Below are 72089 nucleotides of genomic sequence, written 5' to 3' on the forward strand. Positions count from 1 at the left end.
CCAAACAGATGCAATTCCAGGTAGTGTGACAACGTTGTCCTTGTTTATATTCAACACTATAGCAGCACAACCAGCAAATATCAACATGTAGGTTCCCACAAGCTCTGCAATCAACTGTAATTATATTGATGACACATTAAACCTTTTTTAGCTGAGGAAAATCACAAGATTTACAATCATAAATTTGAGGACTAGTGCGTGTTGAAGATTTGAGATGGTCCAAAATTTTCAACATCGTGTTGGAGCATACAGAGGTCTTGGTTTCGCGGCTCACTGCGAACCATTATCAAAGAACTTTCACGTATTTGGTTCATGAAAAAGAGTAAAGCCTACATGTAAAAGAGTGTGTTAAAAATATAATTAAGTAAATAAGAGTTTATCCTCTGTCGCAACTTATTGGAGATGGTTGCACAATTCAAAAGACTTAGTTATATATCTACATTAACCCAGTTTTGTTAAAAAAGAAAGGAATATGGATTAATGAGTTGTCATGAGACTAAGATATTGCTATGCAACGTATTACTATCCCTAGGCCCCACTTATATATTTTTTTGTTGTTGTTATACTACAATAAATGACTATCAGCTACTTAAGTTTATAGCTAGAGATTTGCACAAAAAAGAAAGATAACAAAGGTACAAATTGTATCGATGTTGCTCAAGTTGGGATATCACCAATATTCCTTAATCCATCTGGAATAACTCCATTTAGAGCCAGCAACTTTGCAAAAATCAAACATGACCATTTTATTGCAATCTATTATAACTTGCCTGAAATATTTGATCACATATTTGACACTACATACAATCAAGAGACTTAAAACTCGAGATTAAATTACCGCATTCAATCAAGATTTCAAGCATATGTAATTTCTCAAGGAATTTGGAAAGAACATGAAGAAATTAAACTACCTTTTGCACGAAATGCACACTTATAAAGCATTTTGAATGTTTTTGTGGAGTCGTAGCAGTAGTGTTGGATTCTGCTGGGGATGGATAGCTATTAATCCTCAACGACGTAGCTCGTATTCCATCAACAACTGGTAATTCCTCCATACTTCTGCTTTGATTATTTGCTCCAACAAACACAGACAATAAAAATGGCAGAACAAGAAACAAGCTATTGACTTTTTCAGATACTTGTATATATATATTATATAATTGAAGTGGACATAACTTATTTTTACTTTTATTTTTTTTTTATGCGGATGTATTGTGGGGTGGGAGTGGAGGGATTGATTATAGGCATAACGTATTTTTCAGAATTTGTTATAATTAAATATGATGGATTACGCACGTCTTAACGCAAATGCTGAGCAGCAAAGGAACTTATTTTGAAGTCTTCTGATGTCTTGTTCAAATAAACTATTCATGTCAACCTCCTAATGGTGATGCTAATAACTGGCTGTATATAATCTAAAAAACAACTTTGTATTATATATACCGACAATATAAAATTATTTTTGTTCTGTCAAAGTTACTAAGACCAGTTTGTAACTTTTGATAGCAACCTGCAAATTAAAGATGAAAAGTGACATTTTACAATGGATAAATATTGTATGGGCCAAAAATATCTTTGATATAGGCGAGCCACGTCAACACCATGATATCCTTCGTCGGCTGCCACGTGCTATCAGTAAGGTGTCCACAAAGATCTGCCCTAGGTCGAACTAGCCTCGAAGCGATGAAGGATACGGTTGAAGAGTCAGCAAAAATCAAGGTCGTGAAGTCACCATAGTTCAAAGTCGAGGTCGAGCATCTCAGACAAAGTTATAACGGCTTGTTTTAATATAGGACATAAAGAAGAATATATTCTAGTGAATATTCTCTGCACCTGTACTATTAGAATTTTTAGTAACATGTTCCCTATAAATAGAAAAAAGACACAATGATAGGTGATATGAGATATTCATTTGTAAAAAACACATTGACTTTATAAAGAGAATCTGGTCTTATTACAAGCATACAAAAATAACCTTTTTGCTATAATTCTTGTCTAGCATTCCCACTGGATCCAAGAACAATCTAAATGTTCAAAGGCTTATCAATCATTCATCATTGTCAGAGAGAATATCCACATATCTCACATCTTTTCGGGTGACTCACACATTTCTATTTACTTAAATGTCATTTATTGCTACTTGTTATTATTTAATGCCATATCCTATCTTTTTGGATCATTGAACACTGTCATTATTGCTTACATTTATTGTCATCCGGACAAACATACAAGTTATTTATCATAAAACTATTAGCTTTGTCCTTAGGATATTATTATTAGCTAAGATTGACTCTTCTTTATTTAAATTTAACTAGTTGAACCAAGATCTATATTTTTGATCAAATAGTTTGGCGCCGCCTATGGGGACTTCTTAGTTAATTTTTTAGTTTCCTTTGGATCTGCAGCTAACGTGAATCACTAACCTTACAAACCTCGAGATTTTTCTCTTTCTTTGCACGTACAAAAACCTACATGGCAGGTAACCAAGGAGAGAGGACTAAAGTAACATGTGATTTCCCTAGCAACCTCATGAATGCTATCAACGAGAGCTGTGAGACATTAGGCGAGGACGTGATGCCCACTGCTTCCCCCAGGCGCGAGAGGTCTCCTCCCCCCTCCCCATTGTAGCATAACAAAATCAAATGGAAAAGGGGCCTCCACGTCCACAGAAGAAGGGATGCCACTGACCGCAAAAAAGCTCCTCGAAACATGGTTGACCGATACGCTAGTGAGCGTACTCAACAAGCCCATTGCATGCACGACTACAAAGACTGCAAGAACCTACACAGTGCAATGAGCAGACGAACAGGGTGACCAAACCCTCCAACACCAGGTATAACTCACAATGTTACTAACAATACAGGTGACATCGCCCTCCCGCTATTCTAAAGAGGATAGAAGAAATGGAGAGTGAAAATAAAGCACTCAGAGATCAAACAAATGACACAAAGAACGAGTCGACAAGATACCGGACGCCCCTAAGCTATTGCCAAAGAGGGACGCCGACAGGTTCGTAGAGCAGTCGTACAATGAAGAAAAAGCCCCGCATTCTATACCAAAGACCTTCAAAATGCCGTCGTATCTCAGGATATACGACAAAACGACTGATCCCGAAGATCATGTGACTCATTATGTCACCGCCAAGAAAGGCAACGACCTCACCAAGGAACAAGTTTCTTCTATTTTGCTGAAAAGATTTGGCGAAACTCTTACGGGAGGGGCATTAACATGGTACTCACATCTACCAGCCCTCTCCATATAAACCTTCGAGAAAATGGCCGATAAGTTAGTAATGGTGCATGCCGAAGCCAGGAAAGCCGAAACAAGAGTAAATGACATATTCGCCATCAAGAAGTCTTTAGGAGAGGGACTGAGGGACTTCCTCATCCGATTCAATAGGGTAAGGATGAACCTACCAAACGTGTCCGAAGGGATGGCGGTCGCGTCTTCTCAGAACGGGTTGATTAGAGATGGTCGAGAGCGACTAGAAAATTGCTGAGTCGATTGATGAAATATCTTCCAACTACTTGGGACGAGATCCATAATGCTAATTGTGCTAAAGTCCGAGTAGATGAGGACGACCTCAATGGACCAACTCATTGGCTCATCTCGGTACAAGCCGAGTCCAGGAAAGAACTGTCACGACCCAAAATCCATAAAGGTCATGATGGCGCCGGACACCGCTGTCAGGCAAGCCAAAAATAAATACTTAATAAATTCTCATTTTAATATTTTTGAAATCATAGTTGTTCCCTCAATTAAATAGCAGAAGATGGAGTTTACAAATTATGTAATAATATCTTTAAAAAAAATTCTAATACAGTGCAACCCATAATCATCCCAAATCCCGGTGTCACAAGTGCATGAGCATTTACTAAGAATGTAAAATAAAATACAACAGCAGTCCGTAATACAAATTGGACAGGAAAAATGTAAGTACTCTGAAGGAGACTCTGTTGGCTGCGGAGCGTCGTGTAGAATGCAGCTCACCTAAGTCCCCGCCATAATCGCGTCTCTGCGTCCACAAGTTCGCTAAACATATGTGTACCTGCACAAAAATGTGCAGCAAGTGTAGTATGAGTATCTAAATCAATGCGTACCCAGTAAGTATCCCGCTTAACCCCGAAGAAGCAGTGACGAGGGGTCGATTCAGACACTTACTATGGTCTATAATTAATATACTGATGATATGATAAATTATGGATTTTATGAGGCAACGGTAAACACAATAACATGAGGCAGATAAATAATTCTCTTGTTAATAGGGGATTTCCAAATTTATTCTCGTCTTTCAACAATTTATATCTCCGGCCAATGAGGCCATATCAATTATCAATAATTTCAAAACAATCAACTAAGTCATGCGCAAATCATGCCGAGGTCGTACGACCCGATCCAATAAATATTTAAACTGTGCACTGCCAGAGGGTCGAATGGCGCGGACCATAGATGCATCTATTTACTACCGAGGTGCTCAGCCCATTCCACAAAAGATAACACATTCAAACAATCAATCAAGAATTCATCAATGGGCAATTATCCAAGAAAAAAGGCAAATTACACTTTTAAAAGTCAAGAAAGCGATGGCTAGCCTCTTAGAAATTAATTCGCAAAGTTCGATATGAGTTAAGCATTTTAAATTGACAACCAGATTGCAAATATTACAAGTAAAGCATGCTTTTGGGTCCTAGACTACCCGGACTTAAGCATAATAGTAGCTACGCACGGACTCTCGTCACCTCGTGCATACGTAGCCCCCAAAAATAGAAACACGTATCGATTTAATTCACCTATGGGATTAATTCCCTCTTACAAGGTTAGAAAGGAGACTTACCTCGCTCCGAAGTTACATAATCGACTCCAAAGCCGCTCCAACAACTCAAACTAAAGTTCGTTGCTCCAAAACTAGTCAAATATGATGCAACCGAATCAAAATATACTCTAATACTCATAATTAATCATTTTATAACAATTTTCAACTCCGTTCGAAAAGTTGATAAAATCACCCTCGGGCCCACGTGCCCGGATTCTGAAAATGTTCAAAGTTAAACTTTGCCCATGACATCACAGACTCAAACATATAATTTATTCTCAATTCTATGTCCACAATTCGTGGTCAAAATCCAAATATACAAGATTCTATGTTTTTCCATCAAAGCCCCAACTTCTACTAATTTCCATGTCCAAATCTATATAGACTCATGTATTTAACTCAAAATTGTGAAGAAAGCACTTACCCCATTATGATCGATGAAGATGGCACTCCAATGTGCTCCAAAATCGGCTCCCATGGGCGAAAATAAAATGAGATAGAGCCAAACCCTCATTTTAAAGAAGACATTGCCCAACCCCGACTTCCGCACATGCGGTGCCTTGGCCGCATCTGCGATCCTGCACCTGCAAAAATTCCATCGCAGGTGCGGCTCCAGCTCAGCCCATCATTTTTCGCACTTGCGCTCCATGCGGCGCATCTGCGCGTCCGCTCATGCGTTGCTCCCTTCGCACCTGCGCCTTTGCAGGTTTGCAAATCTTTTCGCTCCTGCGCTTCTCAGCAGCCTACCCCCTTCCGCTTCTACAAGCCATTTTCCCGCACCCGCGGGCTCGCACCTGCGGCCATCTTCACGCGGGTGCGGTTACACTAGATGCTCAGATGCTTCAGCCCTTCTTTAACTTCCAAATTCGATCCGTTAACCACCCGGAATCCACCCGGCCTCCTCGGGACCTTAACCAATTATAACAACACGTCCCAAAACACATTACTAACTTAATCGAGCCTTCAAATCACATCAAACAATGTCGAATTCATGAATCGCACCCCATTCCAAGCTTAATAAACTTTAGAATTTCAAACTTCTAAAATCGATGCCGAAACCTATCAAATCACGTCCGATTGTTCTCAAATTTTGCACACAAGTCATAATTGACATTACGGACCTACTCGAACTTGCGGAATCAGATTCCAACCCCGATATCAAAAAGTCAACTTCCGATCAAACTTCTCAAAAACCTTCAAATTTCTAACTTTAGCCAAATGACTCCAAAACGACCTACGGACCTCCGAATCCACTTGCGGACGCGCTCCCAATTCCAGAATCACCATACAGAGCTATTCCTAGACTCGGAATCCCAAACGGACATTGATAACATTGAAATTCACTTCAACCCAAATTTATGAAATTCTTCCAAAATGCCAACTTCCACAATAGGCGCCGAAACGCTCACGGGTCATCCAAAACCCGATACGTACATACGCCCAAGTTCGAAATCATCATACGAACCTGTTAGAACCTTTAAATCCCGATTACGAGATCGTTTACTCAAAAATCCAACCTTGGTCAATTCTTCCAACTTAAAGCTTTCAAAATGAGAATTTTCTTTCCAATCCAACTCCGAACTTCCCGAAATTCAATTCCGACCATATGCTCAAGTCATAATACTTGAAGTGAAGCTTCACATAGCCTCAAACCACCGAACGACGCGCTAGAGTTCAAAATGACAGGTCGGGTCATTACAAGAACGAAGGGACAACATCAGGAGGGATCACTCAGTCTCACAACCCAATAGGGAACGACACCAACCATATGTCAGGGCACCCGCCCCGCCTTCTCTCTACTATGAGGATGGCCCATCCAGGCCAAGAATAGGGACTCACCGGAACGAGAGAGGTATGCCCCCTTATTATCTGCTCAAAATCTTTGTGTATCACCTACAGAAATAGTCTATGCCTTGGAGAAACTCGGAACGAAGGTGAAGTGGCCGCCAAAAATGAGGTCCGATCCGAGCACCAGAAAATCCGACGCCCTCTATGAGTTCCACTAGGAGCGCAGGCATAAAACAAAATATTGCACTGCCCTCAGGCAAGAAGTTGTAAACATGTTGCGGCAGGGACACCTCAAAGAGCATCTAAGCGACAAAGGGAGAAATAACTTCGCCTGAGGACGTGAACACCTAGGCCCGCCAAAGCCGTCGTCACCAGCTCGTACCATCAACATGATCATCGGCGACAAAAATGACACCTCCATCAACGACATTAAATTCATCATCACTAACAAACTCAAATGATCTATCACCCGCGAACGATATGATGGAATCCAAGAAAGTATCATCTTCGACGAGTCAGATGACGATGGTTTGACTTTCCCTCATAATGATGCTCTCATCATTACTTTGCGCATTTTAGATACTGATGTCAAATGTATCATGGTAGGCGATGGAAGTGGAGCGTGCATTATCTGTCCCCTAGTCCTCACCTAGATGAGACTCGAGGATAAGGTAGTGCCACACTGCATCACACTAACCGTTTTTAGTAATGCAGTTGAACGAACATCGGTTGAAATTACAGTCCCCGTCTTGGCCGATGGCATAATGCTGGAGAGGACATTCTACATCATGGACCAGGCCACCGCGTACAATGCCATCGTAGGACGACCATGGATACATCACATGAGAGCCATCCCCTCCATCCTATACCAAGTAATCAAATTCCCAATACTTTGGGGGATATTCAGCATACGGGGAGAACAACGAATATCCCGGGAGTGCTACCGCATCGCCTTAGATGACACGTCAACCTAATAGAAAAAAGACAAAAAAAGAGGCATAACAATCAACATGGCTAAGGTCAACACAAGAAGAGACCAGGGACGTCATCATGGATCCCGAAATGGTCGAAGCCGGAGACTCGACTGTAGAGGACATCAACCCTGTTCAATTAGACCCTAACGACTGCAGCATAAAGGCCTACATCGGCTGCAAACTCTGAGAACCAGGTAAATTTACTCAGTTCTTAATAACTAATGCAATTTTTATTTGCATTCAGCCATGCAGATATGTCGGGCATCCCCAAGGAGATTGCTACACACAAAATAAACGTCGAATCGTTCTACCCCCGGTAAGGCAGGTCAAACATAAGTTCAATCCCTCTATCATCGATGCCGTCCACGAAGAGGTGGAGAAACTATTAGAAAATGGCTTCATCAAGGAGTCGAATTACCAAAAATAGATCGCCAACATAGTGATGGTCAAAAAGAAAAATGGGAAATGGCGGATGTGCGTAGAATTTACGGACTTGAACAAAGCATGCCTGAAGGATTCGTTCCCGTTACCACATATCGACCAACTCATCGACGCAACGGCCGGACATGAGTTGTTGAGTTTTTTGGACACGTACTCGAGCTATAAACAGATACTTATGAAAGAAGAGGACTAGGAGAAAACGACGTTTATCACCCACCGAGGAACATATTGTTATAGGGTCATGCCATTTGGGTTGAAAAACGCAGGGGCTACATATCAAATATTGGTCACGAAAATGTTTAAAGATTAGTTTGGCAAGACCATGGAAGTATATATCGACGACATGCTGGTTAAATTCGTAAAGGCTGAGGACCATATCGACCATTTGAAGGAAGCTTTCGACATACTAAGATGGTACGGAATAAAACTAAACCTGGAGAAATGCGCATTTGGTTTAGCCTCTAGGAAGTTCTTGGACTTCTTAGTGTCACAACGGGGGGATCGAGGTCAACCTGGACCAAATCAAAGCTATCGAAGGGATACCGGAGCTCCTGACTATCAAGAAGTAAGTCCAAAGCTTGATTGGTTGAATCACCGCCTTATCGAGATTCATCTCGCGGTCTTCTGATAGATGTCACAGATTTTTTGGCGTACTCAAAAAGGCAACGGCCTCGAGCGGACACCCGAGTGTGTACAAGCTCTGCGAGAATTGAAGGCGTATCTATCATCACCACCTCTTCTCTCAAAACCTGAACCCGGGGAACATTTCCTTGTCTACCTGGCCGTCTTCGAAGTAGCAATAATTGCAGTCCTGATTCGAGAAACCATAGGTACGTAATATCCCATTTATTACATTAGCAAAACATTCATCGACGCCGAGACGAGGTATCCACTCCTCAAAAAACTGGCCCTGGCACTAATCGTAGCTTCACGAAAGCATAGACCCTATTTCCAGTGCCACCATATCTCAGTCGTTACCACATTTCCCCTAAGAGACATTTTACATGAACCCGAGCTATCGATAAGGCTGGCCAAGTGGGCCATCAAGATAGGCGAGCACGATATCATGTATCAGCCGCGAATGGAGATAAAGTCACAAGTGCTCGCAGACTTCTGTGCAAAAATAATTCCTGAAGTTGAGAAGGAAGCCGTCCAAGCTTATCTCCAAACACAAGACCTCTAGGTCCTATACACCAACAGTGCATCCAACGCCTCCGGATCCAGACTAGGACTCGTATTCGAGGTCCCTACCAGTGAAGTAATTCACCGGTCCATAAGATGCCCAGATATAACTAACAATGAGGCCAAGTATGGGGCCGTAATTATAGGATTGAGGCTGACACTCAAGTATGGGGCAAAGCGGTTGAAACGCCGTTGTGATTCCCAACTCGTAGTCAACCGAATCATATGGACTTTCCATTAAAAGAACAAAGTTTGCAAAAATATTAGACCTAGATCTGTAAGCTACTGCCCGAGTTCGATGAATGCCAGCTCGACCAGATCCCGCATGCGCAAAATGCTAAAGCAGACGGCCTCGCCAAATTGGCCGCTGCTACCAAAAGCATCACGAACAGGGATAAAAGTGTAGTCCACATCCTCAACTCATCGATAGACCAAATCAAGGTAAGATCTGTAATCTTAACTTGGGATTGGCACAATTATATTATCTCCTTTTTGCAGGATGGCGCACTCCCAAACGACTAAAAAAAAAGTGAAGAAACTAAGAATGAAAACAACCAGATAAAATCTCGTCCATAGCGACCTGCACAAGAGGACATATGGTGGCCCTCTGGCGAAATATTTGGGCCCAAACCAAACCCAACGCGTCCTCAAAGAAGCCTATGAAGGCCATTGCGGTGCTCACTCCGGCAATCTAGTACTCGTTAAGCACCTCATACGGGCCGGATACTATTGGCCCACCATGAAAAAATACGCCTTAGAATTTGTGTAAAAATGCGAACAATGTCAAAATACGCCCCAATAATTCACCAAGCAGGCGAACACCTCCACCCAGTCACCTCTCCATGGTTGTTCGTGGGGAATGGATATCGTGGGCCCCCTCCCAGCATGGTGAGGTAATGTATGGTTCCTTTTGGTTTTAAATGATTATTTCTCTAAATGTGTGGAAGCAATAGCGTTTTCCCAAATATGCGAACAAGAGGTAATCACCTTTATATGAAGAAACATTAACTACCGATTCGGCCTACCCAAGGAGATCAGTTACGGTAACGAACCTCAGTTCGCGGGAAAGAAAACCGCTGAATTCTTCGAGAAATGGCATAGTAAGAGGATACTTTCAACCCCTATCACCCGGCGGGTAACGGACATGCAGAATCCTCCAACAAGTCCATATCAAACATTATGAAGAAAAAGCTCGAATATGCCAAGGGACTATGGCCAGAGATACTTCTAGAAGTATTATGGGCGTATATAACTACCCCGAAGACGAGCGCAGAAGAGACACCCTACTCTTTGATCTATGGGACCAAGGCAGTCATACCGGTCGAAGTCAGAGAACCCAGCCTATGATACTCCCATGAAAGTGGTACTAGTAATGATGGGAGTAGAAGACATGAACTCGATGAAATGGACGAATGAAGAGATATGGCGTACATAAGGATGGTCGCCCAAAAGCAGCAAGCAAAACATTATTAAAATAAGAAAACAAAGGTTCGGCCGCTCAAAGTCGGGGACTATATACTCAAAGACAAAACTCAAGCGAGCAAAGACCCACAGGAAGGCAAACTAGGAACAAACTGGGACGGCCCATACAAATTACAGCCAAAGCAAACAAGGGTTTGTTCCAATTAGAGACAATGGAAGGAAAGCAATTACCGAACAATTGGAACATCAGCCACCTCAAATACTTCAACTTTTAAAAGGAAGAAGTGTCCCCAAGTCGTACTCTTTTTCCCTCACTTGAGTTTTGTCCCATTAGAGTATTCTCAAGGAGGTTTTTAACGAGGCAATAAAGGGCACACTTCGAGTCGAAGTGTGCGAGGGAGGGACTGTTTTCCTCTTTCATTGCCGGACTCCTTAATACTCCCCAAGTCAAATAATGAAGGGACTAGATAGACTGGATTGGGACTGGAATGCCAGCCAACGCCCAAAATCTGTAACTTTCTGCAATCATGTAACTAGAGTAACAACGTCAAAGTAATAATAAACTTAAATTTATCAGAACACCTTTTGTATTAAGGTTAAGTTCGACCAAGTTCGAAGAACACCTATTGGCCCTCGACCGCGATTTAATAAAAGGTTAAGTTTGACCCAGCTCGAACAATACCTTTGGCCCTTGGCCACATTTCAATAAAAGGTTAAGTTCGACCAAGTTTGAACAATATCTATCAGCCCTCGACCGCGATTTAATAAAAGGTTAAGTTAGACCCAACTCAAACAACACCTTTCTGCCCTGGCCGCAAGTTAATAAAAGGTTAAGCTCGACCGCGTTCATGTAACACCTACCGGCCCTCGCAAACTGCTTGGCAAAAGACTAAAATGAACCAAGTTCAAACAACACCTATTAGCCAAAACTAAATAAAGAAGCACATCCAAACTATATAAACAAAAGGCGGATACGACCCATAAATATTCGTCCACAAGGCTACGACTGTCACGACCCAAAATTCGCATGTCGTGATGGCGCCTATATCAATACTAGGCAAGCCGACAACCTCAATAAATCACAATAACCTCTTAAGTTTGAAAACGTAATATTTAAATTCAATATAAAATCTCACAAATACTGATATAAGTATACTCCCAAAACCCGGTGTCACTGAGTACACGAGCATCTAAATAATAACAAAGTCTGACTGATAAGAACACTATCTGAAAATATAGAACAATACAATAACTGAAAGGAAAGAGAGTCAAGGTCTGCGGACACCAAACAACTACCTTGATAGTCTCAAACAGATAAATCCTCAAATCTAGCAAATGCCGTATCCGGAAGTACCTGGATCTACACACAAGATGAATAGTGTAGTATCAGTACAACCAACTCAATAAGTAACAAGACTAACCTCTGGGCTGAAAGCAGTGACGAGCTCAACAGGTACAGTCTAGTATAGAAATAACAGTACACAAATGTAGGCATGCTTTCCAGTTCAACAGTTAAACTCAATACATGAAAAATAGATAAAATCTGATTGATATGATGAATATGACATCTTTATATCCACATGCCAAAATATATAATGTATGTGATGTACCACAATGGAAACCTCGTGTACTCACACTCTCAAATACTCAATCACTCAGTACTGTATATGCCCAATCCAGCCCAGGGGAAGATCCATCACCAAATATAAATGATTCAGACAAGATCCATGTCTAGGGAAGATCCATCCCTCAATATAAATGCTTCGGGCAAGATCCATGCCCAGGGAAGATCCACCCCTCAATATAAATCAACCGCGCTCACTGTGGGGGTGCAGACTCCGGAGGGGCTCCTTCAGCCCAAGCTATATAATAGCCAGATCCAGGCATAAATAAATAAAATATGCTACGACGTGCAACCTGATCCCATAATTATCACTCAAAATCTCCAATCTCTCGGGCTCTCAATGATATAAAGCTCAACCCGACATGATGATATGATGTATCTATGAATGACAACAGAGACTGAGATATGATATGCAAATGATAGATGTGACTTAGTATATAATTATAAATTTAAACAATTAATTCAACAGCAACACAACCCTGCGGGTCCCCAAAATATCGGCACGTAGCCTAAACATGATCTTTAACATGAGTCTCAACTAAATTTCCTCTAACACGTGGAGGATATGCGAATAATGATATGATTCTCTAATTATACAACTCCACGAAATTTATTTAAGTCTCAATTTCTTTGGTGCACGCCCACACGCCCGTCACCTAGAATGTGCGTCACCTCCAAACAATTCACATAATACGTAATTCGGGGATTTATACCCTCAAAACCAAGTTTAGAAGTGTTACTTATCTCAACCGCGTAATTCTCTATTCCAATATGTCTTTTCCTCGTGAATCGGCCTCCGAGCGCCTCGAATCTAGCCATAATTAATTCGATTCAGTCAATACAAATTATAGGAATTTATTCCATATGAAAATACTAATTTTCCAACAAAATCCGAAATTTCGCTCAAAAATCGCCAGTGGGTCGAAACACGACAAATGTTATAAAATATGAATGCACATTCAACCACGAGTCCAACCATACCAAATTTACCAAATTCTGATATCAACTCGACCTTCAAATCTAAATTTCTTATTTTGAAATCCCTAGGCCCAAATCCTTGAATTACACCTCAAAAATACGTAATCTAGTCGGAATAATCGATGATAACCCAATATTATTGACTAAAAATGATCACATGAGACTTACCTCAAGTTTTCCCATGAATTCTCTCTGGAAAAGCGCCTCAACCCGTGCTGGAAATGTCCAAAAATAAGAAAATCTCGGACCCCTCTGTTATTGTACAATGTTCAGAGGTTCCGCCTCTGTGGAATTTTTAACCGCATCTGCGGTGAAGCAACCGCTTCTGCGGATAAGAAGTCTACTTCTGCGGGCTCGCTTCTGCAAATAAGCGCCCGCTTATGCAGTTTTGCCCAGCTTCCCTTGCCTCTGCTTCTATGACCTTGGTGTCGCTTCTGCGGACTCGCTTCTACGAGGTTCCGTCCGCTTCTGCGGACTTCACACTTCTACGATGCCCCTCTCGCTTTTGTGAGCTCGCACCTGCGAGCCAATTTCCGCAGGTGTGATTGCATCAGTAGGCAGCAGCAAGTTTCAATTGTTTTAAGTCCAAATTTGATCCGTTAACCATCTGAAACTCACCCGAGGCCCCCGGGACCTCAACCAAATATAACAATAAGTACCAAAACATCATACGAACTTAGTCGAAGCCTCAAATCATATCAAACAACGCTAAAAACACGAATCATACCCCAATTCAAGCTTAATGAAACTAAAAAATTCTAACTTCTCCTATCAAATCAAGTCCGATTGACCTCAAATTTTGCACACAAGTCATAAATGACATATGAAAATTTTCAGAACTGGATTCCGACCCCAACAACAACAACAACCCACTAGAATCCCACTAATGAGGTCTGGGGGGGTAGTGTGTACGCAGACCTTACCCCTACCCCAAAGGAGTAGAGAGGCTATTTCCGAAAGACCCTCGGCTCAAGAAAACAAAAAGACAAAATGACAAGAGGAGACAATATTAGTATCACCACAACAATCATAGAAAAAATAGGAATACCATGAAATGTAGAAGAAAGATGCAAAGAAAAAACGATAGCTATTAAATAGGACATGCACTGAAAATCGAAGTAGTAAAATACAACATTGTCACTAGCTACCCTAGACAAAAACCCTACGTGGCCAGTCCCACAATGGTACGAAGTAAGTCAAGACTCAACTACATCCTAACCTACAACTCTAATACTCGACCTCCACATCTTCCTATCAAGTGTCATGTCCTCGGAAATCTGGAGCCTCGCCTTATCCTGTCTGATCACCTCTTCCCAATACTTCTTAGGTCGCCCTCTACCTCTTCTCGTGCCCTCCACAACCAGCCTCTCACACCTCCGTACCGGAGCATCTGGGCTTCTCCTTTGAACATGTCCGAACTATTAAGCCTCGCTTCCCGCATCTTGTTATCAATAGGAGCCATGTGGACCTTCTCCCGAATAACATCATTCCTAATCTTATCTATCCTAGTGTGCCCACACATCCACCTCAACATCCTCATTTCTGCTACTTTCATCTTCTGGATTCCGACCCCAATATCAAAAATTCAACTCCACAGTCAAACTTCCAACTTAAACTTTCTATTTTCGTCATTTCAAGCCTAATTTAGGTACGGGCTTCTAAATAATTTTTCGGATATACTCCTAAGTCCAAAATTACCATACGAAGCTATTGGAGTCATCAAAACTTTATTCCGAAGTCATTTACACATAAGTCGACATCCGGCCAACTATTTCAACTTAAGCTTTAAATCTTGGAACTAAGTGCTCCAAATTCATTCTGAAACCTCCCCGATAAGTCACATATTTATAATTGAACACAATATCAACAGTAAATGGGGGAACGGGGTTGTAATACTCAAAATGACCGGCCGAGTCGTTACATTCTCCCCCTCTTAAACAAACGTTCGTCCTCGAACATGTTTAGAATTATACCTGGAGTCTCAAATAGGTGTGGATATTTGCTCTGCATCTCTCGCTCAGTCTCCCAAGTAGCTTCTCCGACTGGCTGGCCTTTCCACTGTACTTTTACTAAGGCTATGTTCTTTGATCTCAACTTTCGAACCTGCCGGTCCAAAATAGCCACCGGCTCCACATCATAAGTCAAATTACCATCTAGTTGCACTGCATTGAAATCCAAAACATGAGATGGATCTCTGACATACTTTCGGAGCATAGATACATGAAACACTGGATGAACACCCGATAGACTAGGCGGCAATGCAAGTTCATAAGCCACCTCTCCAATCTTCTTAAGTATTTCAAAAGGCTCAATATACCTAGGACTCAACTTGCCCCTCTTCCCAAATCTCATAACACCCTTCATAGGAGAAACTCAGAGTAGTACCTTCTCTCCTACCATGTAAACAACATCGTGAACCTTCTGGTCGGCATAACTCTTTTGTCTAGACTGCACCATACGAAGTCGATCCTGAATCAATTTAACCTTTTCCAAAGCATCCTGAACTAAATCAGTACCCAATAGACTAGCCTCACCTGGATCAAACCAGCCTACTGGAGACCGACATCGTCTCCCATACAAAGCCTCATACGGAGCCATCTGAATGCTCGATTGGTAGATGTTATTATATGCAAACTCTACAAGTGGTAGAAACTAATCCCAAGAACCCCCAAAATCTATAACACAAGCACATAGCATATCTTCCAATATCTGAATAGTGTGCTCGGACTGTCCGTCCATCTGAAGGTGAAATGTCGTACTTAACTGTACCTATGTGCCTAATTCTCGCTGCACTGCTCTCCAGAACTATGATGTAAACTGTGTGCCCCGGTCTGAAATAATGGACATTGGCACACCGTGAAGGCGAATAATCTCGCGGATATAAATCGAGCCAACCGCTCCGAAGAGTAAGTAGTCCTAACTGGAATAAAATGCGCAGACTTGGTCAACCGGTCCATAATTACCCAAACAGCATCAAACTTCCTCAAAGTCTATGGGAGTCCAACTACGAAGTCCATGGTAATACGCTTCCATTTCCATTCCGGAATTTTAAGTCTCTGAAGCAATCCGCCCGGTCTCAGATGTTCGTACTTCACCTGTTGACAATTTAAATACCGAGCTACATACCCAACTATATCTTTCTTCATTTTTCTCCACCAATAGTGCTGCCTCAAATCCTGGTACATCTTAGCGGCACCCGGATGGATGGAATACCGCGAACTGTGGGCTTCTTCAAGAATCAATTCACGCAGCCCATCTACATTTGGCACACAAATCCGACTCTGCATCCTCAACATCCCATCATCTCCAATAGTAATATCTTTGGCATCACCGTGCTGAACTGTGTCCTTCAGGTCAAGCAAATAGGGATCATCATACTGGCACTCTCTGATGCGGTCATATAAGGAAGACCGAGAAACCACACAAGCTAGAACCCGATTGGGCTCCGAAACATCTAATCTCACGAACTGGTTGGCCAAGGCCTGAACATCAACTGCAAGAGTCCTATCACCAACATGAATGAATGCAAGGCTACCCATACTCACCGCCTTTCTACTCAAGGTGTCGGCCACCACATTGGCCTTCCCGAGATGATACAGAATGATAATATCATAGTCCTTTAGCAGCTACAACCATATCCGCTGCCTCAAATTTAAATCCTTCTATTTGAATAAGTGCTGAAAGCTCCGATGATCTGTATATACCTCACAAGACACACCGTATAGATAGTGCCTCCAAATTTTCAATGCACGAACAATGGCTGCCAATTCTAAATCATGAATAAGGTAGTTCTTTTCATGTGACTTCAACTGGCGTAAAGCATAAGCAGTCACTCTATCCTCCTGCATTAAGACACATCCAATAACAATCCAAAAAGCATCACAATACACTGTATAAGAGCCTGAAGCTGAAGGAAAAAGTAGAACTGGAGTTGTGGTCAAGGCAGTCTTAAGCTTTTGAAAGCTCTCTTCACACTCATCTAACCACTTGAATGGAACACCTTTCTAGGTAAATTTAGTAATAGCCGCCGCAATAGATGAGAAGCTCTCTACAAAGCGACGATAATAACCGGCCAAGCCGAAAAACTTTCGAATCTCAGTAGCTGAAGATGGGCTGGGCCAACTCTAAACTGCCTCTATCTTTTTCGGATCCACCTTAGTTCCTTCACTGGACACTATGTGTCCCAAGAATGCCACCGAACTAAGCCAAAACTCACACTTGGAGAACTTGGAATAAAGTTTCTCCTCCCTCAGCCTCTGCAATAAAATGCTCAAATGGTGTGCATGTTCCTCCTGGCTACGCGAGTACACCAGGACATCATCAATAAATACTACGACAAATGAATCAAGATACGACTGGAATACAATATTCATCAAGTGCATAAATGTTGTTATGGCATTGGTCAGTCCAAAAGACATCACGAGAAATTCATAGTGACCATAACGGGTCCTGAATGCCGTCTTTAAAATATCCGAATCCCGAATTTTCAACTGGTGATACCCAGATCTCAAATCAATTTTGGAGAACACCCTCGCTCCCTGAAGCTGGTCAAATAAATCATCAATAATAGGCAAAAGATACTTGTTCTTGATTGTAACTTTGTTCAACTGCCTGTAGTCGATACACATCCGCATAGTACCATCTTTATTTTTCACAAATAGAACTGGTGCACCCCAAGGCTACACACTAGGCCTAATAAACCCCTTATCAAGAAGTTCCTGAAGTTGCTCTTTTAATTCTTTCAATTCAGCTGATGTCATACAATACGGAGGAATAGAAATGGGCTGAGTGCCAGGCAACACGTCAATACTAAAATCAATATCCCTGTCGGGTGGCATACCCAGCAGGTCTGTAGGAAATACATCCAAAATGTCTTGCACTATTGGTACAGAATCAATAGTAGGAGTGTCTGCATCAACATCTCTCACAAATGCCAAATATGACAAACACCCCTTCCCAACCATCCGTTGAGCCTTTAAGTAAGAAATTATCTTGTTGGGAACATAATCTAGAGAACCTCTCCACTCGACCCTTGGCAGTCCCGCTATTGCCAACGTCACGATTTTTGCGTGACAATCTAGAATAGCATAACATGGAGATAACCAATCCATACCTAAGATTACATCGAAATCAACCATACTAAGCAATAATAGATCAACTTAGTCTCCAGTTCCCCAATAGTTACCACACACGACCGATACACACGGTCCACAATAATAGTATCGCCCACCGACGTAGATACATGAACAGGTGAAACTAAGGACTCACGGAGCATATCCAGATAACGTACAAAATATGATGAAACATACGGATATGTTGAACCAGGGTCAAATAATATAGAAGCTTCCCTGTGGCACACTGAGACAATACATGTGATCACTGGATCTGAAGCAACAACATCTGGCCTGGCAGGAATAGCATAGAATCGGGCCTGACTGCCACCTGATCGACCTCCACCTCTAGGGCGATCTCTGGCTGCCTGAGCCCCACCCCGTGCTGGCTGGGCGGGTGGCATAGCAGCTGGTGCAAGAGTCGAATCCTGACTCCTCTGCAGAAATGGACCTCCCGTAAGGCAGGGAATATATCTCTTTATGTGACCCAAATCTCCACACTCAAAACAACCCCTCTCTGAAAATGTCGGCAAGTACTGAGGTGGACCTCGAGAACCAAAATAACTACCAGAAGAACCTGGTACAGATGAACCCTGAACCGCTGGTGCACGAGATGAACTCTGAGCTGGAAGTGCACTAAGATAAAACTGACTCTGCCGAGCACTGTATGAACCATGGCTAGCTGATGCTACGATGAGCGGGACGAGCCATCTGAGCGAGCCTATAAGGATGACCCCTGCCGTGATAGGGCTTTCCTCCAGAAGGAATACCGCTGGAATTACCCAGACTACGAGATATCTTGGCCTCCCTCTCCTTATATCCCTAAGTACGGACCGTCTCTAGCCGTCGAGCACTGTCAACCACCTTGTCAAATTTAGCCCCTGCTACATTCCCCAGAGTCATAACAAAACTGAACTGATGGTTGAGGCCATTAATGAACCTGATGATCTTCTCCCTCTCAGTGGGGACCAACCAAACTGCATGACGAGCCAATTCTAAAAACTACATCTCATACTGAGTCACGGACAAGTCCTTCTGACGTAAATACTCGAACTGCCTGCACAGTTCCTCTCTGCGAGTCTGTGGCACAAACTTCTCTAGAAATAATATGGAGAACTCATGCCATGATAGTGGTGCAGCACCAACTGGTCTGCTCCTCTCATAAGTCTCCCACCATCTGAATGCTGCCCCGGTCAGCTGAAAAGTAGTAAATGAGACCCCACTGGTCTCTAGAATACCCGTTGTACGAAGCATCCGCTGGTATCTATCCAAGAAATCCTGAGCATCCTCTAACTCAGTTCCACCGAAAGTTGGAGGATGGAGTCTCCCAAACCTCTCTAATCTCTTATGCTCCTCGTCATTCATAATAGGACCCACCTGGGCCTGAGCAGCTGCAACCGGCTGGACTAGTAGTGCCCCCAGTATTTTAAGTCACTGCACTATCTGCTCTGGAGTACGGGCAACAAGGGTATGAGTACCTCCCCCGACCTGAGAAGTGGCTGGTGCGGCCTGAGCCGAAACCACCTGAGCAAGGCCAGTGCAAACAGTCAATATGTGTGTCAGAGCCTCTTGAAGGACTGGTGCCTGAGCTGGCCCCGCCGGCTCAACTATATCTGAAATCTGCTCCTGAGCTGGAGCAACTGGTGGTTCTACCGGTGCTGCTCTAACTGTTGTACGAGCTACACCTCAACCTCTACCACGGCCCCGGCCTCTACCACCACCCCGACCTCTCGCGGCCCTAACTGGTGGCACTGGTGGCTGACCGTCCGATCCGGTAGTACGTCTCCTCACCATCTGTGAGAGAATATAATAACAGAAATTTAGTTTCTGGAATCAACCAATTCGCACAATAGAATACAAGAAAGTGAAATTTTCCTAAGGGTTCGGCAGCCTCTCGAAGATATGTACAAATGTCTCTGTACTGATCCGGAAGACTACTAAACCTGCTCATGACTCATGAGACCTATGTAGCCTAGGCTCTGATACTGTGAGACCCCAGGTTTTATACGTAATATACGTAATATATATAACGTGGCGTGGTTATATTAGGTATATATGATTGGGTATAGCACATTGGGAGAATAAGACTGAAAATGTGTGGTAATATCAAGGAACTAAACTAAAGCTTTAAGTCAAAGGAATCCCTTAAATAAAGGTTCATGGTTAAAGAAATGGCTCGGGTAGCACCCCGCGCGTTCGGAAGGTTTAAGTTAACTTGCACCTGTGGGATAAGACTAAGAGTGTATAATATGCTAAGAATAATGTGTTATGAGGTATTATAATATCACACTGGTCGCATGTTAAGTTTTGGAGTCAAGCAAGTTGCGAAATAAAGGTCGGTAAAAGTTTTCGTAAATTTCTCTAATAAAATTTCTAAACTTTAGGTCAAATGTATCAGATCATTTCTCCCAATATATAAAGAGTTATGGGACTCACAATCTACCAAATCGAAGGTCTACGAGTCTAGTTTGCAACTAAAGAAATCTCACATCAAACCTACATTGGAGTAAAAAGTTATGACTGTTTTACCGCGGACTGTCCGGGTTGAAATCGGGTCGCGAACCGGGTCGGGTCAAACAAGTGGTATAAGTCGGAAAATCCGACTTTTAAGACCCCAAAACATTTCATCTTCGTCCCAAAACAGTGAGAAAGCTTAAGAGAGGGTTTCATGGTGTTCTTCAGTGATTAAGGTGCGCTTTTAATGATTTCTATCGTTAAAGTTTGCCCCCGTGCCTAGAAGCGCAATCTCTACGCTTTGCAATCGTTTTCCCCTTCTATTAGCTGTGTTTGGAGCTATTTTTGAAGATAGGAAATTGTTGTTCTTTCTGGTTCTTCAGGATTTATACTTGGTTTGCCAAGGTAATCATCTTGGGACTCTTTTATGATCGTTTTTACAAAGTTCTACGGGCGTCTTGTCAAGTTAGGGTCATATGGCAAATCTGCCGATTTAAACTCATTTATGAACTATTTATAGGTGCGTATAAGCTGCATATATATAGTGGTTTCTAAGCTTAGGATGTAAGGAATAACTTTCGTGAAGGAACTACAGGCATTCGGACGTTCGTTGGAGAGGTATGTTAAGGCTAAGCTTCGTCCTTCCTTTTAGCACGAATTTTGGGAAATTCCTAAGACGCCAAATGTGATATTTTACTATTCTGTTGCTAGAAAGACCTTCTGTGAAAGCCATTGATATCGTAGCTGAAGTATTTTCATGATGCTATTAGGTTGATATTCCACTCGTTCGGTTAAAAAGGGTATTCGACATCTATATATGTCATTTTGTCGGCTTTCTTAAATATATGTCCATGTATATAAATTCTTATTCGTCTTTGGGTTGTGTGACTTAAAAATAAAGGCATTTAGTATTTGCGATCAGTCCTTCTTCCTTGTTAAAGTGTATTTTAAAATCTCTAAAGTGTCACGTCGATTTCAAAATTCTCAAATATAATTTTTATGTTTAAACTACTAAAACATTTGATTTTTTTGAAATACTTTCTTTTACTAATTATCAAGAAATCAGGTATAAGGACTAAGTGAAGCACCTTAAGCTTTTTATGAACATATTCAGAGCTAAGTTATCTTTCTAAAAGTCGAGTTAAGTTTTCAAACTTATAAAAAAAAAATATGAGGTTCCACGAGACATTTGTATGCGATACGAAGGTGATTATGAGATTATGAGAATAAGAGTACCAATGATCCAAGGTTGGCTAAGTTCTTGTTATGGCCTATTGTGTGCATTCAAAGTTCATATCATACATGACATATTATGCATGGACTTCGAACTATAATCAGAGGTAAGGGGCCTATTTGCCCGAAAGACTATATATATTGTACAGATGGCCACAGGTTGGCAATATGATACTGGTTAGCTACCGGGAGAGACCGCCATTGCTAGCATTTGGTTGGGTATGTCATGCATTTGCATCAATATATATGTATTCACGACATACGATTATACGAGCATACCATGCATATTTTATTACTATGAGGTCGGATGTCGGCCATGGAGGCTATCAGAGTTTCAGTGTCAGGTGGTATCTTTATTACCTTTTTACATCAGCTATGTATGATTCTATTTTCTGCCTTACATACCAGTACATTTTTATTCGTACTGATGTCCCGTTGCCTGGGGACACTGCATTTTTGTTTCGTGCGTGCAGGTCCAGGTAGGGACTCTGATCGACCCCTCCGCTAGGATTTCGGGGTTCAGATGTGAGTTGGTAAGCTCCACCTCTTCCTGGAGCTTTCATAGGATAGTTACTTTTGTTGTACAGTTTGGGTATAGTTGGGGCCTGATCCCGACAGTGCTTATGACACTCTTAGAGGCTATTGTGGACACAGTATTCTGGGTTTCTTTTTGGTGCTTTCAGTCTCCAGCCCATAGGCTTGGCATGTATATATAGGTGTGTAGGCATGTATATCTTCAGTCGCGGCCTCGTCGGCCAGCTAGTATTTTATTATTTTGGCTTGTCTACCTATGTTTATATGGCTTATTGTTATTCATGTCATAACCTTACGGTCCAGGCTTAGTATTTCAGATGTTGTGCTGCCCGATCTGTTGGGCCCCCAGTCTAGTTAGCTAGTATATTTAGTGGCTAACTCAATCGAATACAGTATCGAGTGCCAGTCGTGCCTCCCCTAGTTTGGGGCATGACAGATACTAACTTGTCACGACCCAAAATCTGCATGTCGTGATGGAGCCTATCTTAATACTAGGCAAGCCGACAACCTCAATAAATCACAATAACCTCTTAACCGCCGTAACCGGAAGTACCTGGATCTGTACACGATGTGAATAGTGTAGTATGAGTACAACTAACTCAATAAGTAACAAGACTAACCTCTGGGCTAAAAGTAGTGACGAGCTCAACAGGTACTATATGTGATATAAGGAATATGACATCTCTATATCCACATGCCAAAATATATACTATATGTGATGTACCACAATGGAAACCTCGTGTACTCACATTCTCAGAATACTCAATCACTCATTACTGTATATGGCCAATCCAGCCCAGGGGAAGATCCATCACCAAATATAAATGATTCGGACAAGATCCATGTCCAGGGAAAATCCATCCCTCAATATAAATTCTTCGGGCAAGATGCATGCCCAGGGAAGATCCATCCCTCAATATAAATCAACCGCGCTCACTGTGGGGGTGCAGACTCCGGAGGGGCTCCTTAAGCCCAAGCTCTATAATAGCCAGATCTGGGCATAAATAAATAAAACATGCTACGGCATGCAACCCGATCCCATAATTATCACTCAAAATCTCCAATCTCTCGGGCTCTCAATGATATAAAGATCAACTCGACATGATGATATGATGTATCGATGAATGACAACCGAGACTGAGATATGATATGCAAATGATAGATGTGACTGAGTATATAATTGTAAATTTAAACAATAATTTAACAGCAACACGACCCTGCGGGTCCTCAAATATCGGCACGTAGCCTAAACATGATCTTTAACATGAGTTTCAGCTCAATTTCCTCTAACACGTGGAGGATATGCAGATAATGATATGATTCTCTAATTATACAACTCCATGGAATTTATTTAAGTCTCAATTTCAATGGTACACGCCCACACGCCCATCACCTAGCATGTGCGTCACTTCCATACAATTCACATAATATGTAATTCGGGGATTTATACCCTCAGAACCAAGTTTAGAAATGTTACTTACCTCAACCGTGTAATTATCTATTCTAATATGCCTTTGCCTAATTAATCGGCCTCTGAACGCCTCGAATCTTATCATAATTAATTTGATTCAGTCAATACAAATTATAAGAATTAATTCCATATGAAAATACTAATTTTCCAATAAAATCCGAAATTTCGCTAAAAAAGCGCCAGTGGGGCCCACATCTCGGAACTCGACAAAAGTTATAAAATATGAACACCTACTCAACCACGAGTCCAACCATACCAAATTTACCAAATTCCGACATCAACTCGACCTTCAAATCTAAATTTCTTATTTTGAAATCCCTAGGCCCAAATCCTCGAATTACACCTCAAAAACACGTAATCTAGTCGGAATAATCGATGATAACTCAATATTATTGACTAACAATGATCACAAGTGACTTACCTCAAGTTTTCCCATGATTTCTCTCTGAAGAATTGCTTCAACCCGTGCTGGAAATGTCCAAAAATGAGAAAATCTCGGACCCTTCTATTTTTGTACGCTGTCCAGAGGTTCCGCTTCTGATTAATTTTTAACAGCATCTGCGGTTCCGCTTTTGCAGTGAAGCAACCGCTTCTGCGACTGACTTCGCTTCTGCGGATAAGAAGTCTGCTTCTGTGGGCTCGCTTCTATGAAGAAGCATCCGTTTTGCGGTTTTGCCCATCTTCCCTTGCCTCCGCTTCTGCGACCTTGGTGTCGCTTCTGTGGACTCGCTTCTGTGAGGTTCCGTCCACTTTTGCGGACTTCACACTTCTGCGATGCCCCTCTCGCTTCTATGAGCCAATTTCTATAGGTGAGATTGCATCAGTAGGCAACAACAAGTTTGAATTGTTCTAAATCCAAATTTGACCCGTTAACCATCCGAAACTTACCGAGGCCCCCGGGACCTCAACCAAATATACCAATAAGTCCTAAACATCATACGAACTTAGTCAAAACCTCAAATCATATCAAACGATGCTAAGAACACGAATCATACCCCAATTCAAGCTTAATAAAACTAAGAAATTCCAACTTCTCCTATCAAAGCAGGTCCGATTGACCTCAAATTTTGCACACAAGTCATAAATGAAATATGAAAATTTTCAGAACTAGATTCCGACCCCGATATCAAAAAGTCAACTCCTCGGTCAAAATTCCAACTTAAACTTCCTATTTTCGTCATTTCAAGCCTAATTTAAGTACGGGCTTCCGAATAATTTTTCGGATATACTTCTAAGTCCAAAATCACCATACGGAGCTATTGAAGTTATCAAAACATTATTCCGGATTCGTTTACACATAAGTCGACATCCGTCCAACTATTTAAACTTAAACTATAAATTTTGGAACTAAGTGCTCTAAATTCATTCTGAACCCTCCCTGACAAGTCATATATTTATAATTGAACACAAGATCAGCATTAAATGGGGAAATGAGGCTGTAATACTCAAAACGACTGGTCGGTTCGTTACAACGACTAACTAGAAGACAACGACAATAGAAAGAGCAGAAATCATAACAAGCAAACAACAAAAGCAAAGTATACAATCGAGGATTCATGTAACAGGTATGGAATAAGGCGCAGAAAACAACTTAAACATTCATATACAAATAGAGAGTTCATTACAAGGGCTCTTAAATACACCAGATAAAATACACAAAAAATTCTAAGAGAAAGACTACTGGCCCTCGCCATCATGACCCTCTGCAACCTCACCACCACGGCCCCCGACTTCCTCGCCAACTTTGCCCTAAGGATAAACGATATCATACCAGGTGTCTTCCTCAAGCCGGTCTACAACCTCTTCCCCATCCTCCTCATCAGGTTGAGGTGTAGATGGATCACACCCACAAGAGACTCGAGCTTTACGAGCCTTAACCCGGGCATCCTCAAGGGCAGTCTCAGGAACGGAGACCGCTGCATGCAAGTCCTGAAACACATCTAACCAGGCCTCGGCATAGATCCATTATGCGTATAACTCTCGAGGTACATTGGGAAAATTAGAAGTGTTGGAAAAGGACGGTTGTGCAAGAAGTTGAGCCTTCTCGGCCTCTAGAGCGGTCAATCGATCATGAAGGACGAAGTTATCTTTCTCCAGCTCCCCGATCCTCTCCACGATCTAGTCTTCCTTAGCTCTCGCCGTCGATTGATTATTTTCCCTCTTAGCTCATAGAGTCTTGTTCTCTAACTCGAACATCTCTGCCGTCCTCCATGCGTCCAAATGAGAGGACTCCGCCTTCTCAAGTTCCTCTTTTTTCTCGGCAATCTCGCCACTGAGGGCCTCTAACTGAAACCAGCACTCTTCAAGTTGCCATCGCAATTCAACCACGTGAGCTTGAAGATCACTGCATTGGGCCTCTACGCCCCTGCTAACCTCAAGCTCCTCTTCCCTACTTCTCAACGTCCCTTCGAGGACGGTGCCCTCATGTCGCCGCCCTCGCGAAACTAACTGCGGAGATCCTGATACTTGCCGCGATACTCAAGGTATTTATCTTTCAGTTTCACAAATATCTCTTTACGCCTTTTCTTCCTTCGGGGGCTCTCAATTTCTAAAATCACCATCTGCAAACCAAAAAATAAGAGTAAAAGGTCAAAACTTTGAATGCTCTAAAAAATAGGAGAAAGTTTGTATCACAAACACACACCCTAAGAGCAAGGCCAACAATGCTTCCTCGACATGGCACCGTTATTTATTTCCTTAAGGGTCTTACCCTCAACTTCGGAATAGAGAGGACCATTGACAAGGATTACCTCCTCAGTGTCCACCAACAAATCACGATTCATAGGGATCGCGATAGTCCTCGTCCCTCTAACCTTACCTCGAGTTGGGTAAGCCCCTCTTCAATCATTCTCAGGTCGTCCATATCGACATTTGAACGTGACTCGTCGCCCTCCTCAACAATGTTTTTGCCCCTATCGTTGGCAGGAAAAGAAGCATTTGCGGCTATCCGAGAGGTTGAAGCCTCCTCTCGCCATAAAAGGTTAAGAACGTCAGCAACCACCCCTTCGGTCTCCATCCCCTCGGAATGAAGATATACGCCTACATCATCTTCCACCGCCCTCGAAACCTCGAGACTCGGTTCGACATCATCTCTCACAAAAATCGTCGTTATCTCACTCAACGAAAAGTCCCCTTCTGCCGCATCAACGACCAGAATGACTCGGTCACCTACATCCACATACCTCATATTTCGAGGTTAGAGATCTCCGTCACTGGGCAAATTCTCATCATCCTCGTCAATGAGTGAATATAGAGGAGGGGCAGAAGTCTTAACGGTCGGAGCAGAAATGAAGGCAGAAGTGGTGACGGGTGGAATTAGAACGAAGGCAGGATCGGCCATAGTCGAGGCAGGGGCAGAGACTGAAGGTGTAGTGGCCCTCCTCTTCCGGAACGAGGGTGTGGGAGATCTAGACCTCCTCGTAGACCCCCTGGCCGAAGCTAAAGAGAAACGAGAAAAGGAAAAATTAGCAAAGGTAACAGATATAGGCGAAGAAACCACGACGTTGACGGTAGGGAACATGTTACTTGATGAGCACAGATGGCCTAAATCTCTGAGAAGAACTCGACCAATCATGTATCCCTATCATATGAGAAAGAATCTGTCTAACCCAATTGGCAATGTGGGTCAGCCTCTGGAAAGGTCGAGCAGTAGCTGCAAAAAGAGGAAAGCCGTTTAACCAACCCACAGTAAGGAAAACATTGGAAACAAAAAGGTATACAAACAGATACGAACACTTACGAGCAATGTCCCAAGCCTTAGGGAATTCTGCGGCGGCGGACACTACGTCCTCGATCCTGACAAAGAAATAGTCAAGCGAGAAATGCCAACTAGTCTTGTCATCCATCCTCACCACCAAACATTCCCCCCCGCGGTGGCGAAGATTCAGCAAAATCCCTCGATAGAAATGGGGGGAGAAGAGATGTATCAGGTGGAGTACACTTATGTCAATGTCATCCCAATTCAGTGAATTTCGTCAACATCATGACCATTTTAAAGATATAAGAGGCGAGCTGCGTCGGGCATATGTTGTAGTAGCGGTAAAACTCTCCTATCAACGGCGGCAAAGTGAATGAATATCCAACTAAAAACGGATATGCGTAAAGGGCGCAGAAGCCGAGACGATGAACCCGCACCTCGTTGCTGCCCGCAGGGACCAAGTCCACGTGACGAGGTAGGCCGAGTCTAGCCTTGAGTTCAGTTAACTGCTCAACCATCATCGTAGATTTAAACCTCTCTGTCACCACTTCCGGTGCCTTTTGGAAGTCGGGTTTAGCATCGGGATATCGAGGTACGATTTCCTCTATAGTAGGTAGGGTTTCCTCCTTAACGGTAGCTCCACTGTCCTCCCCCTGGTTAGGGAAAACAACATCTAGAGGGATGGAGTGATCTTCCATATGGATATCTGATGGGAGGTCCGACATTGTTGCGGAAAGAGATAGAGAAGCAAAGAAAACAACAGAGAGTTAAAAGGGTTCTGCGAAGAAGAAGAAGAAGAAGAAGAAGAAGAAGAAGAAGCTCTGCTTATGAATGTGAAAGAGTGTGGAAAAGTTTTAAAATCAATGAACCACCCTCTATTTATAAGACTTGGGGGCACCATAATCGAAATAGCATGTCATAATTAGCACGGAGATCCAAATGACAGAACCAATCAAGGGGTCATGAGTGAATCGACGCAACACGTCAGGAAACGGCATCATCATGACACATGACGTCACTTTTTCTCTTGAACCGGATGGCTCCAACAGACTTCTCGGGAAATTCAAAGAGTTTAAAATGTGCGGCCCTCAGAGAGCCACGTTTCTTGATCGTTAAGACGGCCACGATCTGTACAGCAAGCTCGGTAAGCTCGACCACAAACGACAGTATCCACTCATCGACCTCGCCCGCGAGGACGACTTCGATAAGCGGATGGACTAACTGTATGGGCCAAAAAATATCTTTGATATAGACGAGCCACGTCAGCACCATGATAGCCTTCGTCGGCTTCCATATTATGCTATCAGTAAGGTCTCCACAAAGATCTGTCCCGGGTCGAAGTAGTCTCGAAGCGATGAAGGGTGCGGTTGAAGAGTCAGCAAAGATCAAGGTCGTGAAGTCACTGTAGTTCAAGGTCAAGGTCTACCATCTCAGACAAAATTATAACAGTTAGTTTTAAGATATGGCACAAGGGAAAAATTCTAGTAAATATTTTCTGTACTTGTACTATTAGGGTTTGTAGGAACATGTTCCCTATAAATAGATTAGGACACCATGATAAGAGACATCAGATATTCATTTATAAAAAAATACATTAACTTTATAGAGAGAATATGATTTTTTTACAAGCATACAAAAATAACCTTTTTGCTATGATTCTTGTCTAGCATTCCTACTGGATCCAAGAACAATCTAAGTGTTCAAAAACTTATCAATAATTCATCATTGTGAGAGAGAATATCCACAAATCTCACAGATTTTTGAGTGACTCACACGTTTCTATTTACTTAAATGTCATTTATTGCTACTTGTTATTATTTAATGTCATATCCTATCTCTTTGGATCATTGAACACAGTCATTATTGCTTACATTCATTGTCATCCGGACAAACATACAAGTTATTTGTCATAAAACTGATAGCTTTGTCCTTAGGATATTATTATTAGCTAAGATTGACTTTTCTTTATTTAAATCTAACTAGTTAAACCAAGATATATATTTTTTGTCAAATATAAACAACCTTATAGGAAAAAGAACTGTACTTCAACTTGAACTTGGATATAATGTAATAGTATGTGTTTTTTCAGAGAAATCTTATTGATTATATTATAGGCAAATAAATTAATTGAACAAGACGTAATTAAGTAGTAGTTTTATATTTCAACTTTCAAGCACCAAAACTTTTAAAAGAATAAAAAAAAAAAAATATATATATATATATATATATATATATATATATATATATATATCTAGTAAGTTTCTGACCAACTACTAGTCATAAACAATCCACGTAAACGTCAAACACACGTATGATAAAAACTCAAAGTCAACCAATGACAAATAATTGAAACGGAAGGAGTTTCTTTTATTAACATTCCAACCAAGTATTCCGTTTGGGGTGGGGGTGGGGGTGGGGGGTAGGGGGTGCGGGGGAGAATTTAGGTTCTGCAGTAGAATTTAGATGTACGTGTAGCCACCGCATCTGGAGAAGGCTTTGACCGCCTAAGTAATTCTTTATTTTTCAGATTACTAAACGCAATTTAAAGCGACTAAGTTGCTGTAACATTTAAACTCATCGATGTTGTAAAACTTTATTACACAAGCGTATATAAGTTTAATAATTTGTTTGCTCCCTAATCCTTCGTCCCAATTTATGCAAGCACTCACTTGGTTGGAAAACAAGTTATCCCAAAGATTACTATCCTGGGATGGTTATTCTATTCTCCCACAGGGATAAAAATAACACGATAATTTTAGGATAACTAATCCCGAGATTAGTTATACCGCAATTTTATCTCAACCAAACGTGGGATAAACTCATTTCAAATTTAATCTCGAAATTAATTATCCATTATCCCTCATACCAAACGAGCCTGACGAGTATTTACTTGCACAGAGTGTAAGAAAAGATTTTACATTTAAAATGTAAAATGTTTTATTAAGAATAAATAAAAATAAGTTAAGTCATTTCAAACAATAAAAAAAATATTGTTCTTTGAGAAAATGAGCACTTTTTTCCCTTTTGGCGCCGCAATGAAATGAGTTTAGAGGGTATTTGGATTGATTTTTAAGCTAGTCAAATCAACTTTCAAACTCTTTTTAGCTTTTTCAGTGTTTGTCAGTCAAAAAGTGTTTAAAATAAGTTAAAAACTGTTTTTTGACTTAAAAGCTATTTCTTCAATCAAGATGTTGAAACGCGAGGTGCTAAAGTATTTAGTTAAACCTGTTCAAGCAAAAGGCTTCTTAGAATCCATTAATCAAATAGTTATTCAACTATTGATCACTCCTCTTTTGCTTTATTTATGGATTTACTTATAGAATAAACACATTTTTTTATAAAGAAAATATTAGTTTCAGGCATATATAAATAAAAAATAAAAATAAATATAGTTCGCAGTCTCCAACAACAAACTATAAGAAAATATTTTTTATGATTAAGGCAGCGTCGCTTGAAATATTTTTGGCTTAAACAAGCCAAAGACAATCTTTTTGACTTTTTGGCTTAAAAGCTATTTCTCCAATCAAGATATTGAAACGCGAGGTGCTAAAGTATTTAGTAAAACCTGTTCAAGCAAAAGGTTTCTTAGAATCCATTAATCAAATAGTTATTCAACTATTGATCACTCCTCTTTTGCTTTATTTATGAATTTACTTATAGAATAAACACATTTTTTTTATAAAGAAAATATTAGTTTCAGGCATATATAAATAAAAAATAAAAATAAATATAGTTCGCAGTCTCCAACAACAAACTGTAAGAAAATATTTTTTGTGATTAAGGCAGCGTCGCTTGAACTTTGAACCTGGTAAAAAGGATTAAGCGGTCACTGTAAATATAACCTGGTTCAAGTCCGGAGTCGAATCCCACAGGGAACTAACCTATTTACTATAACTTTAAATAATGCTAATGATAAGCTCAGACAACTTCCGGATGCAAGAGTTTTATGAATAATCAGTGAAATTTATTCACTAAGGAAAAATGGCAATAAAATTAGCAATAATCAAGACTAAAATTGAATTTAAAGGGTAAAAGGATCTAGGGCTATTGATTTTCCCAATTACCGGATTAATTCTTAACTCTTTAGCTATAATCTCGTCGTAATACTCTATGAGGATTATGAGTTCCGGGCTATCGTAATTACCTCTCGATCAATTACGATAATTTAATAGAAGCATTTTCTCGAACTACTCTAGTTAGCAATTTATGCAACTCAGAATTATCCCTCCAAAGCTTCATTATTTCTAACCCCACTTTTAAATTCAAGTAATTAATCTCTTAACTTACCCAAAAGTGGTGTTGTTCAACAACAATCTAACCAAGTGTTCTTTCTCAAGCAACACAAGATAACTAGACACGATTAATCGAGGGCCCTTCTAATTAACCACAATATAATACGTACTTGAACAATCATAGAACAAACACGGCTCAATTATAACAAAATAGAGTCATGACTTCATCCAACAATTGGTTCCATCAACCCTAGATAATAGATTTAGCTACTCATACTAATGGAAAATAAATCACTAAAATAATTCATAATCAACAAATAGAAGTATGAAGAAGAAGATGAAAACTCTTAAGAAATTATCCGTCTTCTCTCCCTCGTTCTTGCCTCTAAAATCTTCTAAAACCAGCTATATATCACTTTTGGGGCGAGTTTAGGTTTCATATAGGTTTAGGTTAGTCGCCTAAAAAATTACATAATTAACCCTGCGTGTTTAGCTTTCGTCCGCCCGTCCGCGGCCGCGGATTCGACCGCGGATTTTCACTGCCTCATTGCCTTGAGTTCGCGGACCAATTCGCGGCCTACTTCGCGGCCGCGCACTTAGAGGGGTCGTATCGCTTGCTTTTCTCGCTCTTTTTCGACCGGACTAACTTTCGATTGGCCTTTCACACTCCATGTTGACTCCAAAACACTCGTTAGCTCCCTCCTAGCTCGGAGTAGCTCCTGCAAAGCATCAAATTCTTAATTAGAGCATTTTGTTATCTTTTAGCATTCAAATATCAATAAAGTGCGGCTAAATTAGAGTGTAAGTAGTGTCTAAATTGAATAAATATAGCCTACTATCACGTGCTGCGATGTACCTTTTTTAGATTAGTAATACTTTTTAAATCACATAAATATTATATTAAAAATTATATTTGAGTTATAAAAAAGAGTTTAAACACCTAAAATAGAGGAGTAAAATAAGTGAGCACAGTAAAAGCCTTAAGTAGAACAATTTGCTTATATCAATAATTTTGATAATAACAAAAAACCTCAAAACTTTATTTACACAATTGCGAAGGAAAGAGAATAAAAGCCTTGAAGGATATGTTCTATGCATTTAATTAAAAAAATTTATTTAAAATAGAGATATATTTATGATATACATTATATATGTTTGAAAACTTTACTCAATTTTGTTTTCAATATTATATATGCCTGAAGTACTTTTATTTTATGTTAGAAATAATGATAAAGAGTTGAGCTAAATAAAAAGAATGCAGATTTATATCGCCGACCCTAGCTTGCTTGGCATTGATACATAGTAATAGTTATTGTTGTATCATATATGTCTGAAAACTATTTTTTTTACTTTATAAATAAAATTTATTTATTCTATAGGTAAGTCTATAATATAAAGTGAATAGAGAAAACACCATAATATTACAAAACTTTTTTAAAAAAATGTTGACAATTTAAAGGATAAAATAGGTATTTGGCCACCGAAAATCTGATAAATCTATTTGAGTGATTTTCTGGGTGCTATAGAAATAGTTATGTGACTGTTTTATTACAAGCAAAAGAAATATAACTTTACTAGATAATTTTAAATAATTTGGTGACAATTTGAATAACGGACTCGTAAAATTAACTAAGGGCCTAAGGCTACCACCATGTAGTTGCATCTTCCTGATTTGCTACTTCTTTTTAAAGAATGGCAGAAGAGCCTAGTAGATTTTTGTACTTGTTTCGATTTGTCATCCCGGTCCCTGTATTCATAAAATTTCATCCAGATACTTCTAGCTGTTAAAATACACTATTTTAAACCCTTTGACGTGTTGCTCAATCATGCTAATATTAATATCCACATCAAATAAAATATGCCAAATCATTTTTTTAGTCTTACAAAAAAAAAAATTAAAAACGCAGAATGGCCACTATTTCACCTTCTTCACCTTCCAATACCACTGTAATACGTTCAGACCTTCCCCATTAAAACCTCACCATTGAACAACTACGACTGAGATTCTAGCACATATCAAAAACTTATTTTTTCCCCTATCTATACTTCATTAGAAACAAATAATAAAAAGGGGGATTTATGAATATCCGCTATAATTTTTTGAGGGATTAAAAGTGGAAGAGGAAACAATTGAAGTTGCCGTCACTATAAAATCCAATATTTTTCACAAACCAAGCAAGATTTGGGCACCCACACGCCATTATAAATCAGATTCGGACACCCCTTTTAGTATTTCTCTTCCAATTTGATTGAACTACTAGGGTTGTTTTATTTTCTATTACTGAGGTGTGATACGAAAGAAAAAATTATGGTGGTCATCGGTGGTCTTCACGCCGGTGATGGTTCGAACTTTTTCGGTGTGTTCTTTGCCCTTGATGGTTCGAAGGTTTCAGCTATAACCAGTGATGAATTTTCGACTAGTTCCGATGATATTCCTAATCTTCTTGATATTTTTTTGGATGGAGTTCATGTTGAGAACTTATGATTATTCTAACAATTTTGCCTAAGAAAATTATGATGATTTTCTATCTTTAATTCTGATGAAAATAAGAAGTTATGGCAATGGCAGCAACGAAGAGAACCATGAGTTCTTCGCTGGTCTTATTGTTTTCTTTTTTTTCTTTTTTCTCTTATTTTAGTCATTTTCTGCTGAATCCTTGTATTCACGCTTTTTCTGTGCGTGTGTACCAATCGTTTTATCCACCTCAATCTTATTTATGCCACATAAGATAGGTCAACGGTCATAAGATTTTAAAATAATATGTTTTAATAACTATAAGTGTCTAGATGAAATTTTATAGAGTACAAGAACCGGAATAACATATTGAAATAATTACATAAGTTTACTAGGCTATTCTGCCTTAAAGAATTAGAATAGTCAGAAGATTGAGTGCAAGTGATGATTATGTTACATATGGCAAAATCTATATAGTGGTCTAAGAAAGGCAATTGTCTAAAATGCCCCGCTTTGTCTCTATAAGCCAGCTTGGGCTGCCTAATTTGGATTTGATTGAATGAATTGGACTACCATTGCTAAATATGGGTCAAGCCCAATGGGACCCAATAAAATTGGTCTATGAGATTCTCGAGAAACTACCAGTTATGGCAGCCCATAAAAAAATTAATGTAAAAGTTAATAAATTTATAAAATATTATCAATATTAGCCAAATGCTAAATATGAGCCAATTAGCTATTTGTAGCAAACAAATATAAATTCTTACTTTCTTTTGATTGGGTGTTGTTGGAATAAATTGGGTACATCTTAAGGAGTTTGAATCTCAGTTTTGAAATAGTTTTGGTGGAGTTTTGAGGTAGTTTGAATTGAAAATTTGAAATAAAAGATGAATATGAAAAAAGATATTATGTGTATCACACTGTGTATCATTTGTGTATCATATATGCATCATATGTGTATCAAATATGTATCACATTTATATTCATGCATACTTATGAGATGCATGCGTGTTACAAGTTTTATACATGTATCGCAGAAGAATTTATTAAACTCGATTTCAACTACGAATTTTGACTCAAACTTGTCTAAATCACATCCAATCTTCCTATAAATTTTGTATATTGAATCATTTATATGTTTTCAATGAATTTCAACCATACCCATTGAAAAAGTCTCTTTTTGCTTAGGTTTTTGAAATCTTGTATAACATTTTCTTTATATTTTATCCCCTTGTTTGCTACATCATTCATTAAAATTTCTTACCGTCTTGCATCTTATATTGTTGACTGCTAAATCTGTAGAGTTAGCGAAGATTCTCGAGAAAAGAAAAATTAATATAGCTTGTGTACACGAGACTAGGTGGGTAGGAGATAAGGCACGAGATGTGGACATGTTCAAACTATGGTATTCTGGGAGGGTGGGGAGCAGGAACGGGGTAGGTATCTTGGTTGATAAGGACCTCCGTAAACTAGTGGTGGAGGTTAGGAGGGTGAATGACATGCTGATGAGTATTAAGCTAGTTGTTGGAGGTTTTACTTTGAACATAATTAGTGCATATGCACCCCAAGCAGGCTTGGATGAGGAAGTCAAGAGGCGTTTCTGGGAGGTTTTGGATGAGACGGTACGTGGTATCCCGCATACCGAGAAGCTTTTTATAGGAGGAGATTTCAATGGCTATATAGGAACGACGTATGTGGGGTATGATGATCTGCATGCTGGTTTTGGTTTTGGAGATAGAAACGGAGGAGGAACATCTCTGCTGGACTTTGCTAGAGCATTTGATTTGGTGATAGCAAACTCGAGTTTCCCGAAGAAGAGGGAGAACTTGGTCACCTTTCGGAGTTCAGTGGCCGAGACTCAGATTGATTATTTATTCTGCAGGAAGTCCGATAGAAATCTTTGAATGGATTTTAAGGTCATCCCGAGTGAGAACCTCTCGACCCTTTATAGACTCCTGGTCATGGACCTTGAGATCACGAGGAAGAGGAGGAAGAGGGCGATGTATAGCCAATATAATATCAAGTGGGGAGCCTTGACGGAAGTTAAAGCGCAAGAGTTGGGGGGTCAAGCTGCTGACTATATGGGCTTGGAGGAGTTGTGGGGACGCAAGCGCTATGTGGATCACCACTGCGCAGTGCATTAGAGAAGCCGCGAGAGAGGTATTATGGGTCTCAAAGGATTACTCTGGTGGTCACAATTGAGACTGGTGGTGGAATGGAGAGGTACAATAAAAAGTGAAAATCAAGAAAGCGGCATATATGAAGCAAGTGGAAAGTGTAGACGAGGAGGTAAAGAGGGCGAATAGGGAGCAATATAAGTTGGCTAAAAAAAAGGCAAAGCTAGCAGTTACGGCGGCCAAGACTGCATTTTTAGTCGTTTGTATGAGGAACTCGAAGGCCGAGGTCGGGATAAGAGGTTGTTCAGGTTATCCAAGGTACAAGAAAGGAAGGCTCGTGACTTGGACCAAGTGAAGTACATCAAGGACGAAGAAGGTAGAGTTTTGTTGGATGAGGGGATTATCCGTCGGAGATAGCAGACCTACTTCCATAGTTTCTTGAACGAGGAGGGGGACAAGAGCATTGTACTGGATGATTTGGAACTCTCTGGGAGTCATTATGACTTTGGGTATTGTAGGCGGATTAGAATTTATGAAGTGGAGGGGGCTATGCGTAAGATGATCAGGGGCAAAGCGACGGGGCCGGATGAAATCCCGGTGGAGTTTTGGAAGAGTGCAGGCAAGGAAGGCTTGGAGTGGCTCACTAGGTTATTTAATGTCATTTTTAGAACGAAGAAGATGCTTGAAGAGTAGAGGTGGAGCACGATGGTTCCTATATACAACAACAGGGGAAATATCCAAAATTACAATAATTATCGGGGTATCAAATTGCTTAACCATACTATGAAAGTATGGGAGAGAGTGGTAGAGCTAAGGGTGAGATAAAATGTGTCTATTTCCGAGAACTAGTTCAGGTTTATGCCGGGGCGTTCGACTACATAAGCCATCCACCTTGTTAGAAGATTGATGGAGCACTATAGGGAGAAGAAGAAGGACTTGCATATGGTGTTCATCGACTTAGAAAAGGCATACGATAAAGTTTCGAGGGAGGTTTTGTGGAGATGTTTGGAGGCTAGAGGTGTACTTATTGCATACGTTAGGGTGATTAAGGACATGTACGATAAAGCAAAGACCCGAGTGAGGACGGTGGGTGGGGACTCAGACCATTTTTCGGTTATGATGGGGTTGCATTAGGGGTCGACACTCAGCCCTTTTTTGTTTGCTCTGGTGATGGACGTACCGACGCGCCACATCCAAGGGGAGATGTCGTGGTTCAAGTTGAGCAAGAGCAAGACAGAATACTTGGAATGTAAGTTCAGTGGTGAGACTCAAGGAGGGAAAGGGGGGTGAGGCTGGACTCATAGGTCATCCCTAGGAGAAGAAGTTTTAAGTACCTTGGGTCTATTATTCAGGGGGATGGGGACATTGATGAAGACGTCACACATCGTATTGAGGGGGGGGGGGGGGAGGGATGGATGAAATGGAGACTCGCTTTCGGTATTTTGTGTGACAAGAAGGTGCCACCGAAACTTAAAGGTATGTTCTACAGAGTGGTGGTCAGACCGACAATGTTGTGTGGGGATGAATGTTGGCCAGTCAGGATCGTTCATGTCCAAAAGATGAAGGTAGCAGAGATGGGGATGTTGAGGTAGATGTGCGGGCACACCAGGTTAGATTGGATTAGAAATGAGGTTATTCGCGACAAGATGGGTGTGGCCCCTATTGAGGACAAGATGCGGGAAGCGCGACTTAAGTGGTTTGGTCATGTGAGGAGGAGGAGCATTGACGCCCCGGTGAGAAGGTGTGAGAGGTTGACATTGGAGGGCCTTCGGAGAGGTAAAGGTAGGCCAAAGAAGAGGTGGGGATAGGTGATTAGGCAAGACATGTCGCAACTTCAGCTAATCGAGGACATGACTCTTGATAGGAAGGTATGAAGGTCGAGGATTAGGGTAGTAGAGTAGGTAGTCGACACTCAGCCCTTTTTTGTTTGCTCTGGTGATGGACGTACCGACGCGCCACATCCAAGGGGAGATGTCGTGGTTCAAGTTGAGCAGGAGCAAGACAGAATACTTGGAATGTAAGTTCAGTGGTGAGACTCAAGGAGGGAAAGGGGGGTGAGGCTGGACTCATAGGTCATCCCTAGGAGAAGAAGTTTTAAGTACCTTGGGTCTATTATTCAGGGGGATGGGGAGATTGATGAAGATGTCATACATCGTATTGGGGAGGGGGAGGGAGGGAGAAAGGGATGGATGAAATAGAGACTCGCTTTCGGTATTTTGTGTGACAAGAAGGTGCCACCGAAACTTAAAGGTATGTTCTACAGAGTGGTTGTCAGACCGATAATGTTGTGTGGGGATGAATGTTGGCCAGTCAGGATCGCTCATGTCCAAAAGATGAAGGTAGCAGAGATGGGGATGTTGAGGTAAATGTGCGGGCACACCAGATTAGATTGGATTAGAAATGAGGTTATTCGCGACAAGATGGGTGTGGCCCCTATTGAGGACAAGATGCGGAAAGCGCGACTTAAGTGGTTTGGTCATGTGAGGAGGAGGAGCATTGACGCCCCGGTGAGAAGGTGTGAGAGGTTGACATTGAAGGGCCTTCGGAGAGGTAAAGGTAGGCCAAAGAAGAGGTGGGGATAGGTGATTAGGCAAGACATGTCGCAACTTCAGCTAATCGAGGACATGACTCTTGATAGGAAGGTATGAAGGTCGAGGATTAGGGTAGTAGAGTAGGTAGTTTTGAGTGTTCATAATAGTAGTATTGACACGCAGTCTTGCCTTCTGTTGATAATAGGGTTTTATGACTAACCGTTGTTTTCTTTCATTGTTGATCACTTTACTATCTTGTTGTCTTTATTCTTCTTTTATATGGCTTTTGGTGTTGTCCCTTCTTGTCTATATTTTCATTAATGTGGTGCTTATGCTTTCCTGAGCCGAGGGTCTATTGGAAACAACATCTCTATCCTCACAAGGTAGGGGTAAGGTCTGCGTACATACTACCCTCCCCAAAGCCCACAGTGTGGGATAATACTAGGTATGTTGTTGTTGTTGTTGGTGCATCTTATATTGTTGATCACACTTAAAAATATGGAAAGAGATCTTTGCGTATGATTTTTGGAGGGAAAAAAATCCTTATTTATCTGGATTTTTAATTTTTGTATGTGCTTGACTATTTTTTGTAAGTTTATGATTAATTACTAGAGATCAGTAAGCTTAAGCTTATTTTGGACATTTCCGTAAGATTCTCGACATTCTCATCTCTAAATTAGGAATAGATAAAATCCAAATGGACGAAAAGTTAATGATTTTAACCAAGTCAAGAATGGTTTTACAGCATTAAGATCAAGTAACCATAATCCCAAGCAATGAAGAGATAGTTAAATACCAATTGTGAACATAGATCCAAGGTGGCTAGTCGAACAATCATTATTTTATTTTTCATGTTACCATATCAAATTTGCTATAGGAAAATTACTATTGTATGTCGACATAATCTGATGCCTAATGGTATAAAAAAATTGTACATCATCAGTCCATAGAAGTTAATGACAAGTGAATTTATTCTCCAACATTAACAAGCTCAAAATCATCAAAATAGAAGAGAAAATCCTTTGCAGACAACAATTTGAAATCAAAATGTAATACAGAAGTTTTACATGCTTATTCCCATGATATTCATTCCACCTGAAATTAATTCTTGTGCAAATTCAACTAATCCAATTGTAGATTCACGGACGAAATTTGCAGGCAGTTTTGAACTGCTCAGCTTCTGCTTTATTATCTCCTTTAAACTCATTATCCACCCATCCTGAGTATCCTCCTTCCAAATTTATTACATCCTTGTACCCCTACACTCAATAACATAGCACTACTATATTTTAAGGAATTTTTTTTTAAACGGCAGGCTAAATTCTGATTGAGAAATTTAACTTTCTGTTATTAAAGGGGAAAGTGCTCACTAACCGCATTAAGAAGATCGACACATGCTCGACGTCCTCTCCCTCCACTGTTGCACCCCTTCAAAATTTTCCCTTTTGTATTTACACGATTTGATTATTTAAAAGGTAATTATAGGTAGCTCTAATTAAGAAATATTCATTGTTAATTTAGATTAAATGACAAGTAATGTGTAATTTTCTTTAACACTATCAACGTATATAATTTAAATTCTTGAAAAGAAAGTTAAAAGATATATAAGTATATTTACCACAATCAGATGGTCCTCCTTTTGGCACACTGAAGAAACCTGGACAAGAAAATTTGGGTTTTGTACTCTTCCTAGCATCCACCAGAAAAATAATAATTAAATATTCTTACATAAAATGGGGATTGAATGGAACTATATATATGAGGTGATGTAATATTTAAAATATTAGCCTTCCATTTTTCACCTTCTTCAGTGAGGAACATGTATGGAATATTTATCGCTTTATCAATATGTCCTCTGTTAAACTCTTCAACTGTCCTGTAAACCCCAGCAGAGAGATAGAAAAGAACAGAGCCTTTATTACCAGGAAATATTGAAATAATGATGTAAAATTAAATTAGAAGAAATTATCAAGATTTGCTAAAATAATTAAAAATTGGTTTAATTTTATTAGATTTCTTATGGTAATTAAAGACTTTTCAATTCCTCACCTCACATCTAAGTAACGGTGACCTGAGGATAGCAGATCCTTGGCACTAATCACATCAACGTGGGAAACATCTTCATTGCTGCCCACCAAAGAAAAATGAAATAAATGCTAAAATTATAGTACATAAATTAGAACACCACAAAGCAAAAAACAAAAAGAGAAAAAAGAGAAACTAAATTTTACTTTCATTTTAAAAGAACCCTCTACAAGATTTTTGATTTGAACATCTTAAAAGAAAAACAATGACTAATATGATTCACGTTGGAGTTGGACGAATTAAAAGTTAAATATAATGATTGAAATAGCAAAGAGAGATCTAGATGTAAGTTAGCATAAAAGACATGAAAAGAATCCAAAATAACGAGACAAAGAAATATTAAGTAACGATTAAGAAGAAACATTAGAATTTGGGTTACCTCTTTATCGAATCCATTTATGCTTATTACAGTTGTAGGAATTGAAGTAGATCTCTTCGAACTTGATTTGGGGCAACCAAGTAGTTATTTTTTTGGTTTTATAGTAGCTCATTGTATGTTTGGGCGTTGACCTTCTTCTTATTGTTACGAGAATAATGATAAAAAAAATTAAATAAGCTTATAGTTAATTGCTTGGTTCCTGCGTTGTTTCTTTTAAATAATTGTGGTGTTACTTCGCTCATAAAGACTTAAACAAATGAGAAAAAATTAGCTAATATTTTTGTCTGGCCTGAAATCTAAACGTAAATACTCATGTATTTCAACTTATTTTTATGATCATTAAGTCATACAACTCGTCGAGGTAATAAAAGATATTTCTTCCAAAATTGAACATGGCAGGCAAGTCACGTCAATCACTCAAATCCGTTGACTTTGATTTATTCACAAAGCAGCTTAATTGGAGTAACAGTTTCGCTTAGTAAGAAGAAAAGCAGCACTATATATTTAATTTCAACATCTATCCAACAAAATAATCAATTACTTCTACGAAAGGGATGCTAGTTTTTATCGTTTTTTTTGGTCAAATGATTTTGTGGTCTATTACAAATTTGTTTTAGTTTTATAACATCATCTTTTTTTTTTTTTACATATAAGAGCTTTATTTTTACACATAAGAGATCTATCTTTTACACATAAGATATTCAAAAAGACACTTTCTTAATTTCAACATTGTAAAAAGCGACGGAGTGCCTTCGTTTTTATTTAGGTGTTTGACAGGAAACGCATGTGATCTGCTAAGCAAGAGTGGGTTACACGTTAATCTCAACAACTACGCTAATTATTATTGCTTAATAAGCTGAAATTCTTTGTCGAATCTATGAGAGAAATTGCTGAGTTCAATCAGTAATATATTGTGTTGATAATTATATGTACATGTTCATGTATCTTATAACTTCTAGTTGTGTAAATGGTTTTGTGAAAATGGAATCTTTTGAAACAACGCATATTAAATATTTTTAAATATTTTATTCATCATTCAAGTCGATCAATATATATGTATACGGTCAAAGTCGAGTTTGCCTTTCGTGTGATTAGTCAAGATTGGAGTATGACGGTCCAAGTGTCGTCGTTATAATATCGAGTTATGATGTGAAGTTGGGATATCGAGCTCGAGATCCAGAGATCGATCGAGCTCGAGTCAAGGTTGAGCTCGAGATCCAGAAACCGATCAATACCGAGCTCGAGTCAAGGTCGAGCTTGAGACCCAGAGACCGACCAATACCGAGACCGATCAAAATCAAGATCGAGCCAAGAGACAAAGAGTTGTTGTAGCCGCACTAGGGAAGAGAATCTCGGCGGAAATCAAGGAAAAGCTAATTAATTATTCTATCATAGGATCCCTACTATATATTTTTAATTGTATCCAAAGTAGGATTCCTCCACTATATTAAAAGTGGCTATCATTTGTGTAAGGGGAGATTGGAGATAGACTTTCATACACTCTCACATTTCAGAGATCATTAAGATTTACACACATATAATAAATATTATCCTTTTTGGGCTTTGGACATTGGTTCATCTTGTTCATTTATAAATTATTCTCTACTCATTTTTTTTTGTTTCTCTACTCAATTTGGGTTTATATTTCATTCTTTTTTTACAGTCAATATTCGATATATTTTTACTTATTTTTCCAATTTGTACCAAGTTATATCATGTATCCTTAGAACTACATATAAATTCAACTCTCTCCGTTTTTCGGGTAAACACTTTGGCGCCCGCCGTGGGGCTAAGGATAATAGTGGTTATTTGATACAAATCTCTGCAAAACACACCATTTTATACTTGCTCTTGTAAGTGTCTTTGATTTCAGGTTAAAAATGACGAACTCTCAATCAATGGCTCTACCTATCGACAACGAAGCTGATCTTCAAGATGAGAACAACAACCTGACGATCGGGGATGAAAGGCCACTCGTCGATCCCGTTGGAGCTCGGGCCATAGATCCAATTGACGATAATTCGCATGTGGCCATCAAGGCGAACCCGCGTTCCGACCAAGAAAATAGCATTTATGGTGGAGCTCGATCTGCAGTTCGAAATACCCAAAATGTTGGAGAAGATCAACCTGCGTATGATTTTCGAAATGTTGCAAGCTCAACAGGTAGTGATAGCTCAGTTACAGAGCCAAACCCAGGAACCGAGCAGGGCCGAGCCCGGTCCACCCCGAAAAGTCACCCACGAAACGGGGCCAGCTGTAGTAAGATCAAATGAACAAGAATAGGGGACTAATCCCGAAATTATTAAGGTGTTAGAGGAACTGACAAAACGAATTGAGTCAGGAGAAAAGAGAATTGAAGCAAACGACAAAAAAATAGAAACTTATAACTCCAGGGTTGATCAGATCGCGGGGGCACCACCGGTATTGAAGGGCTTGGATTCCAAAAAATTCGTACAAAAGCCTTTCCCCCCGAGCGCGGCTCCTAAACCGATCCCCAAGAAGTTTCGCATGGCCGAAATTCCTAAATATAATGGAACGACCGACCCCAACGAACATGTCACATCTTACACATGTGCCATTAAAGGGAACGATCTAGAAGACGACGAGGTCGAATCCGTACTAGTGAAGAAGTTTAGGGAAACCCTGTCAAAGGGGACAATGATATGGTATCATAATTTATCGTCTAACTCTATCAATTCTTTTGCTATGCTTGCAGATTCTTTCATAAAAGCACACGCCGGAGCCATAAAGGTCGAGACTAGGAAGTCGAACCTTTTCAAGGTAAGGCAAAAAGACAACGAGATGCTAAGAGAGTTCGTATCTCGTTTCCAAACAGAACGAATGGATCTACCACCGATCACGGACGATTGGGCTGTACAAGCTTTCACTCAAGAACTGAACGAACGAAGCTCGATGGCTTCACGATAGTTGAAGTAGAATTTGATCGAGTACCCGGCTATTACCTGGGCCGATGTACACAATCTATATCAATCGAAGATCAGAGTTGAAGACGACCAGTTGGGTTATGGGTCCGTTATTAAAAGGGACATCGACCAAGAACCAAGGTCGAACAAGGACCGATATCGGCCATATAACGGAGATCGTAAGGGTAGCGAACCTACACGCAACTCCGTACAAAGAGAAAAGAGAAGTGATCGAGGCCAAGGGTCTCGAGGGGCTGATGAACAGGAATGGGTTCGACAGGCATACCGACCTAAGGAAGCACCACGGTTATCAGAATATAACTTCAACATCGATGCATCCGCCATCGTGTCGGCTATCGGACGCATCAAAGATACTAAGTGGCCTCGACCTCTGTAGTCCGATCCAGCCTAGAGAAACCCCAATCAAATGTGCAAGTATCATGGCACCCATGGCTACATAACCGAAGACTGCAGGCACTTGAGAGAGGAGGTAACCTGTTTATTCAATGAAGGGCACCTTCGGGAATTTTTAAGTGACCGGGCCAAAAACCATTTCAAAAATAGAGATTTAATTAGACAAAACGAACAAGAAGAGCCACAACACATCATCTACATGATCATCGGAGGGATCGATGTCCCCCAGGGGCCGGTGCTTAAACGCACTAAGATGTCTATTGTAAGAGAGAAGAGATCTCGGACTTAGGATTACACACCTAAAAGAACCTTGTCCTTTAGTCACGAAGACGCAAAAAGAATCATGCAACCCCATAACGATACACTGGTAATATCTGTACTTATGAATAAACTCAAGTTAAGCGTGTGTTAATTGATCCATGTAGTTCTGCCAACATCATTCGATCAAGGGTCGTAGAGCAACTCGGTCTACAGGACCAGGTCGTACCCGCTACCCTGGTACTGAACGGATTTAATATGGCGTGTGAAACTACTAAGGGCGAGATAATCTTGCTAGTAAACGTGGTCGGGATCATCCAAGAAATGAAGTTCCACGTAATCGAGGGCGATATGAGATATAACGCCCTATTCGGGAGGCCATGGATCCACAACATGAGAGCAGTGCCCTCAACCCTTCACCAGGTTCTGAAATTCCCAACATCGGAGGGAATCAAAATAGTCTGCGGGGAGCAACCAGCCGCAAAAGCAATGTTTGCCTTCGATGAAGTGATTCTGATATCCTCACTGTCATCGACAAAGGGATCAGATTCGAAGGAGGAACGGGATACCAAATAGCAATCACAAACGTCAGCCTCGACCCAACTAGAGAATCAGAAGACTGACGAAGATGATGACTATGGGGTCCCTCGATCCTTTGTGGTCCCCGATGATTCCGACGCTACCCAATCAACTATCGAAGAACTGAAGCAAATCACGCTGATCGAACATCTACCCAAGTGAAAGGTATACCTAGGCACGGGGTTAGATCCCGAGCTCAGGAAAAAGCTTATTCAATTTCTTATAGCTAACATGAACTGTTTCGCATGGTCCCATCTTGACATGACAGGGATCCCACCGGAAATAAGCACTCATAGATTGATCTTGGATCCGAAATTCCATCTGGTAAAGCAAAAATGAAGGCCCCAGTCCGAGGTCAAACATGCCTTCATCAAGGACGAGGTAACCAAACTTCTTAAAATAGGATCCATTCAAGAAGTAAAATATCCCGAATGGCTAGCAAATGTGGTGGTAGTCCCTAAGAAGGGAAACAAACTTAGAATGTGTATAGATTATAAATACCTGAACAAAGCATGCCCTAAGGATTCCTTTTCTTTGCCTAGCATCGATCGTATGATCGATGCCACAGCCGGCCAAAAGACTCTCAGTTTTCTCGATGCCTACTCTGGGTACAACCAGATACAGATGAACCCGGAGGATCAGGAAAATACCTCGTTTATCACTAAGTATGGTACCTACTGTTATAACGTAATGCCATTTGGTCTAAAAAATGCTGGTGCAACTTATCAAAGCCTAGTAAATTGAATGTTTGAAAACCAGATAGGAAAATCAATGGAAGTTAATATTGATGACATGTTAGTTAAGTCCCTGCGAGAAGAGGACCATTTAAAGCATTTGCAGGAAACTTTCAACATACTAAAGAAGTACAATATGAAGCTCAACCCCGAAAAATGTGCATTCGGGGTTGGCTCGTGCAAGATTCTTGGTTTCATGATGTCCAACCGAGAAATCGAGATCAACCCCGATAAATCAAAGCTATCGAGGACATCACGATAGTAGATAATGTAAAGGCCGTGCAAAGGTTAACGGGGAGGATAGCCGCCCTGGGACGATTCATTTCGAGATCCTCAGATAGGAGCCACCGATTTTTCTCACTGCTTAAGAAGAAAAGCAACTTTGCATGGACTCTGGAATGCCAGCAGGCTTTGGAAGAACTAAAGTGGTATTTATCGAGCCCGCCACTGCTTCATACCCCGAAAGTGGATGAGCAGCTTTACCTGTACTTAGCTGTCTCGGAGTTAGCGGTAAGTGGAGTTCTGGTACGAGAAGAACGAGGTACACAATTCCCTATTTATTATGTCAGTCGGACCTTAGGCGAGGCCGAAACTAGATATCCACACTTAGAAAAATTAACGCTTGCTTTAATAAGCGCCTCTAGGAAACTAAAACCATATTTCCAATGTCATCCGATACATATTGTAACAACTTATCCTCTTCGAAACATTTTGTATAAACCCGAGCTTTTGGGTCGATTGGCCAAATTGGCCATAGAAATTGGAGGATACAATATCGAGTATCGACCCCAAACCGCTATCAAATCTCAAATCTTGGCGGACTTCTGGCTGACTTTTCACCGGCCCTCGTACCCGAGATTGAAAAAGAGCTACTGATAAAATCGGGTACCTCTTCGGGAGTTTGGACCCTTTTCACGGACGGTGCCTCGAACGCGAAGGGGTCCGAATTAGGCATTGTACTAAAATTACCCACAGGTAATGTAGTTAGACAGTCTATCAAAACTACAAAATTGACTAACAATGAGGCCGAGTATGAGACCATGATTGCAGGTCTCAAACTAGCTAGAAGCTTGGGAGCAGAGGTCGTAGAGGCTAAGTGTGATTCCCTCCTCGTGGTAAACCAAGTTATCGGGACTTTTGAAGTCCGAGAAAATCGAATGTAGAGGTACTTGGATAAATTACATATGACTCTACATCAATTTAAAGAATGGACTTTGCAATTTGTACCCCGAGAACAGAACAGTGAAGCCGACACTCTTGCAAACTTAGGTTCATCGATCGAAGAAAACGAACTCAACTCGGGGACTATCGTACAACTCATAAAATCGGTGATCGAAGAAGATCACGCCGAGATAAACTCCACAAGTCTAACCTGGGATTGGAGAAACAAATATATAGAGTACTTCAAGAATGGGAAGCTTCCATCAGATCCAAAGATATCGATTACATCCTACGGGAAATTCACGAGGGCACTTGTGGAAACCATTTCGGTGCCGATTCGCTGGTCCACAAAGCAATCAGAGCAGGGTATTATTGGACCGATATGGGCAAAGATACGAGGGAGTTCGTTAAAAAATGCGACAGATGCCAAAGACATGCGCCCATGATTCATCAACCTGGGGAGCTACTCCATTCGATCCCTATCTCCATGGCCTTTCATGAAATGGGGAATGGACATCGTCGGCCCCCTCCTATCGGCCCCAGGTAAAGCTCAGTTTATTTTATTTATGACTGATTATTTCTCTAAATGGGTTGAAGCACAGAATTTTGAGAAAGTCAGAGAAAAAGAAGTAATAGACTTCATTTGGGATCACATCATATGTCGATTCGGGATGCCAGCCGAGATTGTATGTGATAATGGAAAACAATTTATCAGCAGCAAAGTAACTAAATTTCTTGAGGATCACAAGATCAAAAGGATCCTATCAACACCGTATCATCCTAGCGGGAACGGACAAGCCGAATCGACCAACAAAACCATCATCCAAAATCTTAAGAAGAGATTGACCGATGCTAAAGGAAAATGGAGAGAAATACTACCCAAGGTCCTATGGACATATCACACAACATCGAAATCCAGTACCGGAGCAACGCCATTCTCGTTGGTCTATGGCGTCGAAGCTCTGATCCCGGTTGAGGTCGGAGAACCTAGCATCAGGTTTTGATATGCAACAAAGGAGTCGAATAACGAGACCATGAACACGAGCCTAGAATTATTGGACTAAAGACGAGAGGCCCCTTTCGTCCGATTGACCACCCAAAAATAGCAGAACGAAAGATACTACAATTGAAGAACCAATCTTCGACATTTTAAAATCGGGGACTTGGTGCTAAGGAAAGTCACCCTCAACACCCGAAATCCGAATAAAAGAAAACTGGGTCCGAACTGGGAAGGACCATATCAGGTTCTCGAAATCTTTGGAAATGGATCCTACAAGCTCGACGTGATAAACGGCAAACAACTACCGAGCAATTGGAACGTGTCGTACCTAAAACAATACTACTGCTAAGGTACGACCCTCCCATGTTCATTTGTATTTCGAAATTAACCATTGCAGGTGTTCGACCAGAAACAGGGATGGATTCTTTAACTCGAAGCCTTTAGGTCCGAAAGCACGCGTTTTCCCTTAGACCGGTTTTGTCCCAAATGGGTTTTTCGTCAAGGTTTTTAATGAGGCAACCATTGATCGTGCTAACTTAGAAAAATTCAACAGTATCCGAGGCCTCTTTACAATCAACCTCGAATACTGGGAGGCATTGCCCTCAAATATATCAAGTTCGATGCAAGAAAGTTACTTCATGGCAACATGGTCTCGATAGGAAAAATTTGTAAGGGCCAAATGGACAAACGAACCATGCTCGCGTAGTTAGCTTGAGCCTTGGCACAAAACATGAACACATGTATAATTACTTATAAAGAGAAATTTCTTCTTTACCGATATCTCATATCTCAGAAAGATTCTTCTACTTCATGTTCCCGATCTATTATGTAAACAGGCTTAAGGGCTGACCATGACCGGAGTTGGAATAATTACCCCGTAAATCGGGGACTGCCAACTGAAAAATCAACAAGATCAAGCTCCATATAGCCTAAGGGCTATATGAATTCGAGTTCGAGCAAACACTCATTCGACCATTAAGCCTAAGGGCTACTCTTATTTCGAGTTCGAGCAAACACTCACTCGACCATTAAACCTAAGGGCTACATTAACTCGAGTTCGAGAAAACACTCACTCGACTATAAAGCCTAAGGGATACTCTTACTTCGAGTTTGAGCAAACACTCACTCGACCATTAAGCCTTAGGGCTACTCTTACTTCGAGTTCGAGCATACACTCACTCCACCATTAAGCCTAAGGGCTATTCTTACTTCGAGTTCGAGCAAACACTTACTCGACCATTAAGCCTAAGGGCTACATTAACTCGAGTTCGAGCAAACACTCACTCAACCATAAAGCCTAAGGGCTACATTAGTTCGAGTTCGAGCAAACACTCACTCGACCATTAAGCCTAAGGGCTACACTTACTTCGAGTTCAAGCAAACACTCACTCGACCATTAAGCCTAAGGGCTACTCTTACTTCGAGTTCGAGCAGACACTCACTCGGCCATTAAGCCTAAGAGCTACATTAACTCGAATTCGAGCAAACAATCACTCGACCATAAAGCCTAAGGGCTACTCTTACTTCGAGTTCGAGCAAACACTCACTCGACCATTAAGCCTAAGGGCTACTCTTACTTTGAGTTTGAGTAAACACTCACTCGACCATTAAGCCTAAGGGCTACATTAACTCGAGTTCGAGCAAATACTCACTTGACCGTAAAGCCTAAGGGCTACATTAACTCGAGTTCGAGCAAATACTCACTTGACCGTAAAGCCTAAGGGCTACATTAGTTCGAGTTCGAGAAAACACTCACTCGACCATAAAGCCTAAGGGCTACTCTTATTTCGAGTTCGAGCAAACACTCACTCGACCATTAAGCCTAAGGGATACTCTTACTTCGAGTTTGAGCATACACTCACTCGACCATTAAGCCTAAGGGCTACTCTTACTTCGAGTTCGAGCAAACACTCACTCGACCATTAAGCCTAATAGCTATATTAACTCGAGTTCGAGCAAACACTCACTCGACTATAAAGCCTAAGGGCTATATTAGTTCGAATTTGAGCAAACACTCACTCGACCATTAAGCCTAAGGGCTACTTTTACTTTGAGTTCGAGCAAACACTCACTTGACCATTAAGCCTAAGGGCTACTGTTACTTCGAGTTCGAGCAAACACTCACTAGACCATTAAGACTAAGGGCTACTCTTACTTAGAGTTCGAACAAAACACTCACTCGACCATTAAGCCTAAGGGCTACTCTTACTTCGAGTTCGAGCAAACACTCACTCGACCATTAAGCCTAAGGGCTACTCTTACTTCGAGTTCGAGCAAACACTTAGTCGACCATAAAAGCTTAAGGGCTGTTTTCATTTCGAGTTCGAGAAAACAGTCACTCGACCATTAAGCCTAAGGGCTACTATTACTTCGAGTTCGGACAAACACTCACTCGACCATAAATCCTAAGGGCTGTTTTCATTTCGAGTTCAAGCAAACACTCACTCGACCATAAAAGCCAAAGGGCCGTTTTTCACTTTGAGTCTGAGAAATCATTCTCACTCAACCACAAACCCCAAGGGCCACATTAATTCAGGTTCGAATCATTTCATTTGACATCTATCCATCAAGCCTAAGGGCCACCTCAGTTCGAGTTCGAACATTCACTCGGGGACTACCTATAAGAAACGATCGAGTGCAGTACTTACTATCGGTCCTTACTATCTTAATCTTGGACCTTCGAATAATTATTCAATGCTAAGGCACTTTTTACCTTTGTATAAGTTAACAAAAGGGCAAAAGATTCAGAAGCCATAAAAGGGCAAAGTTTTCTATATATAAATCTTTTACAAAGGCAACTCGGCCCGAAGGAAGTTCTTTACAAAGGCCGAAAGCAGCCTCAATAGAAATAACAAAAACTACCTAAGATCCTAAATGTCTTGGTCTTCATCGGAGGCCGCATCCTCGGGATCTTCCCCACCTTTAGATTCGCTCGAGCTATCGGAGTCTTCCTCAGGGAAGGCCAGCCTTCGAGCCCTGTTTTCCTCCGCCTTGGCAATTTCAATCTCGGCCTCAACATCGAAGCCCTGAGCACTGACCTCCGGGAGCTTCCAGCTCTTTTATTAGCCTCGGTAACCTCGGATCTGGCCATTTCAAGTTCATTAGCCAAGCTTGCCTTATCAGAAGTGGCCAAATCTAATTGACTCTGAAGCTCTTTAACCCTCTCGATATGCACCGAGGTGTTTTCTTTTGCAACCCAAAGCTGGGCCTCAGCCGACTCCAATTGTGCTTGAACGTCCTTTCTGGAAGCGAGGGTATCCATACTTTCTTTGAATTTCCCCCCCTCGGCCATTGGCTCATCCACTTGCGAATTGAGCCGTCTGATCTGCTCAAGCCTCTGCCGAACCTGCATAATCAGATTGTTAGTGGTTATCTCCAATTCATCTTCACTGTCGTGAAGAATTCAAAATACATGCTCGGCCATCTCCTCGTGCTCGTCCCGAGCCGCTACCAAAATCGCTCGGAGTTTCTCGCTAAGAAATTTATAGGAGTCACTCTTCTCAGTGAGGTTTCGAACTTCGGCCTCATGCTCCTCTCGGATTCAGAGGAAAGCCTCGTGATGCAACACCGAAGCCTACATACACAAGGAAAAAATGTTAGAACTATCTACAATTCTAAGTATAAAAGAAACAGCAGAGATGCCATCGGAGTTACCCGATTCAGAGCATGCTGGGCCTCGTTGAAAAGGCAGGCGGGTCCTACCGCATTCATCACCGATTGATCTTCTTCGGTCATCAAGGACCAAAGGTAACTGGAAAACCCCACGGCGGGAGAGAAAATTCGGGTATCCTCAGGGACGGAGAGCACTACCTTCCACCTAGGATCGGGTTCAACACTCGGGGTCGGGAATCGGTCCACCAGTTTTAGAACTGATGAAGACCCGACAAAGCCCGACTATGATGCTTTCTTTGGTATTGGTAATCCACCAAACCCGATAACCTCCTCCGAGGCAGCTGACTCGATCCCATCCCGAAAACCGTGGATATCGATCAGCTCCTGAATGCCCTCGTAGGATCGACCTTCCAACATGATAGCCTCACGGATCATAGCATCCGAAATCTGAGGGGATCCGCTCATATCAACTATGCCGAGATCATCCCTCAAGATATCTTCTACTGCCCGAGAAATCCTACCCTCGGTATCCCCTTCAACCACCTTAGCTCGAGACGGAATAGTCTCGGCTTTTTCTTGTTCTAGGATTATGGCCAGGGTTCCTTTATTTACTTTCGCCGATTCGGAAGATTGTTGTATCACAACATTAGCCTGTACACAGGCTAATTCCTCTTCTCCTTCTTCGGGCTCGTCCCTTAATCGGCGGATCGATTCCGAAGGCGTGACACTGGAGCCCCCCTTGGCTTGCAAGATTTCTTAGCCGGTTTTTTCTTTTCCGAGACCGGAGAACTCCGTATGTATTTTCTCTTCTTTTCTTTAACCTGCTTCAGGGCAGGAACCTCTTCATCACCAGATGGGGGCCTCATGGCAACATCCTTCCCTAGTCCTACAAAGGGAAAAGAGGGGATAAACAACTAAAAAAGAACAAATGACAAACAAATTAAGAAAGAGACTTACTATGACTACCGGCCTCCCATCGACCCTTTGATAATTCCACCCAAGCACGCTCGGAGTACGGTCTCTAAAGCACCAGACCTTCAACCCATTGTTTAAGATCTGAAATTGGTTCCGGCATCCGAGCCACGACTGTGATAAGAAAGGAAAAGTGATCAAGAAAATGAAAGGCAAGTCACAAAATTAATACGAACGAAGGGAAATAAGCACTCACGGTTTATATTCCATTTCTCAGGAAACAACATGTCATCGGCAGGGATCAGGTATGAGGTTTTGACTCGAACAAAAGGGCCCATCCAACCTCGGTCACGAGTCTCGTCTATACTCGAGAATGGCGCTTTGGTGGCTCGGCGAGCAAGCTTGATTAACCCTCCTCGATAAAGTCGGGGACTATAAAGGCGCATAAGGTGATTGAGGGTGAAAAGACACCCCTCGATTTTGCTCGAGAAAAATCGGAGAAGAATCACTATTCTCCAAAAAGAAGGATGGATCTGGCCAAGGGTCATGTCGTATCTCTTGCAAAAGGCGAGATGACAGGGTCTAAAGGACCCAACGTGAAAGGATAAGTATAAACACTTAGGAACCCTTCCACGTGGGTAGTAATCGATTCATCAGGCGATGGGACTACCACGTACTTATCATCCCAGTTGCATTCTTTTTTGACTTTCTCGAGAATTTTCTCGGTGATCGTACACTGGTACCTCGACATCGGCTCACATCGGCCCGGTACCAAAGAAGGTATTTCAACTTTAAAGTCACTGACAGTTGAACACCCTACCGGAATGAATTCCTCAGGGCGAGGCTCCACCACATCCTCGCCGCCGGCGGGTCGTGATGAAGAAGCGGCCTCTTTTTGCGGAACGGTTTTAGACGTTTTGGCCATCTAAATTTCTGTGAACAAAGAAGAAGGAAGATTGAATTATTTGATGTTTTGATAAGAACAAGAAACTTGGAAATAGGAAGTTTTGGGAGAAGGCGAAGGAAGGACTGTGAAGATTGGAATGAAAAAGGCTTAAAAGTTTGATATAATGAAGAAGGGGGCTATTTATAGATGTCACAGTGATAGTTCAAAATTGGCAGTGGCCGACCATTGACTGACGCGCATTTAATGCCTTGGTAACTGGATCGACGGTATATTTGTAACATACGTCACGATCGGGATCGACGCAGACGTCAGTATGTATCTAGTCAGAGATTGAAAAATCATATCGTTCCTCGCCACCTTCTTTCCGAGAAACGAGGGGACTATCTGTATACGGTCAAAACCGAGTTTGTCCTTCGTGTGATTAGTCAAGATTGGAGCATGACGGTCCGAGTGTCGTCGTTATAATATCCAGCTATGATGTAAAGTTGGGATATCGAGCTCGAGATCCAGAGACCGATCAAGCTCGAGTCAAGGTCGAGCTCGAGATCCAGAGACCGATCAATACCGAGCTCGAGTCAAGATCGAGCTTGAGTCAAGGTCGAGCTCGTGACCCATAGACCGACCAATACCGAGACCGACCAAAATCAAGATCGAGCCAAGGGACAAAGAGTCGTTATAGCCGCACTAAGGAAGAGAATTTGGACGGAAATCAAGGAAAAACTAATTAACTATTATATCATGAGATCCCCACTATATATTTTTAATTGTATTCAAAGTAAGATTCCTCCACTATATTAAGAGTGGCTATCATTTGTGTAAGGGGAGATTGGAGATAGACTTTCATACACTCTCACATTTTAGAGATCATTGAGATTTACACACATATAGTAAACATTATCCTTTTTTGGACTTTGGACATTGGTTCATCTTGTTCATTTATAAATCATTCTCTACTCAATTTGGGTTTGTATTTCATTCCTTTTTTATAGTCAATATTCGATATATTTTTACTTATTTTACCAATTTATACCAAGTTATATCACGTATTCTTAGAACTACGTATAAATTCAACTCTATCCATTTTTCGGGTAAACTATATAATCTTGAGAAACTGACACGACCCAAAAATAAATAAAAAAAGAGAAAAAGAAAGAAGAGAAGATTAGTGATATCGTGATGCCGCCAATGGCTTCAGGATACTTAGTTGAGTAAATAATTTGGTAAGAAAAATAAAATTCTTTGAAATAATGTCAACTAAATTGGTCTTTCCTTTTCCTTATCAACAGCAAATTAACCTTTCTTGTAATAATGTTTACTAATACAAGGCCGACATTAATAGCATGCAACCTCTAATTAATAATTTTGACCCGTATCTCTTTCTAATCTGACCCGGATCCTTCCTCAACCCAATAGCTCCCCCGCGGAACACTCAAATAAATTCCAAAAAACTTCTAAATCCCTAATTCATCAACCAAAAACCCTATTAATTGAACAATTCAAAGATATAATTAATAGCAATGGCGTCAGAGAAGAAAGAATCGGAGGCAATCGCTCTGCTATCTATCTACGGCGACGAGGATGATGATATGGAAGAAGAAGAAGAAGAATACCGACCTGAATCCCAAAACGTCTCCGTTTCAAATAATCGAATCGAAATTTCTTCAGAACCTGTTATAGACGTTCCTGCAAAAGAAGAACAAAAAGGAGAAACAGATCTGTTGGAGAAATGGCTGCCTCCTCCACCAAAGGAGAAGTGTTCAGACGAATTGCAAGAAAAGATTATTAAATTACTTGCTCTAAAGAAGACTACTGGCACAAGCTTTAATGCAGAATTACGCAACAAAAAGGAGTATCGGAATCCAGATTTGTTGCTGCATACAGTGAAATCTCAAGAAACTGAGCCGATAGGATCTCGCTTCGATAAAGCCGTATTTGATCCGCATGGATATGATAAAACTGACTTCTACGATGCAATATGAAAGTCATTGGAAGAATTTTCAATACAAAAATTGGGCAGAAGAATTTTATTAGTCTTCTTTTTGCCCTTAAGAAAATCCCTTCAAGCTAGTAATAGATGATATAACGTTTATTAATTGCTTTGAAAAATATGAGATTTTCTTCTTCTTCTTCTTCTTCTTCTTCTTCTTCTTCTTCTTCTTCTTCTTCTTCTGATACAAAATTTTCTTTAGCTCCGAATGTATTTAATTTTCAGAATGAGGAGACTTAGCTTAGCTACATGCATCCAGAACAGGCAGTTTGCAATATTAATTATAACTTACTCCAACACAGTTTTATTCATTGATGTTCTTATTTATATTACAAACTGGATCACGATACAAAGAAATACGTTGCATGCATGCTTCATAGCGGGAATTGGTAAATGCATTGAAATAAAAACTGAAATCACACACAATTGCTTCCTCAAGGAAAAAAATTCGATGTTGCAAATCAGAAACACATCATTTCTCCCTCAAAGATATTAAATTTTATGAGGATTAAGTGCTACTTCAAATTCTGAGGTGTTAGTGAAGCAAATCTTCAGATACTTTGTGTAAGAGAAGGACTTGTATTTTAGAGGGTTGCTTTCACTTAGGGTGTTCATAAAAACCCTAAAAATCGAACCAAACCGAAAACCGAATCAAATTGACTAAAAAAACCGATATTTTTTCGGTTTGATTTGATTTTGGTTTTGAATTTTAAAAATCGACCAAATTTGGTTTGGTTTTGGTTTTAATAAAAAAATAACTGAAAAAATCCGAACCAAACTGAATATAGAAATAATTATTTAAAATTTATTATTATACAAAGTTTCTAAAATTTTATGTTACATTTTAATAGTTTGCTCTTTTAGTCTAGTTTTTTGCTATTATAATAATATAGTTTTTTGCATTTACATTCTAGTTTGATTGATATTTTTCTTTTGCTAAGTACAAGAATTTATTTCATGTTAAAAATAATCTATTTTTAATTGAGTCCTAAAATTATTCATTACTATTTGGTTCAATTATCATCAATATATCTTGGTAAATGAAAGATTTCTCGAATAGCAATTGGTTTGATAATGTATGTTGAAAATGTAGTCACCGAAACTTGGTAGTATATGTCGCATATTTAAAAAAAAACCGAATAACCGACAAAAACCGAATCAATAAAAAACTGACTTAATTGGTTTGGTTTGATTTCAAAATTTGAAAAACCGACTTAATTGATTTTGTTCTATTTTAGAGAAAAACCGATCCAAACTGAACCATTAACACCCCTACTTTCACTTATAAGTGCTTTTGCAGGTTAGATTATGCATCCAGAACAGGCAGGACTAGTTAAACAACCAAGAGATATTCTATCACTGGCTGATTGGTTGCCACTCTATGTATTCCGCTTTCTAACTTCCCATTGCTGATGGCCTGAGTACAAGCCCAAAAATATTAAGAAGAACAAAAAACAAGAATCATGCATCTCTCAACATAACACAGAATGCATTGACATAATAATGGAGAAAATCAGAAAAAGATTGAATGAGAGTCTATGTTGCTCGGACTCTTCAAAAATAGTCGCATCTAGTGGCAGAGGTAGAGTTGATCTTATATATACATCATAATTTTTCGGTGAAGGGGTTGAGATGAAACCGCTTCCGCCTCATAACTCCGTCCCTAGGCGCATACATGTTGGATCCTAAAAAAGTGCATTATTTTTGGAGGATCCAACACACACCCGACGATATTATTGAAAAGTTCGAGCAAACATAGACGAGAAGAATACCTTTAAAATCATGCCATTTATGCAAACCAATGCACCAGGAATGGGTTCAACAGCAAACCTGTATACGGTCAAAACCGGTTAGTACTTCGTACGAACTGGTCGAAATGGTAATGCATCGGATCAAAGATCAGGTTGAGGTCCGAAGTCAGGTCATCAAGTTTCGAGCCCTAGGGACCGATCAATGTCGAGCTCGATATCATTATCGAGCTCGAATCCAAATCGAACTATGATGAAGTTATCGAGCTTACGAGGCAGAGACCGACCAACACTGTCCCCGAATCAATATAAGACTCCAAATCAGAATCGAGCTCAAGTCAAGATCGAGAGCTTGAGTCGGTATCGAGCTCGAGTCAAATATCGAGCTCATAGACAAGAGACGTTGCAACCGCACTAGGGGAGAGAATCCTGGCAGGAATTATGAAAAAACTGATTTATCATGGATCTCCCACTATGTATTTTTAATTGTATATAAAGTAGGATCCCTCCACTATAAAGGGGTTGGTTATTATTTTTGTAGGTAGGAAGTTTTCTACATACATGATAACTGAGAGATCATATACTCCTATATTGAAGAGTTATCCCTTTTTAGCTACATAGAATGATTCATCTTGCTTAATCCATAAATCATCTTTTTTCCAACTTTGCTTATTTTTCATTCTTTGCAATCAATATTCGATATTTTCATTTTACTCTTAAAATTTGTGTCAATTTATATCATATACCCTTAGAACTACGTACAAATTCAATTATATCCGTTTTTCGGGTAAACAGTTTGGCGCCCACCGTGGGGTTAAGGATAATAGTGGTTATTTGATACGAATCCGCAAAACACGCCATTTTACGCTTATTTTCGGAAGTGTCTTTGATTTCAGATTAGCAACGACTAACTATCAATTAAATGGCCTTACCTATCGACAACGAAGCTGGTCTTCAAGATAAGAACAATAACTTGACGCCCAGGATCAAAAGGCCGCTTGTCGACGCCGTTGAGGCTCGAATCGAAGTGCCATTAGATGTTAATTCACATGTGGACATTGAGGCAAACCTATACTCAGAACCTGAAAATAGCATTCATGGTGGCACTTGATCTGCAGCTCGAGATACCCATAACGTTGAAGAAAATGGCGTCAGCTTGCGCATGATTTTTGAAATATTGCAAGATCAACAGGCAGCAATAGCTCAGTTACAGAGTCAAACCAGATACCGAGCAGGCCGGAGCCTAGTCCACCCCGATAAATCGCCCACAGAACGGAACCAACTATAGTAAGGTCAAATGAGCAAGAGTCGGGGACTAATCCCGAAATTGCTAAGATGTTCGAAGAACTGACCAAACAAATAGAATCAGGTGAAAGGAGGATCGAGGCAAACGACAAAAATGTGGAAACATATAACTCCAGGGTTGATCAGATCTCGGGGGCACCACCGATATTGAAGGGATTAGATTCCAAAAAATTCGTACAAAAGCCTTTCCCCCAAGAGTGGCTCCTAAACCGATCCCAATGAAATTTTGAATGCTCGAGATTCCTAAATATAACGGAACTACCGACCCCAATGAATATGTCGCCTCTTACACATGTGCCATCAAAGGGAACGACCTAGAGGACGATGAAATCGAATCCGTATTATTGAAAAAATTCGGTGAAACTCTGTCAAAGGGAGCAATGATATGGTATCATAATTTACCATCTAATTCCATCGATTCTTTTGCTATGCTTGCAGATTCCTTCATAAAAGCACATGCCGAGGTCATAAAGGTCGAGACCAGGAAGTCAGACCTGTTCAAGGTAAGACAAAAGGATAACGAGATGCTAAGGGAATTCGTATCTCGTTTTCAAATAGAATGAATGGATCTGCCATCAGTCACAGATGATTGGGCTGTTCAGGCTTTCACTCAAGGTTTGAACGAACAAAGTTCGACGGCTTCACGACGGTTGAAGCATAACCTGATCGAGTACCTAGCTATTACTTGGGCCAACGTGCATAATCGGTACCAATCAAAAATTAGAGTCGAAGACTATCAGTTGGGGTCTGAACCCGCTGCTAGAAGGGATATCAATCGAGAACAAGGTCCGATCAGGGACCGATACCGACCGTGTGGAAACCACAGAATCAATGAATCGAGATGTAACCCCGGACAAGGCAACAAAAGAAGTGATCGAGGTCAAGGGTCTCGTGGGCTTATGAACATAAATGGGTTCGACAGGCCTACCGTACCTAAGGAAGCGCCACAGTTATCGGAGTATAAATTCAGCATTGATGCATCCTCCACTGTGTCGGCTATCGGACGCATCAAAGACACTAAATAGCCTCGACCCATGCAGACCGATCCTGCCCAGAGGAATCCCAATCAAATGTGCGAATATCATGGTACCCATGGCCATAGAACGGAAGATTGTAGGCAACTAAGAGAGGAGGTAGCCCGGTTATTCAATAAAGGGCACCTTCGAGAATGTTTAAGCGACAGGGCCAAAAACCATTTCAAACACAGGTATTTCGGCAAACAAAACAAACAGGAAGAACCATAGCACATCATCCACATGATCATCGGCCACATCGATACCCCTCAAGGGCCGATACTTAAACGCACTAAGACATCGGTTATGAGAGAAAAACAACCTCGAACTCAGGATTACGTACCCATAGAAACCTTGTCCTTTAATGATGAAGATGCAGAAGGAGTCATGCAACCTCATAACGATGCACTGGTAATATCCGTACTTATGAATAAAACTAAAGTTAAGCGTGTGTTAATTGATCCAGGTAGCTCAGCCAACATTATTAGATCAAAGGTTGTAGAATAACTCGGTCTACAGGATCAGTTCGTACTCGCAACCCTAGTTCTAAACGGATTCAATATGGCATGTGAAGTTACCAAAGGCGAGATAATTCTGCTGATAAACATGGCCGGGACCATCCAGGAAATGAAGTTCCACATAATCTAAGGCAACATGAGGTACACCGCCCTTTTTGGAAGGCCATGGATCCACAATATGAGAGTTGTACCTTCGACCCTATACCAGGTTCTTAAATTCCCAACATCGAAGGGAGTCAAAATAGTGTACGGAGAACAACCGGCCGCGAGAGAAATATTTGCCGTCGAAGAAGCAATTCCGATATCCTCACCTTCATCAACAAAGGGGTCAGACTCAAAAAGGGAACGAGATGCCAAATAGCAATCACAGACGTCAGCCTCAACCCAAACCAGAAAATCAGAAGATCGACGAAGATGATGATCAAAGGATCCCTCGATCCTTCGTGGTTCCCGATAATTCCGACGCCACCCAATCAACGATTGAAGAATTGGGGCAAGTCATACTAATCGAGCATTTGCCCGAACGAAAGGTATATCTGGGAACGGGATTAACCCCCGAACTCAGGAAAAGGCTTATTAAATTTCTTATCGATAACATAGATTATTTTGATTGGTCCCATTTTGATATAATAGGGATCCCACCAGATATAATAACGCATCGGCTAAGCCTGGACCCTAGGTTCAAACCGGTGAAGCAAAAAAGAAAACCCAGTCCGAGGTAAAGCACACATTCATAAAGAACGAGGTAACTAAACTTCTTAAAATAGGGTCCATTCTGGAGGTGAAATATCCCGAATGGTTAGCCAATGTAGTCCCTAAAAAAAGGAACAAACTTAGAATGTGTATAGATTATAAGGATTTAAACAAAGCATGCCCCAAAGATTCTTTTCCGCTGCCCAACATCGATCGCATGATCGATGCCACGGCCGGCCACGAGGTCCTTACTTTTCTCGATGCCTATTCCCGGTATAATCAAATCCAAATGAACCCGGAAGACCAGGAAAAGACTTCATTTGTCACCAAGTATGGAACATATTGTTATAATGTGATGCCCTTCGGGCTAAAAAATGCAGGAGCTACTTACCAACGCATAGTAAATAAAATGTTCGAGGAACAAATAGGTAAATCAATGGAAGTTTATATTGATGACATGCTAGTTAAGTCCCTACGCGCAAAGGACCATTTGGCTCATTTGCAGGAAACATTCAAGATTTTAAGGAAATACAACATGAAGCTCAACCCCGAGAAATGTGCTTTCGCGGTCGGTTCGGGCAAGTTCCTTAGTTTTATGATATCTAATCGGGGGATCAAGATCAACCCCGATAAAATCAAGGCTATTGAAGACATCGCCATCATGGACAGTGTAAAAGCCGTGCAAAGGCTAACAGGACGGATTGCTGCCTTAGGCTGATTCATTTCAAGGTCGTCAGATCGAAGTCACAGATTTTTCTCTCTACTCAAAAAGAAGAACGATTTTGCCTGGACCCCGGAATGCCAACATGAATTAGAGGAATTAAAGCGATATCTATCGAGCCCACCACTGCTTCATACTTCAAAAGCAGACGAGAAACTTTTCTTGTACTTGGCAGTATCGAAAATCGTGGTAAGTGGTGTCCTACTTCGAGAAGAGTAAGGTACGTAATTTCCCATTTATTATGTGAGTCGAACCTTAGGGGAAGCAGAAACTAGATATCCAAACTTAGAGAAATTGGCACTTGCACTAATAAGTGCCTCTAGAAAGTTAAGACCATACTTTCAATGTCACCCCATATGCGTATTAACCACTTACCCACTTCGTAATACTATGCACAAGCCCGAACTATCAGGCCGATTAGCCAAATGGGCCGTCGAACTCAGTGGGTACGATATCGAATATCAACTTCGGACGGCCATCAACTCTCAAATTTTAGCGGACTTCGTGGCCGATTTTATGCCAACCCTAGTACCCGAAGTCGAAAAGGAACTATTGTTGAAATCGGGTACATCATCGGGGGTATGGACCCTATTCATAGACGGGGCTTAGAACGTGAAGGGATCCGGGCTAGGCATCATCTTAAAGCCGCCTACAGGTAGCACTATTAGGCAATCTATCAAACCTACTAGGTTGACTAATAACGAGGCCGAGTATGAGGCCATAATTGCAGGTCTCGAGCTAGCTAAAAGCTTGGGAGCAGAAGTCGTTGAAGCCAAGTGTGACTCTTTACTGGTGGTAAATCAAGTAAACAAAACCTTCGAAATTCGAGAGGATAGAGTGCAAAGTTATTTGGACAAACTACAGGTAACTTTGCACCGTTTCAAAGAGTGGACTTTACAGTATGTACCCCGAGAACAAAACAGTGAGGCCGATGCACTTGTAAATTTGGGATCATCGGTCGAGGAAGATGAGATAAGCTCGGGGACTATCGTTCAACTCTCGAGATCCGTGATCAGGGAAGGTCATGCCGAGATAAATTCTACAAGCTTAACCTGGGATTGGAGGAATAAGTATATTGAATACTTGGAGAACGGAAAGCTCCCATCGGACCCTAAATATTTGAGGGCCTTATGAACCAAAGTTGCTTGATTCACATTGACTGCAGATGTAATATTATACCGAAGGACATTAGATGGACGATTGGCAGTATGCTTAGGTCCAGGAGACACCGACTACATCCTACGTGAGATTCACGAGGGTACTTGTGGAAATCATTCCGGTGCTGATTCATTAGTCCGAAAAATAATCAAAGCAGGATATTATTGGATCGATATGGACAAAGATGCAAAGGAGTTTGTTCGAAAATGTGACAAATGTCAAAGGTTTGCACCGATGATCCATCAGCACGGAGAGCAACTTCACTCAGTCCTATCCCTATTGCCATTCATGAAATGGGGAATGGGTATCGTCGGCCCTCTGCCATCGGCCCCAGGTAAAGCTAAGTTCATTTTATTTATGACTGGCTATTTCTCTAAATGGGTTGAAGCACATGCGTTCAAAAAAAATAAGGGAGAAAGAGGTTATAGACTTCATCTGGGATCATATCGTATGTCGATTTGGGATACCCGCTGAAATAGTATGTGACAATGGTAAATAATTTATCGGCAGCAAAGTGACGAAATTCCTCGAAGACCACAAAATAAAAAGTATATTATCAACACCGTATCACCCTAGAGGGAACGAACAGGCCGAATCGACAAACAAGACTATCATTCAAAACCTAAAGAAAAATTTGAACGACGTTAAGGGAAAATGGAAAGAAATTCTACCCAAAGTTCTTTGGGCATATCGAACAACATCAAAATCTAGTACGGGAGCAACCCCGTTTTTCTTAGTATATGGCTCCGAAGCCTTGATCCCTGTAGAAGTCGGGGAACCCAGCGCCAGGTTTTGATATACAACAGAAGAGTCAAATCACGAGGCTATGAATACTAGCCTCGAATTATTGGATGAAAAACGAGAAGCTGTTCTCGTCCAATTGAGCGCCCAAAAACTGCCCTCTATTCTTCTCGCTTGAACCAAGCTCTTCTCCTTAATGCCTTGAAGTTGGCTTGCAGTGGATGAAAATTGGGCCTGAACAGTTTCCTTTTCTGCAGCAAGACGGTCCATGCCATCTTTCCATCCCATGGTCTCCGCCCTTATATCAACTTCCTCACGAAGTTGCCTGATCATCTCGAGTTTCTGTTGCAGCTGTGAGATCGAAATATTAGCCTCCAATCCTGAATCAAACCCATGAGTTCTTAATATTATCATTACCTACTCGGTCAGGTCGGTTTGGTCTTGATGAGCCTTGGCCAACTCAGCTCGAAGGCCTTTGATTTCTTCTTCTTTTTGCCCAGAAAGGAGTCTGAGGGCGTTCCTCTCCTTCGTAACCCGTCGAAGGTCAGCCTCGAACCGATATAGCTCAGCTCTAGACCGAGAACATGCTTCTCGATAAACCGCCATGGCCTGCAAAGAAAGAATAAAAGACGTTAGAAAAGAATAGCAAACATAAAAGTAATATCAACGAAGAGAGTTAAAGCTGACCCGATTCAGAGCTTGCTGCACTTCGCAGAAAAGGCCCGACACATCACTAGGGCCAGCAACGTCCTTGACCCAAGTAAACAAATCACAGAAGGGGTCCTCTCCTTCATGAGACCGGCTCATCTTGAGGGCCCCCAAAACTTGGGCTTCCCGAATCGCCCCTTCGAAAAAAGCAGGGAGAGTGGGTGAGTCTCCGATTACTATTGCCCCAAGCGACTCGCTTGGGGCGTTCTCCTCAGTTTGGAGAGCTTCAAGACCAGCCTTTCCGATATACCCACCGTTTGTTGACTTCAGTGGGAAACATCCTCGATCTCTAATGATTCGGGGACTCTGCCCGAACCTTCCTCCGATATCTCCTCAGTCTGAGGCGGAGCTTTATAAATCACCATTGATTCAGCTGCCTTTGGGGCATCGATGATTTTCTTCATTCGGGCCACCAGCACGGACCTGTCATTTTCTTCTTCTTCTTCTTCTTATTCATCTTAATCCCTTAGACATAGAACTGATTCTATGGTTAAAGGAATGGTATTCTTCCTCGGCTTACAAGCCATCCTCGTCTTCGGTTTTGGATCTTTGGAAGTGGAGGCCCTTTATCTCTTATTATATACTTTACCGGCTTTGGATCAGAGGCCGGAGCCTCTTCCTCGACGGATGAGGGCCTCAAAACCGCATCTTTGCCCACACTTACATATAGGAAAATTGATTTAAGTATATGGAAAGCATCTCGTTCGAACTACCAAAGATACGAGAAAGATGCTCACCATGATTTTTGGCCTCCCATCAGCCCTTTGACAAATCACGCCACGAGCGCTCGACATATGTGGAGGTCGAAGCTAGATCCCGTACCTAGTTCTTGAGGTCGGAGACTGCACCGGGCATCCAAGGAGCCGCTGCATCACAAAAACGGGGATATCGGTGAGAAAAGAAATGAAAGGGCAAAATAGTAGGAGATAACAGTATAATTACACTTACGCTTCATGTTCCACTCCTCGGAAAAAGGCATCTTTTCAGTTCGGAATCAGGTCCGAATTCTTTACTCGAAAAAATCTGCTCATCCAGCCTCAATCTCTGTCCTCGTCTATGCTCGAGAACAGAACCTTGGTAGCCCGATGCTGAAGTTTTATTAACCCACCTCGAAAGAGGCAAGGGCAGTACAATCGGATGAGATGGTCGAGGGTTAAAGGCATCCCCTCGATTTTGTTCACAAAGTAACGGATCAAAATAACGATCCGCTAAAAAGAAGGATGGATTTGGCCTAGGGTTATTTGGTATTGACGACAGAAATCAATAATAACAGGGTCGAGGGGACCTAACATGAAAGGGTAAGTATACACACTTAAAAACCCTTTCACGTAAGTGGTGATATCTTCTTCAGAAGATGGGATTACTATTTCTTTATTCTCCAAATTGCAATCTTTCTTTAGATGTTCTAGGTGCCTCTCGGTTATCGAACACATATACCTCGATACTGGCTCACATCGGCCGGGAACTGCCGAGCCTTTGTCGACCTTAAAATCAGAGGTAAGAACACACGCCCCAGGAACGCACTCCTCAGGTCGTGGCTCCACCAGTGTTTTGTCGGCGGCAGGCTGTGAAGAAGAAGCTTTTTCTTTCTGAGGAATGGTTTTTGATGTTTTCGCCATTTTTGGATTTAAAGATGAAGAATAGAAGGATGTAACAAAGATTTGGTGTTTTTGAAAAGAGAATTTGCAGAGAAGAATCACAGATTTGCGAATGAATTCAGAAGGTGTGAGAAAGAAGTTAGAAAATTTAGAGTTTGAAGATGTAAAAGTGATTAAAAGTGAAAAATGGTTTATTTATTGGTAGAGCAATGTCGGTTCAATTTCGATAATGGCCGACCATCGTCTGACATGCATTAAATGCCTAGGTAGACTGAACCGACGGGACAACCATCACACACGTCATGATTAGACTCGATGCAAACGTCAGTATATATCTAATCGTACCGTTAAAAAATTATGTCGTTTCTCGCTACATCCTTCTCAAGAAATGAGGGGACTATCTGTATACGGTCAAAACCAGTTAGTCCTTCGTACGCACTGGTCAAAATGGTAATGCATTGGATCGAAGATCAGGTTGAGGTCCAAAGTCATGTTTTCAACCTTCGAGCCCTAGGGACCGATCAATGTCGAGCTCGATATCATTATCGAGCTTGAATAAAAATCAAACTATGATAAAGTTATCGAGCTTATGAGGTAGAGACCGACCAACACTGTCCCCGAATCAATATAAGGCTCCGAATTAGAATCGATCTCGAGTCAAGATCGAGAGCTCGAGTCGGTATCGAGCTCGTGTCAAATATCGAGCTCATAGACAAGAGCCGTTGCAACCGCACTAGGGGAGAGAATCCTGGCAGGAATTATGGAAAAGCTGATTTATCATGGGTCTCCCATTATGTATTTTTAATTGTATCTAAAGTAGGATCCCTCCACTATAAAGAGGTTGGTTACTATTTCTGTAGGCAGGAAGTTTTCTACATACATGGTAACTAAGAGATCATATACTCCTATATTTAAGAGTTATCCTTTTTTAGCTACATAGATTGATTCATCTTGATTAATCCATAAATCATCTTCTTTCCAACTTTGCTTATTTTTCATTCTTTGCGATCAATATTCGATATTTCCATTTTACTCTTACGATTTGTGTCAAGTTATACCACATACCCTTAGAACTATGTACAAATTCAACTCTATCCGTTTTTCGGGTGAACAAAACCACTGTCCATCCCTTTGACGCCGCACGTTTAATCCGCCCAATTATTGTAGAAGAAGATTGATAATTCCCTTTGACTTATGAGTAGTATTGTTTCCCCGATCACTTCACTATTACTCCTGTGGTCTTCCCATTCTCTAATCAACAGTGAATGTATCTCGACGTTATTACATAAGGTTTTGCATAGGAAGTATAACCTCTATACTAGTCACAATATTTTTTACACTAAAAATGTTTACCCTAAAAATTGAGTAACAATTAAACTTATATTATAGTTTTTAAGGATATGTGATTTAAACCAGTACCAATTGATAAACAACAAGTTAAATAGATAAATTGGACAATAAAATAAATCAAACCGGTCTACAAACAATGCCCCGACCTCGATTCGAGATAGTCTCGAGGTTAGTTAATAAGAACAGTGGAGGATGGAACAAACAATGATGAACAGTAAGTAAAACATAGAAAGCAGCATATATGCATATTCTTATCAATGAATAATCATTGCCCTCCTTTACAAGTGAATGGGATCGCTCTTTATATAATAGAAGAATCCTAAATAAGGTACAACTCTAATAACGGAAGTAGATCCCATGATTGGCTCTAATAACCGCTTTGATTTGATCTGTTTCGGGATTCTCGCCAGGATCTTCGACTGGTTATTGATATCTCGCCATTCCGTTGTTGCCTTACTCGAAGTCAGTCATGTTTGATCTCGATTGTTGCCATGCCTCGATCTTAATGAACACTTCGATCTCTCAGGCGTGATGTTCTATCTTCAAGCTCGATCCCGATCTATTATGAGGTTACCCTCGAGGCAACTCCCCTGCCAACGAAATCGGGTATGCCCAATTTCGACCGTATACAGATAGTCCCCTCGTTTTTTGGAGTGTAATGTGAAGAAACAAATTTGAGACTTCGATTTAATACCTCGATCAATTATGACGTCAACATCGTGATGTAAGCAACGAAAGCGATTGAAGCGTCGCGTCTGCGCAGTTCCCAAAGTCATTAATTAACGTCAGTTAATGGTCGGCCACCAGTGCTTTCAAACTGTCAAAGTGGCTATTATAAATAGACCACCTTCATAATATTTTCAAACTTTACTTTCAAACTTCTTCTAATCTTCAAAAGCTCTTCTATTCTCTTCAAGTCCATCAATTTTGTCGGTTTCCATTTGACAATCTCTTATTAAAATGCAAATTCCGCATTTTCCTTCCTTAAACCTCATATAGCAATGGCAAAAACATCAAATATCGTTCCTCAAGAAGAAAAGGCCTCCTCATCGCGGCCGGCCGATGACAAAACACCGGTGGAGCCACGTATCGAAGAGTGCATCCCCAGGCCATATGAACTTACTTCCGATTTTAAAGTCGAAAGACCCTCTTCGGTTCCTGGCCGATGAGAGCCCATATCTAGATACATCTGTTCGATTTCTGAAGGCGATCTCGAGTAGGTGAAAAAGGACTGCCACTGGGAGAATAAAGAGGTGGTGATTCCTACCCCCGAAGAGGACATCACCATTCATATGAAAGGGTTCTTAAGTGTGTATACTTACCCTTTCACACTGGGTTCCGTCAATCCTATCATAATCGACTTTTGTCGCCAATACCGGGTAACCCTAGGCCAAATATACCCCTCTTTTTGGTGCATTGTCATTTTGCTTAGATTCTTCTCGAGCAAGATCGAGGGGATGTCTTTTACCCTCGATCATCTCATTAGGATATACAGTCCCTGTTTTTATTGGGGTGGACTAATAAGGCTTCAGCGCCGGGCCACGAAGGTGCTATTCTCAAAAATAGATGAGGACAAGGATCGAGGATAGATGTGACGGTTTGTCCAAGTCAGGACCTCCGATTTAATCCCCGCCGAGAAGATGCCATTCCCCAAAGAATGGAACATGAAGCGTAAGTAGAACTTCACCGGTAACGTTTGATTACTTGTTATGTTTCCTTTAACTCTTCTTATCTATTTTCTTCTTTATGGTGCAGCTTCCCCTGCTTTCTTGATGCAGTCCCGGACCTTGCAGGTTGGGTTCAACAACTGGTTTCAACCTATTCATATGCTGAGCGCTCGTGGCGTGATTTGGACAAGGGTCGATGAGAGGCCAAAAATCATGGTAAGTTCCCTTGTCCGTGTTTGATGCTTTCCTGTGAAATACTTCCTTTTAACTTGATTTTTTCTCATACAGGTCTTGGAGATAATATCGTTATGACGCCGCCTCCCCTCGGGGAAGAGGAGGTCCTGAAGCCGACCAAAGACAAGAAAAGGAGAAGGGCCTCGCCACCAGATACCCCAAAGCCCAAGAAAAGCAGGGCTCGAAAGTCGAAGAATGATCTCGCCGTTCTGCCTGCCGATGTAGTCCAAAAGCTACGAGATGAAGATGAGGAGGGAGAAGATGTTGACTGCCTGCTGGTGGCCCGGAAAAGGGAGGGCATCGAAGTTTCGAGAACTGCTGAGTTGGTGACGGTCAAGGGGGTTCAGCCGCAGACCGAGGTGATCTCGAAGGAAGTCCGAGCAAAGTCCCCGAGTCATTGGGTGTTGAGGATGCCTTCTGCCGTGATGAGAAGCTGGTGGGTATGCTCGAAGGGCCTAGTTTTGAGGCCCTTCAAAGAGAAGAGAATGCCCCAAGTGACTCGCTTGGGGCAATTAACATTTATGATTTGCAGCCCGGCCCCATGTTCTCTGAGGGGCAGTTTTGGGATGCCCGGTCCATGGGGACACCCGATGTGGGGATGGCCCCGGAAGGGGATGATATATTTTGCGGCTGCTTTGCAGGGGTCGATAATGTTTCCGACCTGGACGCATCACTCATTTTTTATGAGGCTCAGCGGCTTCAGAACCAAGTGAGTTTTACTTGTGGTCGATGATGTTACCATGCTTGCGTTTGTTCTTATTTCTCTAAGTTTGATTTCCTTTCTTTCTGCACAGGCTACAACGCTCCATCGAGAAGCGTCCTCCAAATACCGAGCAGATCTGGCCCGATGTCAGGCTGATCTCAAAAAGCTTATAGAGGAGAGAGACGCCCTTAAACTCCTCTATGTGCAAAAAGAGGAGGAGATCATGAGTATTCGAGCCGAGCTGACAAGAGCTCATCAAGATTAGACTGAGCTCATTAAATAGGTAATGTAAATTTTTGGGAGGTTGTTATGTATTAACTTAATATTGGCGACTAACACTTTGATTCTGCAGGTTCAGCAGAGGGCCGAATTGGTTGAGTAGCTTTGTGAGGAGGCCAAGATGAAAGAGGCAAAGACTTTGGGGTGGAAGCAGAACATGGACCGTCTCGCCTCGGAGAAAGATCCGATTTGGGCCCAACTATCTTCGGTTGAGCGTCAACTCCAAAGTGTGAAGGAGTAAAACTTGGCCCAAGCCCAGAAGGTTAAAAAGCTCGAGACTCGGTTGGCTGCTGAGCTTGCAAGGGCCACATCCGAGGCAGAGGCACTCGTAGCCTCCTACCGAGCCAATGCTAAAGCCGCTAACACTCGGGCAAATGAAATTTCTGACGCTGCTGAGGTTAGATTGTCCCGTGTTGCCGAGTATGCTAGGCGTCAGTCACGGAGAGAGAATCTTGAGGAGGTACATGCTCGTGGCTTCGACCTCACGGCCGATATCGAGAGTTCGAAGGTTTTGGAGGACGAGGCCAGAGCTTTGCTTTCCAATGATGAAGACTCTGCGAGTGGATCCGAGAACGGAGAAGATGAAGATGAAGCTCCCGAAGATGCGGCTCCCGAGGCGGACTAGGCACTAAGGAAATAATTTGTGTAAATCCCTGTGTAAGACCCTGTGTGGTCTTTATAAATACTTTGCATATATGAAAGACTCCTTTTCTTTTCGTTTCGTCTCTGATTTCTGATTTATGATAAATTCTGTTTTGCCTTTGCCTTGTGAAAACTTTGTTGCAATCGGGTTGTTGTAGCTTCTATAATCGAGTGAGCAATAACTCGAACTCAGAGTAGAACAAACCCTTAGGTTTTTTAGTCAAGCAAGGGAGAGTCCCCGAGCTCAACAATATGTTCAGGATTTTGATTTCGGATGGCTTGATCGAAGCCGTGATCGTACTGTTTTTATAGCCGAGTTCGAGTAAGTTTCGAACTCACAGTAATAGACCCCTTAAGGTTTTATATAAAATAATGATGAATCCTCGAGTTATATTCAAGTCAGTTTTATTTGAGCTTGGAATGGGGGAACCCTTAGGTCCGAATTGAGCGAGAGCAAAATCTCGAACTCTAAGTGTATTAGCCCTTAGGCTCTTTAGATTGGGCCGATATTACCTCTAAAAGATGGCTATTCTTTCCCTTTTCAGGCTTAGAAGACTTAGTAAAAAATTTCTTTATGCCTTAACACGTATTCTTTACCCATTTGGTTTTTTGAGGGTTTGATGTCGATTGAAACCCCTTTGCTTTTTGTGCCTTAGCACATTTGTGTTAAGAAAATTTGATACCTCTTAAGTTTTTTTAGGGCTGATTTCATCGAAGCTCTTTTGATTACTTGCCGAGGGTAGCCTTTTTTAACCAATTTTTTAAAGAATTCGAAGGTCTATTTTTATTGCAGGATTCGGATGTCTCCGAGCAGCCTTAATTTGGCCGTAGCCTTTGGGTATGCCTCTTGGGCTTATTTCCCAATAACACTTCAAACTTGTTCGAAGTGTTAGTACCTGAGAGTGATGTTCTTGGCCTATAGATCGAGGGATGCCTCTTTGACGTCTTATGAATTTGAGTTTAGATTACTCGAATATGTCGATCGTCGACGGTAGTCCCCGA

General features: G+C 41.2%; 4 protein-coding genes across 4 annotated transcripts in view; 2 read left to right on the forward strand and 2 right to left on the reverse strand.

Moving 5' to 3' along the window:
- Nucleotides 1-1124, reverse strand: part of LOC104099922 (nodulin-26-like) — a 3039-nt gene extending 1915 nt beyond the window's left edge. The window contains exons 1-2 of the mRNA XM_009607057.4: nucleotides 912-1124; nucleotides 1-114 (exon numbers count right to left, since the gene is read on the reverse strand). The exon at nucleotides 1-114 is cut by the window's left edge and continues 111 nt beyond it. Coding sequence (XP_009605352.1) covers nucleotides 1-114; nucleotides 912-1055 — 258 coding nt within the window. The 5' untranslated portion in view covers nucleotides 1056-1124. The remainder of the gene's footprint in view (nucleotides 115-911) is intronic.
- A 34784-nt stretch (nucleotides 1125-35908) lies between these two features.
- Nucleotides 35909-36313, forward strand: LOC104098626 (uncharacterized). Its single transcript, XM_009605410.2, has one exon. The coding sequence runs from the start codon at nucleotides 35909-35911 to the stop codon at nucleotides 36311-36313; it is 405 nt and encodes a 134-aa protein (XP_009603705.2).
- A 3693-nt stretch (nucleotides 36314-40006) lies between these two features.
- Nucleotides 40007-41658, reverse strand: LOC104105500 (protein HIGH ARSENIC CONTENT 1, mitochondrial). The gene is made up of 6 exons (XM_009613820.4): nucleotides 41522-41658; nucleotides 41107-41184; nucleotides 40860-40933; nucleotides 40676-40746; nucleotides 40432-40485; nucleotides 40007-40316 (listed from the first exon to the last, which is right to left on the reverse strand). Exons 1-6 carry the CDS (start codon nucleotides 41536-41538, stop codon nucleotides 40197-40199), a joined length of 414 nt encoding a protein of 137 aa, XP_009612115.1. The 5' UTR covers nucleotides 41539-41658; the 3' UTR covers nucleotides 40007-40196.
- A 13631-nt stretch (nucleotides 41659-55289) lies between these two features.
- LOC104092580 (uncharacterized) lies at nucleotides 55290-56148 on the forward strand. Its single transcript, XM_009598209.4, has one exon. The coding sequence runs from the start codon at nucleotides 55540-55542 to the stop codon at nucleotides 55999-56001; it is 462 nt and encodes a 153-aa protein (XP_009596504.1). The 5' UTR covers nucleotides 55290-55539; the 3' UTR covers nucleotides 56002-56148.
- Nucleotides 56149-72089: the final 15941 nt, after the last annotated feature.

Source organism: Nicotiana tomentosiformis, chromosome 6 (genome assembly GCF_000390325.3).
Source record: "Nicotiana tomentosiformis chromosome 6, ASM39032v3, whole genome shotgun sequence".
NCBI lineage: Eukaryota > Viridiplantae > Streptophyta > Magnoliopsida > Solanales > Solanaceae > Nicotiana > Nicotiana tomentosiformis.

Bases quoted from the DNA above. Each gene is read 5' to 3' on its own strand.
- LOC104092580 (XM_009598209.4), top strand. From the start codon at position 55,540: ATGGCGTCAGAGAAGAAAGAATCGGAGGCAATCGCTCTGCTATCTATC.
- LOC104105500 (XM_009613820.4), bottom strand. The intron at 40,934-41,106 runs GTGAGGAATTGA...TGGGGTTTACAG, and splicing joins CACCGTTACTTAGATGTGAG to GACAGTTGAAGAGTTTAACA. The intron at 40,317-40,431 runs GTTAGTGAGCAC...TATTGAGTGTAG, and splicing joins GTGTCGATCTTCTTAATGCG to GGGTACAAGGATGTAATAAA.
- LOC104098626 (XM_009605410.2), top strand. From the start codon at position 35,909: ATGCTGATGAGTATTAAGCTAGTTGTTGGAGGTTTTACTTTGAACATA.